Source organism: Pristis pectinata, chromosome 3 (assembly GCF_009764475.1).
Source record: "Pristis pectinata isolate sPriPec2 chromosome 3, sPriPec2.1.pri, whole genome shotgun sequence".
NCBI classification, from domain to species: Eukaryota; Metazoa; Chordata; class Chondrichthyes; order Rhinopristiformes; family Pristidae; genus Pristis; species Pristis pectinata.
The window spans coordinates 23,381,322-23,453,410 of record NC_067407.1 but is presented as its reverse complement, the minus strand read 5'-3'; the positions used below and the strand labels follow the sequence as shown (position 1 = coordinate 23,453,410).

At 39.4% G+C, this 72,089-nt stretch overlaps 1 long non-coding RNA gene across 1 annotated transcript; it reads right to left on the bottom strand.

Moving 5' to 3' along the window:
• Positions 1 to 15,871: 15,871 nt before the first annotated feature.
• LOC127568249 (uncharacterized) lies at positions 15,872 to 66,964 on the bottom strand. Its single transcript, XR_007955982.1, has 5 exons — positions 66,809 to 66,964; positions 39,070 to 39,200; positions 35,343 to 35,454; positions 16,167 to 16,281; positions 15,872 to 16,062 (listed from the first exon to the last, which is right to left on the bottom strand). It is a non-coding gene; the product is annotated as an uncharacterized LOC127568249 (long non-coding RNA).
• Between the last annotated feature and the right edge of the window lie 5,125 nt (positions 66,965 to 72,089).

Genomic DNA, 72,089 nt, shown 5'->3' with positions numbered 1-72,089 from the left:
AGAGGTCTGACAGCTAAACGCATGTCCCCCTGCTGTATGTTAATCAGCAAAGAAAAAGGTAGGCATTGAACCTGCTCCACACGTGGTGTCTTCAGCTGGCTAAGTTTATCCTTTTTTAAAAAGGAATATTGCTTTAGTTTCAGGAAGATCACCAAGGCATGATATTGATGTTTTTCCTTCACTGACAGCTCACCCTGAATGTTCTGATGAGGCTTGAGCACCAGTTTCCATTGCCCTTGAGTCTCTCAGCTTGGTGTACATTGTTAATGTGCAAGCTTGTGCACAGGGGCATGCTCCGCTCTGCCATCCGCAATAATTGTTAAGGACGTGTGCCTCTATGCTATGTGCATAATATGTGTTTCTTTAACATGACCCTCTAGGAATAATCAAATTTAAATTCCTGCTCACCCTAGGGGTCTTGTACTGTCACATCTGGACCCCGATGTTGTTCCCTGCTTCTGTGCACTTCCTGGAGGCCCAGGTCAATCTTTGCCAAAGGACTGCTTGTTTGGTCACACTCTCAGTCGCAGGCTGCTCTGCATGAAATTCGCTAAAGAGAGGCGGCAAACATTTAAAAAAATATATAAACTGGCTTCCTGATGGTTTAGTAGGTGAATGGACTGCCTTCATCTCTGTTGCATTAATGGGCCTCAGCTGGAACAATAATGAAACTACAGCTGAGCTCAGTCCTACAAGCTAGGAAGAAGAGAATCCATTGAGAGTTCCTGCTTCTGATTGCTAATGCAAGACGCTAGGGGTCAAGCTCAAGAGTTCACTCAACCTTCCACAGCTGAATAACACAGTGGGACTCTTGAATTTACACTTACCGAATATCAACAAAGTACGGATGATCATGTTGCAGCACCAGGGCACTAATTTAATTGTCCCTTTTCCATATATACTCTGAGTTCCCAGAGACTCAGAAATTAAAAACAAAGAAAATGTAAAATGTGTATTATGCAGTCCTAGCCTGCTCTGCTGATCAAGGGAGGAGAAGTGGAGGAGGATGATATCAGAAGAATATCTGAGAAGCCTGTACTGTAATCAATTTTAGAAGTAATGTAGATGCATAAAAATCAGCCCCATAGAAATGAACCATCTGTATTCATTATAAGATATTTAAGTGTTCTGCCAGTACTGTGAGTCACTCGATAATTTAATAGGAAATAAAAAGTGAAATGACTGCTTTATTCCCAGAATCACACAAGCAAACCCTTGAACTCAGTGACAGTGTTTCTCTCTACATCTCAGTATATCCTGTGGTTTCATTTGTTGATGAAAAGCCTTTCGACAAAAAATTAAGGGCTAATTACCCAAATGTGCTCTACTATGGGATACTAGCTAGATTGTAAACATGGTGTTCAGCATTTCCTGAGCATTTAATTGGTAGAAATTTACAGTAAGTGTAATCACCTGCCCCGAATGGTTGATGGGCAATACTCCCTGAAAATTGTGTTAGTCTGAAAACTGCTCATTCAATATTTATAATGTTCAGTCCAGTACTTAGTGGAGAGTTGTTAACTTAAATTCATTGCTTGTGAGATATGATTCCAGCTTTCTCATTTATACAACTGGTTTTAGAACAGCAAGGATTGCTGATTTATTTGCATGGCCTTCTCAGAAGCTTCACAGCCTGCAGCGGAGTGTGGATGAGCCCACAGCCAGAATGTGTGTGGTTATCAAACCTGATATTGATATTCCTTGATCAACTATATACACTGTGCAAACAGCTCAAATGACAATGCATCTGGGATCTGCTCATATAGAGAAGGGATGTGTCACTGAGGCAAAAATGGCTCTGGGTACCAATATCAGGTCTCCTTTTGATAACTGGGTAACAGAATATATTAGGACTTCCATTCCATCCTGTCAGCTACCCTGCGATTAGAGAGCAAACTGAGCTGCAGAGCAATGGAAGGTCTACTCTAGGGCTGAGAAAAGATACCAGAACAGACTATCCCAACTGTTGCTGTTTATTGTTAGACCCTCCCTGGTCCCCACCGAGAGAACTTTTTATTCTTTCAGGGCTTATTGTCCATCCTAATTGGCCCTTGAACTAGGACTTGCACTTATGCAAGCAGTTCAGACAGGCCTACAATCACCTCCTTAGGGTGACCTGTGGATGGGCAATAAGGGCCACCCATGCCAGTGACCACCACGTTCCTAGAATGGAGAAGGAAATAGAAACAAAGGAGTTTGCCACGATGCAAAAACATAATGGCAACTGCATGATTTGCCAATGTGAGTCTGCCTAAAGTTTACAACCGGGTGAATTATTTGTACTTTGTAATTTCTAATTTGTCAGCATTTAGCAGAGGGTAGAGGGTCAAGGATATGCCCTGAGCAGATCAGAATGGTTAGTTTATGGCCTCAAAATAAATGACAAGTCACATCCTTGTGTCAGCTGAGGTGACTTCAAACATTTCTTTCAATGTTTTTGTTAGTATCCTAGTCCGTAATTGAGGCAGCCTGCATTTTCCAATACAATGGCAGGAATAGAATTCTGAATTGAAATTTAGTGAGTAGTTCAATGCTAACCTCCAGAGATGAGGTTTAAGAAATTATTCATCCCTTTATTTGATTTTCTGTAGTAATGGTATTTCATACTCAAGGGAATACACATTAGAAACTGTCCAGTTCACTAACATCACATAGAAAGGGAAATATGCCATATGCCAGTCTGTGACTTCACATTTGACTTCAGTCCTTCAATCACCATCTATCCATTTTGCTGACATACATCTGGAAACATGCAAACCAGCCTTTGGGAAGCAATAGTGGCAGTTGTGTTAATCAATTGTAATATATTGTTCAGTAAATTACAACTTCTTAATTTCCCGTCATACCTTGCATGGCTTCAGAAGAGATAGAGTCAGGCCACTGAGATGTCCAACTGATTACTGGGATGCTTTTGGCCTGCGGTCCTCTCAATTTGGTCTCTGCTCAAACTCTTCCTGTGCAGCTGGCAGTAATTCTAGTGATACAAATGATAAAATCAGAGGGGTGCTTTGCTCTGTATCCACCTGAACACCTCCACTGTAGTTCCTATTGCCTCACATGAGCATCACAACCTTGCGTACACAGAGCTGTGAAATTTGAAATCGAATTAATTGGTTTAATTGAGTTGCAATTGCTGAGTCAAATGCATTCCAGCTGGCTTCCAGATTTCCACAACACAATCCACTCCCCAACCTTGGCACAGAAGTTATCTTCAGATTAGTATTGAGGCCAAAATGTCTCAAAACAAGCTTGCCCAGAGTCTTATACCAATATTGTCCCAGTAACTCTTCGATCTTAGTAAGGACATCAAAGGTTATGGGGAGAAGGCAGGAGAATGGGGTTGAGAGGGAAAAGTAAATCAGCCCATGATCGAATGCAGAGCAGACTCGATGGCCCAAATGGTCTAATTCTGATCCTAGGTCTTGTGGTCTTAGTGCACACACACATTCTTCATCTGCGTGCGTGCGCACACACACGCACAGACACACACACACACACACGCACACGCACACATACATACAGACATCACACACAAGCCACCGACACACACCATACATACTGTATACACACACACACACACACACACACAGGCATAGACATAGACACACATACGTATAGACACACACATACAGAGTCGCAGATGCAGTCACATTCACAAAACACACACACTTGCACGCACACATACATCACATAAACACACAAAACACCTGCATTAACATGGAACACACTAACACACGTAAATACACATAGATATATTGGCACAATATAGGCAGACATTCACAGTCACAATCACACACACATACATAGACACACAGATAGAAACCACCACATGTATACACATAATCACACAACACACACTCACAAAACTTATACACTCTGAATACTGTGTATGGAGCACTATTGCTCTATCAAGGGTATTTGCCGCAGTAAAAGAGGCATAGTGTTTGTACAACTATATAATCTGTTGTGTGTAATGAATCTAGAAAGGCACATATATGGCTGGCATGAGTGAGGCAGTGGCCTTCATTACAATGACCTGGTGATTAGAACAGGAGCTTTAAACGTCCAGATGTGATATTGCAATGCCAAGACGCAGGCTGTGAAATTAGAAGATGTGAATATTGCAATGCCAAGACGCAGGCTGTGAAATTAGATAAATGAGAACACTAGTATTGACTTTAAGGGTTTACTAGCCCACAGAGAGTGTGATGCAATATATAGAGAATACCAGCTAACAAAACAAACATATTCCATTAACTGCTTGAACAGAAAGATATGATCAAAAAAGTTTGCTTTATAATCAGACAGTTTAAAGAACATACAGGTCCACAGATACCCTGATTGCAGCATATTGACTGTTAACCTGAAAGATATTGGAATTAGATTTATTTTTCCTCTCACAAGTAAGCAAAGACATTACTCCAATTGCTAAGTGGCAACAGGGATATGCAATAACGCTAGAAATTCAGAGGTAGTGTGAGGAGAATGCCATTCTATGGTGACTGCTTTTCCCACCAGCAATCTGCCAATACATAATAAGTAGATAATTTCAAGCCCCTGTTCTACCAGGGCCAGTAGCTTCAGTGTCAGCTGGGTTAAACAGACTGCAGCTGCATGTTTCTAACCACTTCCAGCTTGACTTGATTTCCTCAGTAGCACCCACTGTTGTTTCTACCACTCCAGCTGAGCTTGAAGGGTGGTGAGCCAGCTGTTACAGAGGCTGATTATTAAAGAATGAGAATAATTTTCAACATAATGTGCTTGTGAAGAGTTGGAGATTCTGTTCGTGTCTGAAGCCTTACACATTGGCGGGAGTGGGAGAGCAGTTAACTTTCATCAGGCACTGCATGTAACAAAATGATTAAATTCTTATAAAAACAGCTTTATGATTTTACAATTCAAAATTCCTACAGTTGCAAAGAAAATCAGGTAGTTTCATTCTACTGTTCCTTTCAGCAAGTTACATGAGTGTATGGGCTGGGGTGTGTTTGCTTTCTTCAAAGATCATTCAAACGAGATTAAATTCTGGTCGTTCCACAGTCTTATTTTTATTTTTTGTGAAATTATGTTAGGACATGCCCAGAAAGGAGATGGTAATTTGTGCAATGCTCCAGTAGTGAACTTACTGAGAAAAGCAGCAAAGAATCAAGTCATCTCTTAAGTTTATTCCTTTTTGGAGAGCCATTTGGACTTAGAAACTTCACAATGAGAACCAATAACTGGCAGTTTGTAGGTTCTCAGGATTGTTGGCCTCTTGAAAAGGAATGGTTCTAGTGTAAGTTTTTCCCTTTGGAGTCACCCATTGAGAGGATCTTTGGAGACTGACATCAAGATCACAGAGATAACTACAGAAGAAGAAGACTCAGCCCAAGTAGCTGTTCATGTTCAGGAATCTAGGCCTCTAGGTATTAAGTACACATTTAAGGATAAATGTTTCCTGGTATTTGTCTGTTTACCAAATTGCTTTTTTGCTTCTCTGGATTAATCTTTTCAACTGATTTCATGCCCTTCTATCCCATTCAACTCCCTCCATAGTTATGAGGTTCTCACTTTGTCCAAACTTGCCTGCTGATGCTGTCCTCTGGAAATAAAGGAACAACATGATCCTTTCCTGCACCATTCCCAAGGTGTGGATACTTTCCTTGGGTTTAGCTACCCAGAACTGAACCAGGTGTTCTGACCACAGCATTTTATGTCTTCAAGGCCTTAGAAAATACAGCTCTAGCAATATTGATCAACGATGGTTAAATGGTCAGTATTTTTTTATAATTGTGCCTTGCTGTTGAACAGAAATGATGGATCTGCACAGTGACGTTAAAGAGGTAATTCTGCAATATGCTCTTACTAATGGGGAATGGTAGTCAAAGAAGCAATATGAAATGGAGAATGGTGTTCAGAGGGAGAATAGCTCAGGAAATGGGGAATGGTGGTCAGAGGGAGAATGGCTCAGGAAACGGTGGGCAAGCATGCATGGTGCTGGATTTTGGAATCATGCCATAAATTCAAAATTCTTTTTAGTAAGTCAATTCTTTTTAATATGGGTTATTTATTTCTTCATTTACTTACCCAGATGAATGTCATTTATCCAGATTTACATTGAACCTGCCTCTATTCTGTTTGCATGTTTTGCCTGGTGCCAGCTTAATACCAATATAGGACCATAATTCCAGCAGGCCGATGGAGTGGACATCACTAGAACTCCTGAGGGCAGGTCTGGAAATTTGGGACACTATTCCATCCCCTGTGGAATTGTATCAGTTGGAGGCTGCTGGGCAGGGTGTGAATCTTCACCTTCTCCCCACCCACCACTTCTCCCCTCCCCTGTCTGTGTGGAGTTCGCACATTCACTCTGTGACTTTGTGGATTCCCCTCGGATGTTCTGGTTTCTTCTCACATCCCAAAGGCATGCTCTTTAGTGGGTTAGTTGGCTACTGTATGTTGTCCCCAGTGTGGGTGTGTGATAGGAGAATTGGGGGCTGTCGATAAGCATCTGAGGGAGAATAGCTTGCAGGAAAATGTGTGGGAGAATTGAACTGATGGGATAGTTCTGTCAGCTGGCAGAGACTAGATGGGCTGAATGGCCTCATCTCCATGAAATAGTATGACAAATATAAATTCCCACTGCTTAGGATGACTGAAACTTCATCAGTTATGCTCTCATCACTGTTTGCAGCCATGTTGTAGAAATCTCCCAGCTGTATGCTGTGACTTCCTGCTCTCGATCCCCCAACATGTATACTATGATGTGCACTACACATGTATACTATGCGTGTATGCAGAGCACGTATGCAGATCACAGGTGTCTACTACACATGACTCATAGTAAAATATTCCACTTCTCAACAGACTTAAACTAATCTCAAAGAATAGAGAAGTCACTAAATCGAAAATAAACTAAGCCATTGTTACAGACTGTACAGTAACAAAATTATGTTTTCGGGCAAGCAGTATTTATTAAGTAGCAATATTGCGACAATTCAAATTTTGAGAAATACTTTGCTGAATCCTGTAAATTGACATTAATTTCAATTTTTCACACATTTATTGAACATTACACAACTGGATCCAATGGGACCATTACAGTTGGAGCCATGGTTAAATTAAACCAAATTTGTAGTCTTTAGGCAGAACTACCACCTACTGTGAACTGCATCCAAAGTCCTAAGGCTGTATTTTTCTACAGATTTACTAGCAGCTGAACTATGTTAAGAATCGGCATTATTTTCATTGTCTCTTTCAGTACGCCTAGAAAATTGCTAATGTCTTCAGTATCTTCCAAAGGCTGATTGTCTCCAGGTGGGAAGAACATCCAGTGCTTCTCTTTCCTTCCATAGCAGTTGAAAGGGCTATACAAATTTATGCCTGTAACAAAATTATACTCTAACATTACGCTGCAATGCCTGAGCCACTCACTTTAAGATTCATCTGTTGGGATATTCCAGTTTGTGATCTGGAGAAGGTGTAATTCGTCATGGTTGGAGGGGAAAGTAGGGAAGTGTATGATGTGATTTGGTAGAGCCTGTTCCTTGTAATGCAACAAAGCAGAAAATCTGTACAAAGTGGTAACAATGAAATTTAACATGTTTTTTCTTTCCTTTAGGCTTCTCATTCCTATATTGAAAAGTTCAAATGAAGCAGTCACTTCGTTAATCAGATTTATTGGTTCACACCAAAGGTTGTGGGACATATTTGTTCTTGCCCTTTGATGAGCTCAGCATGGTTTCTCTTGGTCTTTCTAAACCCAAACCAACTGCCCAAAAACGAAGTCACCACATATGAAAGGGAATAAAAAGCAGGATAAAAATGACCCAGCGGTGTCTCTTTTCCAGAAGTTACTTTTAAAGAAGTCATCAGTTACATCATCACCCTGCTTGCAGAAAACAGAATGGAAAATACACTGCTGCCTTTGTGTAGTAAACCTTTGGATAACACAAGAGACAGGGACAATGATCCTCCATAAATTCAGGAAAAAATGGTTTCTCCACTAGACAGTTCTTATCTTGCAGTGGCATGAGAAAATTTTAGGCTAATCTTTGGTCTAAATTGACAACTAAAAACCTTTATCATTTTAGAGTATATAAGAACATGTTTGTGGTTCCAGTGTGTGCAAGAGGCAGAGATCTCCATGGATAGTGGGATTTGGAAAACTATTCATCCCACGTCAACTCTACATTGTTTAAAGTCCTCAATATACAATTTGATTTCTATATTTTCCCTCTTCTCAGTGACATCATGTTAAGCTTTATGCCAGATCTTCAAATAATCCAACGATATCTTTAGAAGAACAACGCAAATGAGAAAAAGAAGAAAGCCGTGTAATTTTATTTATAAAAATAGATCTGGATGGGGAATTTTCCCCTTTTGGATTATTTAACAAAGTTTTAGTTCAAATGTTTGCATTTTGTTGTTGTCATTTAATCAACACAGCAGGTTCTAAATGTGCAAATTTTTAGTAAGAGTACTAGATTCTTTGAAAATTATTTCCGATATTTGCTACTTGAGAGCAAACAAGAGTAATGTAATTGCATATAGAAAATTGTGATTTGCTTTATGGTTTTCTTTGTTAAGGTTTTCCCTTTGAATGAACCTTCAGTGGCTAAAATGATGAGTATGTTAGCTCTAAAAAGTTGCAAGGGTTGCTACGGCATTGACTCCCTCCCTATATGGGGTGCTTGACTTCCAATTCTTTGCTGAGATTGCTAACTTACCATTTGTGGAACTGTGTGTGGTAACCCTGGATCCAGATATAGATTTGTGGTGTACAAAGTCAGACTTCCAGTGCACTGCACCATAATGCTAGATAAGCTGTTAGGACTATGTCTATCATTACCATCACACTCATGGGTATGGCTGAAATATAAAACAATTAAATCTTATGAGGAAGCTTACAGCTTTGAATCAGCAATAGCATAAAAGTATTGTGAATACTTTGATCTGCACCTCTGAAAAGCAATTTATTCTGGATTTGATGAGTATTTTGTGGATTTGTTATAGGGAGACACTGGTAGAAGTAAGGGCAACCATATTAAGGTATAATAAAGGCTGTCTCCATTAAAGGTGAGGGACCGAGAACTCCCTCCATTTGTTTGAGTCTGTGTTGTTCTTCTTGTATTTCCAAGGAAGGAAGTTCAGTGTATTCTCCATCTGAGGTAGTCAAAGGGGAACAACTCCTGTTCCTGCTGAACTGAGCCAGTGCAGACGATATCAACTGTTATCAGCTCAGTAGGCACAGGAGATTGAGCCCAGATTCTCCAGTTGTCAACATTGTTTTAGTTGGTAACCTAGATGTATTCAAGCAACATCTACAAAACAAATAATTTTCTCTGCTATAGATTAGCATTACAACCAGAGGAGCTGTGTCTTCTAGGGTCTTGGACTTTACCAGGGCCAGAATAATTGATTGATAGATAGTAGGCTTGATGGATGGAATAACTTGGATTAAAAGAAGTATTTTGAGATTCAGGCACAGGTTAAAACTCAACTCAACACTGTTAGGTGCTATACAGTTATCTGTAATGCAACGCTACATATTATGTGATCGGCTATTCAACACTGTGATACAGTTTCAGGAATGCATCACCCACTCTGATCTTCCCTTCAATTGTTGCTCATTATATTACAGTGCCTCTGAACAAGAAAAAAGAATTAGTCTGAATGATCATTATCCCATTATGGGTAATTTATTAATCAGGATAGCATCAATTTACTACCAGCAATGCCCAGTGAGTAAAATAAACATTATGGGTGATATTAGTAGCTGTAGGGTTTGGGGTAGACTGTAAGGGCTGGCCAGAAATGGGAAAATGTCCAAGAAAGTCTGGCAAAGTCAGGACTCTTTAAGGACTTCTCTTAGTAGATATACTCCTCAATGGAAACAGCTTAAACAAAGGTTAATATTAAATAGATTTAAGCTCAATACCCCAATCCATATGGCCATACATTTGACTATTGTATTCAAAATGATTTAATCAATACAATTCATGTTCAGCATTAGTCTTTACCAAATCCTGTTCTCTTATGAAAGGAGAGCCGGTCCTTATTTCTAACCAAGAAAGGTTTTAATAATGCGTAAGGCTCCACAATTGCTTCATTCAGAGAGACTAGAAACTGCGGATGTTATGGTTGGGGGCATTTTTACCACCCTGAACAATAATGTGGAGGAAGAATAGAACTATTACAATTCACCTTCCTGTCCCTGTAAAGCATTTAGTACTATATGGCAACTCAGATGAATCAATATAAAGCTATTGAGTCAGATACCTGCATTATAATCTGATGCAATTTCACAGTCCTCTCTCTTATGCAAAGTACCATTCCTTAAAATAATCACCCTTTAGTTTTACCTGAAACAGTACTGGCAGTCCAACAGTGCCAGTCCACCTTTACTCCAGCCTCAGTGACACATCAGCCTAAGGTGTAATAATATTTTACATTTCTATCTGCTATTTAAATAGAAAGGTTAATAAATTAAAAAGTGATAATTTGCACAGGGCAATTTCTAAGCAAAATTTGTTGTTCTCAAGTGGACCAGTTGCTGAGGTACAATTGAGCATAAAGTAACTATTAACAATTTTACCAACTGGGATGTACCAATCTTTAGGCAGCAAATTCTCATACATCTCTTTTTTATAACTGACATAAAAGTCACATTTAGTAAGTATTGCTAAGAAAATTCTGATGTCATAAAAATGGTCCAGAGAAATGCATTTAAGTTATTAGGTAAAAAAATATTTTAGTTTAAAAAATCCCCATGTTACATTTCTGTTTTATTTATAGCAGGAATAAGCAATGCAACATAATCTCCTGGTGACAGACACTTCGCTACTTTTAATGCCCAATTTCAGTGGGTATAAACCCTCCCTGAAATGTGTCGTTCCTGTGAAAATGAATTGGAGGAGAACGCATCAGTGTGTGGACACATGTATACAGGAAGTTTGGAGTTTAAGGAGGAAATCATATTCAGGTGAATTGCCACGTGGCATTATATGTTGTAAAACACTATAAATATTAGATCTGTAAATTTGCTGGGTTTCTCAGTCATCCTTTGTTGCCACATTTTCAATAGTTAAAATTTTATTAGGTTTCATATTTGCACAATCCAAACAAAACATAGCACGCACAGAGATAAAAACAAGTTGGTCTTAAAACATATTTCAAAGGGCACACTCTGCTTTTAGAAATAAACTATGACTTATGCAACCTTTAAGGGCCCAGAGTGAGTCTACGTAATCATTCCAACATCCTATCAATCAAAGGAATATCAACAGCACCCCAGGGATTACTTTTTGTGCCAAATGCAAAGGAGCTTCAGGATGATTCTTCCTCTGGGTGAAACATGTTAAGCATGCTCTGATGCCCTTTGGCTGGAGTTTCTCGGGAAGCCTGTCTCTAATAGCATTTTCATTTCTCCAGTACCACAAATGCCCTGCAATCCCAACCTCTTCACAGAAAAGGAAATGCAAAACAAAACGTTTTACCTCTAACCAGTATTTTGAAAACATAGAAGTAGAAAGATCAAAGGGGACGTTGATACTTCCATCAGTACGATTTCTTTAATATTTTGCATCATTGGTACATTTTTTTTGTATTCATCAAAGAGATGTAAACATTGAAAATTGTATCCTTTTTCCACTACAACATTAATTTTGTTTTACAATTAATTCACAGGCAACAAACAACTTAGTTTAATAACAGACCTCTATGGTAGAAACACGTGGTTTTTCATGGTCTCCTGACATTGAGAGGTTGTTTGCATTTAATGTACTCAAGTGGGAATTGAGTCAATCCATTTATTGGGAAGTTCATAACTATTAGATGTGATAATTTAATTTTGTATTCCCAATTCACATTTTCACATTTTTGTATCACATTCACACTTTGCAAAGAGCTATAAGAAAATTGTGGAATAACGGTGGTATAGACCTATTGCAACCAGCCTGTTTCTGTGTTGTATATACTTTATAATTATAAAAGTTAAATGTATTGATAATTCTAATAAACAAAAACAACTCTGCGTTGAAATCTCCTTTCTCGGAATTCACAACATTAAGGTCTTTTTTAGCAGATCCCTTTAATATCAACATTACGTCAGCATTGAGTTATAAAGCATTGTTAGATTTGTTATAAGTTCATGATGTGTTGTACCTCAACTGAGGTATAGTAACTGTTTGCATGGTTGTGTAGGATTAGCACCTAAGTATTAATTTCTGTGTGAAAGGCTATTTTGAGTAAGCCCTGTTCTTAAACTAAAAACAAACCTTCAAAATGTTTTATGGCACAGAATGTTGTGTGAGCTTGGATCATTCCCTCTTCACATTATTATTTTTCCATAGATTTAGTCCTGACTACTTCTGCTTTACTTAATATGTCTGCTAATACTTGAGGAGAATACTTGAGGAATCCTGACCTCCTGATTTACTCATCAATCTTTGAAATGAAATGTTAACTCTGGTTCTCTTTCCACCGATGCCTAGTGTTTCTGCCATTTCTGTTTTTTAATTCAGATTTTCAGCATTTACAGTTTTTTTGATTTTCATTCATAAACATCTCTTCTGTCCTCCGGAACTGATTGCAAGGTAATGTTGATTGTATGACAACTGATCCCTCATCATCCTCCCACCTCTCTCCTCACAGTAGTCTTCTTCCACTTTGTTGTCCCTTCTTTATTACTAATCCTGTGAACTTTCTTTTCTTGTTGCTCTTCAAAAGCTTCCACCATTCCTTCCAGTTTCAATCATCATAAGTGAAATTCAGATGAACTGATTCATCTGAAGTATTTCTTCCACAAGCCCTTGGCAATGTGGAGTTACTAAGATATTCATGCACTCTTCTCTTCCATCTATAGGCTCTAGAATACTCGCTTGGCTTTATCTGATCACTACCTGCTGATTTACTCATCAACCTTTATTTGACCGATATTATGTGCCTTGGCCCTTTGAGTAAAATTCTCAAACCAAAAGTGCATTTAAGTTTATTTCTAATCTTATACAAAAAACACTGTTTCTGTAGTTTTCCTCTTTGTTTCAAAGTACTATAAGACATTCCTGCAGTAACCTGTCACTTTTGCTTCTGCATTCATGGTATGTATCACTGTGGCTTCAAAAATTATTTAAGTACTGCTGATACAAGTAAGTCATTGAGGCATTGGACTGATGCAACAAGTAACTGAAGAAATTAAAAATATTTATGGTGCAGTGGTAGTGAAAGAGGCAGGTGTGCAGAAAGGGAGGACTTCGTGTTGATATCCTACCTCTATAACCTGAATTTAAGTGCAGGCAAACTGATTATTTTTCTTCTCACCATAAGTTTGGAATAGTCTGAAATCGTACCTAGGCTAGAAATAAATAATGAAGAAGAATTCATGATATTCTCCAGGGATGTTCAATATAATCACAATCTGTGAGTAAATGAGTGACACTTGTCTGGTTAAGGTTATGTGTGCAGCTGATACTACTGTGACTTTTGGGATGGGTGGAGAGTATTCTGAGAAAAAATGGGATATCTGCATTCGGACCCAAGATTCTCGCTTAACTCCACCTTGCTTTAATCAGCCTGTTGAATTCAAACATTCTGGAAAACAGTGCATTGAATCACACAGAACAAGAAGAATAATTAGCACCAGCAAGACCTGGGGACCGACTGACATAAGCCTGCACTGACATATGAACTGCAAATGGAAGTCCGGAAATCCTCTTGAGTTCAACCCCTGAGGTGCGGAACTTAGCCACTGTGAACATGAAGGCGTTCAAAGATCTGTTCACAGAATTAGCTAAGTCCTTCACCGCATAGGGCTCAGACACAAAATCCCTCCTGCAGGCTCCCTTAGTATCTCCACGTAGCCATGCATTTCATAATCTGAAACAGCTGAAGGTGAGCAGCAAACAAAACACTGGCACGTCAAGGACACAGGCTCACTCCTCCTGTTGGTGTAGACAAGGCAGAATTTGCTTTTGTTTTTCAATAGAAGTCAACAGTCTCAGTCTTTTTTTGATATAAACCAGAAGGAGGAGCTTAAAACAAGCAACTAAACACAGGAGTATATTTTGTCATGATATTATTTCTTGGATAGGGAAGACTCGATTTTATACCTGCACAATTAATTTTGTCCACTCTGGTTCTCTCTCTGAAGGTGATCTTGCACAATTTTTACCCTGATGCAGTTTTAAACACAAAAGTTAATAAACGATTTATCTTCACAGTTTTTTGATCCATTTTAAGGCAGGAACCCACTTTCCAATCTTTCTGATTGGAAAAATTATAGGAAATAGATGGCCAATTGGCAATGTGAATGGGTGAGCTTATGGCCTTAGAATGAATTGGCAATCCTTTCACGTTTTCCTTACAACATCAATAATTCTTCCTTTCAAGGGTGTTTGACCCCAAACAATAACTCTGTTTCTCTTTCCACAGATGCTGCCCGACCTGTTAACATTTACAACATTTTCTAGTTTTGTTTCAGATTTCCAGCGATTGTAGTTTTCTCGGTTTCAATACTTCTTTTCAAGCTGATATTGTTGCACTGAGGAATTCTCAGTCCCATTAAGGCCTGAACAAGCTGAGGATCACCTGGTTCTCCAAGTAATCCTTTCACATAGAATGTGCTGGCCACTCTAATAAATGCATTAGATTAAAAGTGAATTTTAGAATAAAACCATTCTTGGTTTTAAGGTAATGGGTGAGAAGTTCAAGGGAGATGTCAGAGGGAGGTTTTTCACCCAGAGAGTGGTTGGTGCATGGAATGCGCTGCCTGGGGTGGTGGTGGAGGCTGCTACGTTGGATAAATTCAAGAGATTGTTTAGATAAAGCATATGGAAGAATTTAAGATAGAGGATATGTGGGAGGAAGGGGTTAGATAGTCTTAGGTGTAGGTTTGAAGGGCGGGACAACATGGTGGGCCGAAGGGCCCGTATTGTGCTGTATTGTTCTATTATTCTATGGTTCTATGGTTGAGGAAAAACTATTGGAGGTAATCTTAACCCAGGTCTTGTTCCTTACCACCCACCCAATTACTACAGCTTGAAAGTAAGCAGCACACCAAGGACACAAGCATGAGCTCCCTTCTGACTATTGATTGTGTTCAAGCCAAAGCTAATATTGGAAAAATATTATGCCTTCATTTGCCAAAGCCTTAAAGCTTTGTACTTCTCTTGCTAAAACTTTTCTAACTCCATTTAAGATGCTCTGTAAATCTGATTCTTTGAAGAAGTTTTGTAAATCTGCCCCTTTATCTCCTTATCTGCCCTGGTTGCAAATTTTATTTAACAGTTTTCCTGTGGAACGCCTACGTTGAAAATGTTATATAGAAACTAGCTGATTTTGGTTTGTGGGTGTTGTTAGGCAATAGGGTAAATTCCTATATTGGCCCTGCTAGCTGTTTCCTGATTTTCATTTTCATTAATTTCAAAGGAAACAGTACTCAGGGTTATGTTTAATGGATCACCAAATGACGCTGTGCATTTTACACTATTGCCTAATATTGAATGACCCTTGTTTGATTACAATCTTTCCATCTTCAAGGATATCATAAAAGTTAGAGAGGTTCCTCACCCTTAATGTCTGAGAGCACAATAGATCTGCCACGTTACCACCAGGAAGGCAGATGACAAACTAGATATGTCCTCAGCCTTTTTTGTGGTCTATTCATTCCTTAAATGTTACGAATGTGAAAAAATCCACAATTCTTTGCTCCCCAATAGCAAAATGCATTTTTCTGCAAGGAGTTGTCGGCATTAGCTGGTGACAGGTTGGTAATCCCTGGCAATGTGATTTTACATTATTAAATCAAATCACTCTGCCAGGAACCCAGCCAGCCACAGCAGGCAGTATCTTGCAGTCCATGGGAAACTCTGGGCTTACATCTAGAGCCAAAATAGGGCCTGCCAATAATTTAAAAAATGAAGCTGATTCAGGCTACTTGCAAATAATCATATTCTTTCTTGCAAGACCCAAGCACTTTTTTTTCCAATCCAAGGTAAGACAAAGCTATTGTAAACAATCAGACCAGTGTAGATTATGGCATCTTCTTCTCCATTGCAAACTTGTGCTCCTGCAAACCGAACATGCCTGAAATGCAGATATATAAATATGAAACATTGAAGAAAAATGTAGACACGTGTAGGTCATTGAAGTAAAACATGGAGGTTTCAGAAGCATTAAAAAGAAATTACTTTTCAGAGACACAAGAAGGAAGATCTCTTCAAAACCTGACTGCTCCAGTACAACTCCAGCAGTGTAACAAGGCTGATTCCTGTCTCCTGGACCTATTATCATGCAGGAATCTATCTGTAAAACAAACCAAATAGAAGAATAACACTATAATTCATCTCAGAATGGAAACAGGATCAGAGAATTCTTGGAATCACATGTTTCATGCATCCATGATGGTGACTCCTACATTTTGGTAGTTTGGAAACTTTCTTGCACAGTTAGGTGCTTGAAACTTTAGAGAAATGAATTTTGGAATCTTAATTGAATTGGCAGCCATCTCCATCGAAAGGAGATGTAGATCTGGCAATATCCCACTCAGAGAAACCCCCACAGATGATTAGCATGGTGCAGTATAATGTCTTATTGGTGCAATGGAATTATAGCACAGGGACAGGCTCATTTAGCCCATTGTGCATATGCCCAGATTGCCCTTTGGTTGCCCCACTCTTCTGGTCTTTCTTTTAAGCATGTAAATCTTATTCAAAGTTAAATATTTTAAATATAGATATTTTATGATAATAATGTTTGCAGGGTCTCTCTGGGTTAAAAAACACCTGACTTATGGACACCTGTACATATGAACGAGCTCCCATAAATATTAAATTCAAATGAGAACCAGTCTTGAGAAAAGAAATCCTGTTTAGATGTAACATCCCCGCAGTAATCAGACACCATTGTCTCATAAGAACACAGGCCGCCAGTTTCACCACAGGAGGCCACTTAAGAGAGTTGCCTTGGAAATTGACAAGCAATTGCTTCTATTGATACTTACGCAATGATACTCATGAAACAATGTTACATCTACTGATACTTCAAGCCCATCGAAACCAACCATTGAGCTTGGGACATCCTAATTCTGTAGTATTTGAACTAGGCAGAGGAAGACAATAAATAAATGTTCATATTAATTGGCTCTCATCAACACCATTTACTTAATACTGCAGGGGTACGGTTATCATACTGAGCGATTTAGTGTATTTTCCAGCTGATGGACAAAATAGATTTATGGACGTCTACAAACAGGGGACAGCCCGTATTAAATTCTATTTTGGAAGTATTACCATTCAGTCTGTTTTCACTCTTTCCTCATGTGTCTTTGGTTTTTTGCCAATCAACATGTGGATGTTGTCCTTTAGTTACCAATTCTTTTGCACTGAAAACAGTTTCCCCTCATTGATTGCATCAAAACCATACATAGTTCTGGATAAATTTTTGAAATCTCTCCTTTACCTTCTCTGCTCTAAAAGAACAATATCTGCCTCTCCAGTCTGTCCACATAACTCAAGTCTCTCATTCTGGAACTATTCTAATAAATCTTTATTTCACCCTCCCCTAGACTTGGGTGACCTGCAATGACATGGTATCCAGAATTCAGTGTAATACACCAGTGGCCTAACTTGTGATTTACATGTTTAGTATAACTTCCTGCTTTTGTACTTTATTGCTCTATAGCCAAAGCTGTTTTATAACATGATCTGACACTTTCAAAGAGTTGTGCAGATGTACATACCAGGTCTCACTGTTCCTGCATTCCTTTAAAATTTGATGACTTAATATCACTCCTCCTTATTCCATCTACCACTTGTACTCTGGCTAAATCTTATCTGTCTCATGACCTTTGCCAGTCTTTGTCCTTTTTATCCCCATTTTACTATCCTCCCCATTCGTCATAATATTTCTCAGGTTTATTTCAGCTACAATCATTGAAATTATACCCTGAACATGAAGTACAAGTCATCAAACAGAGCAGTACTCTCAACTCTGACACCTAGGGTTATCCATGCACACTTCCTTCCCTCTGACGGCAAATATTCTCTGCATTCTCTCTTAGCGAGTTTTATTTCCATTGTCCCTTTAGTTTCACGTGTTAAGTTACTGATGCCTATCAAGCTGCACTTTATTTTAAGCTCTCTGTCATAAATAGATCATACACGGTCTTCCTGTTCCTTCTGATTAAAACTCAATAAGTTAATCAGACATGATTTACTATTAACAAACATATGTATTTAATAGCTCATAATTTTCCACATGTGAGGTAATTTTACCCAGCGTTATGTTGTCTAAAATCTTCCCCATCACTGACATTAGACTGACCAGCCTGTAGATGCCAAGTTGAAACCTCTTCTTTCGTTTTTCCCAATGGTGTAATATTTGAGGTCCTATGGCACCATCCCCACATCTAAGAACCAAAATATTGGCCAAGATCTTTGCAATTTCTGCTCTGATTAAGTTGAACCCCATGCTAAGCAGGTAAAGGGAAGTAGTGTGTTTGCCTTTATTGCAATGAGGATTTAAATACAAGAAAAAAACACTTTGCTCCAATTATATTGGGTCCTGATGAGATCACAATGGAATATGCCCTGTATCTCCAACAAAGGGAGGATATACTTGCGATAGAGAGAATAAAAAGGTTGATTCCTGGATTGGGCAATGTTGTCCTTTGAGGAAAAATTTAACTGACTATGCCTTTATTCTCTAGAGTTAAGTAGGATGAAGAACTGATCTCATTGAACCATACAGAATTCTTACAGAGATAGGCAGGTTAGATGCAGGGATGATGTTGTTTGCCATCTGCCTGAATTGCTCAGCTGTTATATTCAATTACTGTTGTTATTTTTTCTTTTGGGAAGCAGGATTACCTTGCTTTATAATGCAAAGAGTGGAAGACTATTTGCAAAGGTGTTAACATGCTGGGCCAGATGTGGTTATGGATGCTAAGAGATGCAGATCTCTTAGCATCCGGCAGCCAGCTCATTCCAGACTTCTACATCTGCCCCTGGACTCACCATTGCTTGGAATCCAGACTGTCAACTTTACTCCAGCCATCATATTTAAATAGGGTCAAAGATCTTCACAAAAATAAAATGAAGATGAAGTTTTCTTTTGCTTCATTTTAATTAATTTTAATGTTTTAGTCAATTTACATAAGTTGATTGTGGTTTTAAGTGAAATTATTATTATTTTAATTTTTCTGTTAATTTTTTTAATCATCTAAGTGTTTTTCCATTGTCTCTAAATGTCTATGATGACCAGAAACATATCTAAACAATGGAAAAAGCCTTTGAGAGTTTGAGCTGTCGAAGTCCCTTAAGGTGGTCCATAGGTGGGGCTTTAGTTTCTACTGCTGTGGCCTGTTTACTGGTTGTACACTGTCCTACTACATGGAAGGGCAGTGGCACTGATGCTGGCGGAATGCTAAGAGTCACACACATACAATAGGTAAATGCAACCCAGAATTTAGTGCTGGGCGCAGTACAAAGTGTGGGCCGGGTCCAATGCTGTTGCTAACTAAGCTCTCCATTTGGTTTCTTTGTTTCATGGCAGGCTAATTAAGGAATATGTGCCCAGATTGTTTAAAGGGAAGCAAGGAATAATTGCAGGGTCTCAATAGTCTATTCAATCAATGCAAGAGGGGCTTATAACTATTGTCTGCACTCTGTGATGAAATGACAGCTGTGAAATTGGCCCAATAAGTCAGTTACCACTTTAGTAACATGCGTGCGTGGTTTCGTTATTTTTCAGGTACCTTGATTCCCCAGTGGTCATGAACATGATGATGTCATGAACTGGCAAAGGGCTATGGTAGGGTAACCACACCAAAGGACCTTGATCTAACCAGTGATCAATTCTTGAGAGTGGCAGATGTTTATTGAGAGGTTTTACAATGAGTAAGCCCTGGATATGAAAACAAGCAATGAATATTGGACAAGGTAAATCCAGAACATTCAGACCCACAGCAAGAAGCAGCAGTTAAAAAAGAAAGTATGTTGGAGGTTTGCTGCTTCCTGATCTACCTCTGACTTGCGCTCTTTTCTGTGTGCCTCTTAGTTGCAGTCACAGGACAATTGAATTTTCCATCTCATAGCCCATCATTACATCTCACATAACAAAGCAGCACAATCACTATTTAATCATCCAAAGAATAGTGCTGATTTCATGGAAGGTTGGGTAAACCAACAACTGAATTACCAAAGACCAATGCTTCTTTTTAAACAAAAGAAACAACCTAATATTTTGCAAAAATAGATGTTGATCGGTCAGAACTAAGAGTCTACCACCATCATACATGGAATGTGCACACAATTGTAAACACTCACATTTTTCTCCTCTTTCCTCCATGCATTCCTCCTTTGAGGTTGTTAAAGAGGAACATTATAGCTTAGGTTTTGACAGATTTAATCATTTTAGTCCTCAGGCAGTCTTACATAAAGGGACATGTGAGATTTTTAATTAACCTGCCTTAGGACTTCAGCAAAGACAAATTCTCCGTCGGAGAGAAGACTGTACCATGACTATACCAGTTCTATTCATCTCCATAGCAGCACCCCAGGTCATAGGATTTTAATATTTTTCCCATAGTCCTCCCTTGGAATCACATATTACTGACATGTCATTCCTGAGGTATTATTAATTCATTAGGTCACAGATTGAACAATAAATGAAATGCATTTAGGCGGATGAGAGAACAAGTAGAATAGAGATTCAAGGATCCTTTTTTGGCTTGCTCTTATTAGCTGTGGTCATTAGGGCAGAACACCTGACCTTTGAATTCTTTTTGTAGCCACAGAAACATTCAAACTTAGAATATAGGAGCAGGAGTAAGTTATTTGGTCCTTCGGTCTGTTCCAGCATTCTGTAACAAAATTATTGGGCAATTTCACAGCTGTCATTTCCTCCCAGAGTGGAGTCAATAGTCACATGGTCATGGCTGATCATTTATCTCAATACCATATTCTGATAAAAGGTCATCGACCTGAAATGTTAACTCTGTTTCTGCCTCCACAGATGCTGCCTGATCTGTTGAGTATTTCCAGCATTTTCTGGTTTTATTTCTTTAAAATATACTGACCCTGAAAGTACACCATGAGTAAACAGCACATTTGGGGGGTGGGGGTGGGGGTGGGGGTGGGGTAAACACATGAAAATCTGTGATTTGATATGTAGATTAACATAACCATCAAAGAGAGGAACTTTTTTGTCAAACTTTCTGTCAACCAAGCAGCAAAATTTCATAGGCTCCCACTGTACTACCGCACTGATTCCTTTCCTTGTTCAGTGTCCTTTCCCTCGTTGTGTCGGTGTATGACAATTTTTTTTGGGTGAGGTAGGGTGGTCAAAGCATGCGCATATTTTGCACCCAAGATACTGCTGAAGAAATGGAACCACCTTTTAAAGGAACTCTAGAAATGTGTCCCTCTGCTTAGAAATGATCAATGTGATGCAGTCAGTGATGGATTTAATGTTCACTTTAAATGTATTAAAATAGAAACACAGCTACCTAGAAATTGAATGACGCTAGTGGTCACTTCTGAGTGAAGCCACCCTGTCAGTAAGTTGGGTGGGCCTCACTGTGTGTCATTCACCTTAGTACATCTGATACTTTGCTGGTAACAGTGGTATCCCTAATTATGTCAGCAGTTGTTCACTGCACCTTTCCTCCCTTGCCAACATAAATCGGAGCTTTAAGCTGCAACCCATGGCTTTCATTAATCATTTACAATACAACAAGCAGCAGGTCAGGCTGCTTTGTTGCATTTGTCTTGATTCAAACTGGCACTCTGCTGACGTCGGGAGAGCTGACTAGGCAGTTTGACAACTTGAACAACTTCCAAGGCACACAGGGCGTGCTACTTCTTACAGAGATGCTTACCACAGCATTTAGCTGCTGCCATACGCATTCACTGAGTGCCTACATGGCAACACCAATGGCAGCACTCCAACACTGCAGGCATCAGTATGGCAATGAATGACGATGAAAAGTAGAGCAGGGACCCCAGGCCAGGAAGGCGAATACACTCCCATCTGCAAACAGCCTACTCCCATGAAGTCTTCAGAGAATCTGTGCCCTATCTGGTCCTTTCCCATTTCCAAGGCTGTCCTTGGGATATGTGAAATGCTGCAGGAAGGCCTATGGCCATTCTCTCATGCTGGACTGCTCTCAAGGTTACTTTAACTCTCAGTTTCTTTGCCACGGGATCTTTCCCAGCGGCAGCAGCAAACCCCTGCCAAGTCTCACAGCCCGCTGCTTGCTGCGGCTTCGTATAGTTCCCCCAGGGCACAGAACTCACACAGAGATGATTTCAGTGCCAGCCAGGTCACCTCTTGGACACTGGGATTTGCCAGCATTTGTTGGCTTTGCTTTGGTGCAGGCATTAATAAACAGCACCTTTTCCTCAATAGAGAAGGTTCTGCTTCATCAATGTTCAGGTGCAATCTGCAACATATGCCACAGTGGTTAGTGCCGCTGCCACACAGCACCAGTGACCCAGGTTTGATTAGGTGCTGTCTTTGTGAAGTTTACAGATTCTTCCAGTAACAGCATGGGTTTTCCCTCGTCCTCTTGTTTCCTCCCACATCCCAAAGACGTGCTGGTAGGTTAATTGGCCACTGTAAATTGCCTCTAGTGTAGGTGGATAGCAGGAGAATCAGGAGGGAATTGATGGGCATGTGACAGAGAATAATTTATAACAACGGGACTGATGGGAATGCTATGAGAACTGGCACTGACTCAATGGATTGAATGGCCTTATTCGATGTCACAGGAAAATATGAGAAATATGAGGTGGTTTGGATTATCAGAAGGCTTTTCTCGAGGTCAATGCCATGCTTCCAGGAAACACACGAGGCATTTCTCCCCTTAGGGAGACAATGGCCAGCAGGGAAGGCCTACTGTACCTTCCTGGGAGTAAAATGCATCTTTCTGCTTCCCTGGGTCTTAACACCAATTCTTTGTTCACTCTAGTGCTGGTAAAACATGAATCATGCAAGTACCAGAGCAGCTGTGGAAATGTCCTTGGTCCTCTGAAAATGAGATTTTGTGCCCTGCGTCAGCCTGGGTGCTCCCAGCAGTATATGTCAATCAGGTACAGAGACTCCATGGTGATGTGATCCGCTGTATGTCGCACAATCTAGCAATCTGGTGCCAGGGGAAGAGTAGCATTGAGACCTGGAGGCTGAGGGACATAAGGCACAGGCTAAAGACCAGCAAGAGAAAGAGGAGCAGGAAGGCAAGGAAATTCCAACTCATTGCCCAGCTGACCAGTGGTGATTAATCAGTTTACTTTTGTCACATGTACTGAGGTACAGTGAAAAACTTTGTTTTGCATGCCATCCATACAGATCATTTCATCACATCAGTGCATTGAGGTAGTACAGGGGAAAAGCAATAACAGGATGCAGAATAAAGTGTTACAATTGCAGAGAAAGTGCAGTGCAGGCAGAGAATAAGGTGCAAGACCATGATAAGGTAGATTATGAGGTCAGAGTCTATCTTATCGTACCAGAGGTCCGTTCAATAGTCCTATAACAGTGGGATAGAAGCGGTCCTTGAGCCTGATGAAATGTCCTTTCAGGCTTTTGTCTCTTCTGCCTGATTTGAGGGGGGGGGGGGGGGGTGGAGAACAGAGAATGTTGGAAGGCATTAACAGCAAAGGCAATAAGAGGTTTACTGATAAACATATTTCGTGACGAACCTGTTAAGTCATAGTCCCCAGTCCAGGCAAACATAGAACCTAAAACAGTACAGCACAGAACAGGCCCATCAGCCCACAATGTTGTGCTGACATAGCTAATCCCTCTTACCTACAGAATGCCCATATCCCTCCATTTTCCTCTCATTCATGTGCCCATCCAAGCCCCCAATGAATTTGCCTCCACCACCCTATCAGGCAACGCATTCCAGGCATCCACCATTCTCTCAGTAAAAAATGTACCCCTCACGTCTGTTCTGAACGTATCCCCTCTCACCTTAAATTGGTATTGGTATTGGTATTGGTTTATTACTGTCACTTGTACCGAGGTACAGTGAAAAGCTTGTCTTACAAACCAATCGTACTGGTCAATCCATTACACAGTGCAGTTACATTGAGTTAGTACAGAGTCCATTGATGTAGTACTGGTAAAAACAATAACAGTACAGAGTAAGTGTCACAGCTACAGAGAAAGTGCAGTGCAATAAGGAGCGAAGTCTCAACAAAGTGGATCGTGAGGTCATAGTCCTTCTCATTGTGTAAGGGAACTGTTCAATAGTCTTATCACAGTGGGGTAGAAGCTGTCCTTAAGTCTGGTGGTACGTGCCTTCAGGCTCCTGTACCTTCTACCTGATGGAAGAGGAGAGAAGAGAGAATGTCCCGGGTGGGTGGGGTCTTTGATTATGCTGGCTGCTTCACCAAGACAACAAGAGGTAAAGACAGAGTCCAAGGAGGGGAGGCTGGTGCCCTCTTGTATTGGATCGCTCAATAATGAGAAAGAGTGACTCTCCACATTCTTATTCTTAACAACAATGTAGTCACCACTAATTAGATGAGGAAGCCCAGATGATCCCTCATTTCCTCTTTAGCAAGATCACCTACACTGAACATAACACATAAATTAATATACCCTGTTCCAATGGCTTGCTACAACCATTCTCAGTGGCGGGGCAACTCCCTAGGACAAATTGTGTGAAGTCATCAAATTTATTTCTGCTTTGTTTGAAAGGGTGGAGATTTTCTGAACTGGAGGATACAGCTGGAGTCTCCTTCTACCAGGCTTTTCCTATGATGGCTCCGATGGATCTCCTTGTCCCCCCAGCACACAATGTCTCCCTTCTGGAACTTTTCTCACTGATGACAATGCTCGGGTATCTTTCACTAAAGTCAACAGGCCTTTCCCTCTTCCTTCGTCTTTGTTTCAGAGCAGGTGAGGCTGTAGTCTGGCCACAATAGGGAATGTGCTTTTAAGAAGCTGATGCACTTCTGAGATTAGTGTACAGCAAAATCTCAACAGGTGAGAGTTGCTCAGGTCCTGTTTTAGTACATGCTGTTGTGTGTTAATAACACTGTTTCTACCATGAAAATAATGAAAAGCTACAGAGCTACAGATGCTGGAAATCTGGTTAATATTTCAAGTCAGAACCTTCATCACAAAGGATCTTTAAATCCAGTTTTTCTTTCCACAGATGCTGCCTGAACTGCGGAGTGCTTCCAGCATTTTCTGTTTCTGCTTCTTATGTGCTTCCGGTCAGCTGCCTGGCCTCTTTTACTGGGAACCCATATGTCCACTAGCACTGTAAGCAGCACACATTTAACACACCAAAACAGCATGGAATCCAATTTTGAGGCAATCCTGCCATCATCCCATTCAGGGCATCAACTATTTTTTCTAGATGTCTCGGAAGAACTTCTCACGCTATGTGAAACAAAGGTACTCGCCCCACAATGTCATGAATAACAGATGCTGCCTGTGAGTTAACCAAGTTCCTCTCTTTCTATGATGACAAAGAGGAATCTTATAATATCACAATGTATTCCAAAGGGCTAATTTTAGCTGAAAGTGAAATAAGAGGCAGCTGATCAGATGATGTCAGTTTCCCCCTGGAAATATTGTGGAATTTATTCCCAAAATGTCTGTTTTAACACAGTCAGGAGCACCACTCAAATACTGATCAATCTACAAGGACCTGTCTTTGCATCATTTATGACAATATTATTCCCATAAGATTAAATGAACTATAATCTAAAAAGACAATACTCTTTAGCAGTAGCTGCTACATTTTTGATTATTGTGTTCATTTCCCTATTGCTACTCCTTTGCCTTTTCTTATTGTGTCTCACAAGCAAGAATTAGATATCGGTGATAAATTCAATATCTCCCATCCTCTCCCTTCTAACTTCATTGTCATTGTCACCACTGTTTAATTTATAACAGTCCTGGTTGAGATGATGATCATTTATTTTATGTTTATGAGCGTTGGCTAAATTCATTGATGAGCCAACTGCTCCACTCTCATGCTGTTTATTTCTCACCTACTAGAACTTCAAGCATTTGCCATTACATTTGGAAAAAGGAAAGGGTGCATAAAAGGGATAGTCTGTAGCAGGGCTACTGCTAAAGTAAAGGTTTGCTCCACTGCCATTCTGCTGATCTCCCTTAGAGTGAATATCCTCTTTTGTAATACAAAGGGAGATGGGGTTTGCTTTAAATCAATAGTGTTGACACCAGAATAATTAATGTTGAAATTTCAAGCAATGAATCTGCCAGACGTGTATTTGTTAAATTATTGATTTGGTGCAATCCACTGCTTCTACCACCTTTATAAAGACTACACATCTGTAATTTGAACAAGTTTCAACTGTAAAGATGTACTTCATTAAACTTTATTTAAGAGTGAAAAAGAGATAGGAACAGGGTGATTATCTGAGAGCAGAGTTACAGTAGACTGCCCCTTGAAGGCCTCACTGTATTACATTCATCATCATTTCAAGATCATTGCAATGCCTCAAAGAAACAAAACAGACCAGTTCACCATCAACGACACAGGACGGGTTAGGAAGGGACTGTAAAAAGCTTACGTGAAAAACTGAAAAGAATTGTACTTTTAACTTGTGATTTTCTTTAAATTGTGCTTCAAGGTTTTACAAAAAAAAACACTAAAAGACACAGACATCTTTATTTCCCTCTATTGCGCCTCAGCACCTATGATCTTCTGTTATTCATCTGTAAACAGCTTAAGAATAAATAGTATTCTCAGATGTCATGCAGACACATCAGGTAACATGGAAACCAACTGGCAAATACCTTCAGTAATCTGTCTTTGACAAGCTTTCCACAGAATGTCTGGATTTTCTGGCTCAGGTTTTTCTTTTCTGCCTTTGAACTTAGGAAGAAGAAGATTGGCAGATACTAGCAAAACAGTGACATGCCATTGGCTGGGAAAGTGACAAGAAAAGATTGCCTGATAACTTATCAAAACAGGTACATAGAATATTATGTGCTGGACGTGACAATTTACATCTTGGCTGCTGAATATTTGTACTCTGATCGACGCCAGAAGTCCTGTTTTCTGAATACCCTTTTCCTCAATTGACCAGAAGTTGGTGAAGGCAGTGATGAATTTTATCATCAGTGTCTGCCTTTGCTGAGAGGTGGCTCTAGATTTATGGGAAGTGATCACATTTTCCACCGTGGATTTCTATTGTTGGAAGGTGATGTGGTGCAGTGGGGGCAGGTTGGTAGCGGACCCTTTTGATGGACAGATCATATCTAGACATCACACTTCAGGTGGAACTTATGGGTTGTGGTGCATCACGTCTTTTCACCAATGAAAACTTGTGAAAACTCTGAGTTTCGTTTACCTTAAGTGGCCTTGTATTCTTTTGAGTGTAGGAATGAATAGATTTGCAGAACAATCTTATCAAAGAGGTTAAAATGGTAAATAGATTTGGTAGGGTGCCGATGGAAAATTCAACAGCATGGCTTGTTGGGTTAATCAGAATTCCTGCATTTTCTGTGACAGCATTGATTGCAGGGATGCTCAGTTTGCTAAACTATGCTCTTGCCCAGCAGGTTAGGTGCTAGAAATACAAAGCCAAAGCTGTTAGCTCTTCATCTCCAGAATTTGATATGGAATCTAATCTAGACAAATGGTGTGCAAATCTACCTCCGTGGTAAACTTCAGGGTGGAATGTGAAACAGGTTTGGCCAGTCTCCTTTCATTTATTAATAAGAAATAACCTGCTTCATTGAATGATCTCTTCTTCAGCTGTCATTGCTCTGCAGTGTACAGACAGGGTAAATTATCCAGGAATAATTGCGCACCGAGTGTAACATTAGTAGATTCCCAGGTAACAACAGATGACTCAGTATGTGGATCACTAATGAAGCAAGCAAAGGCTTAGACTTAAAATCACTTGAAGTGCAAATAAAATATAGCATTGAGTTGAATGCTATACTGTGGTTGAAAATGTGCAGATAGAGGCGATGTTTATCATTACAGAGCATGAAAAGGAGCAAAGATGTTTATTCCCCAACACAGCCAAAATTCCTCAAAGCAGGAAAAAAGGAACTATAAAAACCCTTCAAAAATACCTTATTACCTGTGACATCTGGGAAAGGGGCTAATAAATGCAAGATTTTAGTGTCAATGATAAGTATGAAGTATAGTCACTGTAGGAAATGCTGCAGTCGTTTACAGATAGTAAGCACCCACACTTGGATAAAAACCAGACAATCTTTTTTTCAGAGAAACAAAGGGCTGCAGATGCTGAACCTGAAATGTTGACCACCTGCTTTTTTCCCTGGTTGCTGCCTCACCTTCAGAGTTCATCAAGCATCTTCTTGTAATTTTTTTTTGAGCTTTGTTTGTTGAAGGATAAACATTGCCCACAAGAACTGCCTACTCTCCTGGACTACTCTGAAATACTGCAATGGGACCCTTTGCATCCACTGGGCAATATCTCCAGTGAAAGGTGGCACCTGTGAGAGTGCTGTACTCCCTGTACCTGGAGAGCTTTCAGGTTGGAAATCAATTGTCATAGAACGCCTACTCCAGGATAATGAGCAGTGCTTTACAATCAGGGATCTCGGTAAGCAACAGAAATGGAGAGTGGCAGGGACAGCGAGGAAATAAGAAAGGTAAGGAGAGCAGCAAGGTTGAATAAGGGACAGAGTAAAAAATTAGACAGACAAATGGAGCAGGAGAGTCAGAAAAAGCACAAAGACACAGGAGTGTCTGTGTTGGTAACTGGCAGATGGCCAAGGCATGTCTCGATGATGTATAATGATTCAAAGTATGCTAGTGCTGTAAACTTACTTCCCCCAGTTATACACGCCATAAAATCCTGCAACTGCAATCTTTACCGTTGCTGTCAACAGTGAGCTATTATTTACAGAATATGCTAGGATTGAGGCTAAAAGCAGTAAAATGATGAATGACATCCCAGAGCTGACATTTCATCAGGACACAGCCTTTTATGAACACTGTGTCTCGCTGACGCATTAAGCTGAAGAAAAAAGCAATTGCATTACAATTTAAGGTGGACAGGAAAAGCATGACAGACATTATCGCCCATTTGAATCAAAGAGGAAATATGATTCAATGAGCACAGAATCAGAACTTTTTAGTAATGGGTGGGTGATGAGGGGAAGTTTCCTGAAGCAGTAATGTCATCAGTTAAAAATAAAATATCACAATATTATCAGACATGCAGTGAATAGATTTGAAATGATCGAGGAGGAACCGGCATGTAAGCTTTCTACCTCAGTCAATGCAGCCAAAAATGGGCATTACTCATTACACAATACTGAACATGAATGCACTTCAGCCCCTGCATAGACTTTCAAAAGAAGGGATATTTTTAAGAGCTGTTGTTTATTTTTAAAAACAAATTTCAAAGCAGTTAGTGCTGGACTTCTGAGTAGGTTCTACTTTCCCAAACCTGTGAATTTTCCTGGAAAAGGAATGCTCCAGACATCCCAAAATTAAGGACCCTCCCTTCAGTCGTTTTGTTGGAGGCTTGTGACCTCCCAAGGCCAACAGAGTTAATGTTAATTCTATCTTCTCATGAAATTAAGATCAGCTGTACAATAACATTCAGGAAGGAAAAAGACAATTCCCAGTATTTTAAGGCTCAAAATTATTTAAATATGTATCATTAACATTAGTGGTGTATTAACTAAGGTTGACAGCTGATCAGATGTGCTAGTTCTAATCAGGAATATCAGTGTGTGGTTCTGTAATTGCCCACACAGAGAGGAAGTGTTTTCAATATTTTTATACAAAAATAATTGGAGTTGAGCAAATTAAATGGGAAGTGGTTTAACCCATAGCACTGATCTTCCAATCAATGAGCTATGTAAAATAAACTACACCAGTTCCATTTGTTTTCCCTGGAAATAAAAGTACGGGGACAGATGGGGAAAATTTTCCTGGTATTTGCTGGTCACAAGGTAGGTTACCAACTTCCAAAGGGTTTTTATAGAAAAAGTAGTTTTTCTATCTAGCAGGGGACAGTACAGATTTGTAAAATTCAGGCCGTGTTCCAAATATTAAGACTAATTACTTGGATTAGTTGACGACATTGTGGAAAAGATTGCGGCTGTCTGAAAGGCACATAGCAAAGAGTAGTGGAAAAGATAACTATTTAAAGTGTCAGAATGTGGGAAGGGGTGTCAGTGGTAGGATCACTGATTCACAACTAAATTCACAACTAAACAATTTACACTTATTCACAACTAAAATTAATGATTAAGACTTTGGAATCAGAGGACAATTTCCAAATTTGTGGATGATAAAAAATTGGAAAGAAGCACTCTCACTAAGGAAGACTGCAATAAATAAATAAACTTGCAGAATAGGCATATGACTAGCAAATGAATTTCAGTGTTGACAAGTGTGAGGTATTATATTTGAAATTAAAAAATAAGGAAGGAGCATATTATTTGAAAAAACAGAATATAGGTGGGATAGAAGATCAAATAGTTCTTGGATTTCACATCCACAAATCACTCAAAACTTTAACACAGCTCAATAAGGCTGTATTAAAGGCAAAGCATGCATCAGGGATTGAAAATTGAGAAGCAAAGAGCTATGCCAAATTTGTATCGAACTTTGCTTTGACCATGATTGAAGTATATTGCGCATTTCCTGTACCATACAGAGACATTGGAGAAGGTGGAAAAGATGACTTACAAAGATGATGCCAAAACTACAAGGTTATATTCATTTTTTTGATGACCTTTGACATGAAGCAAGGCTTTCCTAGAGTAGACATGGGGACTAAACAGGCCAGCCGCTATAAACAGATGCAGGAAGCAGGAGACCAAGTTCATAGTGCTTTCTTATTTATACATTTACTGTCTGCAGCCACTTCTAATAACACTATTTTTGCCTTGGTAATGGGCACAATGCATTGAGTAGTTGGGACTAGTTACAGCTAACCTGTGGTACCTGCATCTCTTGAAGGGAAGACGGATTGTTGCTGCAACAGGTGCTGGCAAATATTCCAAAATTCAGTCTGGGAGGCAGTCATAAAATAGATCACATGGTTTTCTGATTACTGGAGGGCCTGGCGGAGGAGGTGCAAAGCAGGAGAGGTGTCCTGTTTCTGCAGGGTTGAAGGGACCTGCCAGACAAGTCCAATGGAGGCAGGCAAAGGAAGAGAACTCTGGCGCTCAATGCCACAATTCAAGTTTTGAGGACTTCAAATAGATCCATAAAAAGTTTAATTACCTTGCAAGCATGATCAAGGTTGATGAAACCATCTTCAAAATCTGTAGCCTACAAGTGCACTTAGGGTTCAGATACCACTTAATACACCATATTGCCATTGTTCACTCACCATGAATCTTTTTCAATGAGGACTCCATCACACCCTCACACACTTAATGCTGCTACAAGCCTCACATTCTCATCTCAAAAGCTGCACACACTAAGAGGAACATCACTGAAACATAAATGTGACACCTTAGTCCTTTTCCTCTTTTGCAGGATAAGACAGTATTTATCTGCAGGCAGGCATGGCTAACTGTAGAGGGACAACTCTGTCTGTGCCTCCTTAGTGCCAAGGAGGAGATAATGCTTGTCAAACTTGCAGGAGCCATTACGGAGTCTGTAGCCTATAGCGAGGTAGAAACCATAAATATGATGGCATTCTCAAACCTAATTTCCTCACATCCCGTTCCCCTCTCATTGTAAAAGCTCTTCTGATGTTTAAGCTGCCGGTGGTGTAGGAATACTACCCCTTTTACTTTCCCCTAGCCCCCATCTCTCAGCATCACAACTCGAACCTTGTGCCTTTCTGCTTTCACACAGCCAAGAATTGCAACCTTACAAGGGCAGCTGGTTGAAAAACAAGAGGAAAGTGAGGATAAAGACACACTACAACTCATTTTAACATCTCAGCCACAAACTCACATGCTGACTCTGTGTGTAATTTAAAGGCTAGTTTAGAGATAGGATCTGTAGGCATTGAGCCTCTGGGCAAAAGTGACTTGCAGCCAGAGCAGAGTGAAAGAATGGTGTTGATGCAAGGTCAGCTGCAGAGGGAACAGATGAGCACTTTAGTGGGGAAACCTAGAGAAAAGGGCTGATTATGCAGTGAAGTGCTGAGAACATTGGCCAGCCCGTGCCAACACAAGTGAACGATGTAAAGAAAGAAGGAAGATTACAGACTTAATCTTGCAAGACTCTTTTGTTCAAAGCTGGGAGTCCATCATTTTCAACATGGGCGTCTCCTTCAGCAAACTGTGGACCCAACTATAACAATAATATAACACCTGATATTCTCATTTTCCATTGGAACAAAAGCAGGAGCCACTTTATGGCTGGTCGCTGAAGCAGAAGCCCAGACACCAGTCATGAGAGTTCTGCAACTGTCCTCCCAGCTTAGTGTTGCTAACTGAAGTCTTTCACACACTGTTCCTCACTAAGATTACATAGAACATAGAACAGTACAGCACAGGAACAGGCCCCTCGGCCTACCATGTCTGTGCCTAACACAACACCAAATTAAACTAAATCTCTTCTACGTGCACATGATCCATATCCCTCCATGCCCTGCATATTGATGAGTCTATCTAAAAGCCTCTTAAACGCCACTATCATATCTGCTTCCAGCATGTTCCAGGCACTATCACTCTCTTTGTAAAAAATTTGCCTTGTAAATCTCCTTTAATCTTTCACTCTCTCACCTTAAAGCGATGCTCTCTAGTATTTGATATTTCCATCCAAGGAAAAAGATTCTGAATATCTATCCTATCTATGTTTCTCATAATTTTATATACTTCTATCAGGTCACCCCTCAGCCTCTAATTCTCCAGAGAAAACAATCCAAGTTTGTCTAACGTCTCCTTAGAGCTAATACTCTCCAATCCAGGTAACATACTGGTGAATTCTTCTGCCCCCTTTCCATAGCTTCCACATCCTTCCTGTAATGCAGTGACCAAAACTGCACACGCTACTCCAAATGTGGCCTAACTAAAGTTTCATACAGCTGCAACATGAATTCCTGACTTTTATACTCAGCACCCTGATAGATGAAGGCAAGCATGCCGTATCTTCTTTACAACCCCATCTACTCTTGTTGCCACTTCCAGGGAGCAATGGACTTGCACCCCAAGATTCCTCTATATGTCAATTCTCCTAAGGGTCCTGCCATTCACTGTATATGATTCTGATAGGAGAGCTGCTCCCTCAACTCTGTGAGTGGATATGACCTTCTGCTGGGAGTCCTGCGAATCCTTTCTCCCCTCTTCTTCCTTACTTTTCCAGTTGCTTGTCCTATTTTCTGTGACATCTGCTCATTCTCCTGATCAAGTGGTACATAGGGAATGCTGCCTTTGTTCAAGGACACTAGGTGTTAAGAGAAAGCTTAAGGTTAAGAAAAAGTCCTTCAGCACTTAACACAGCACTCCTTATAATTTAGCAATCTAAATAAATACAGAAAGCATAACATAGCTATAACATTCTTAACAACAGCCAACGTGAAAATGTATCAGCAAATAACTTGTTCGTAGTTAAGAAACTCTATAAATAAAACTTATCGAGCAGAGGGGGTGTACTTGGGAAAGGTTCCTGCTGTTGTTCAAGGTTATAAGGGGGCCTTAACTGAAGAGCTGAGGTCCAGTTTATAGGAGTGTAACATTGCATGCTGATTGATATGATGTGTCTCTTCCAGCAGGTGTTTATTGTGCAGTAAAGAATCTAACAATAAACAGGAAAACATCACTCACACTGTAAATATACATACTTGGATTGCCCAACATATTGGAACTAATTTGGCTCCCAAACAATGGATGTTTTCAAGCTAAATTCTGCAGCTAGAGAGGATCTGTTTCTGTACCTCCAATAGCATTTGTGGGAACAAGCTAAACTAGAGAACATCAATGTAAGCTAAATGATAGAAAACTGAATAGACAATTAGGAAGAAGTTCTTTTTGCCCAGAGATCAGTGAAAGTGTAGGACCTCCAAACCATGAGGAGGGCTGTGATGAGTATTAAAAGTGGATTTAAGAAGAAGCCTATGAAACACATAAGGGAGAAGAGAATAGAGGGTTACACTGGTGGAGCTGGATGGGATAGAAAGGGAGGGGACTCAAGTGGTGCGTAAAGACCAAGTAGATCGATGGGGCTAACTGACCTATTTCAGTGCTCTATGTTCTAAGTGAGAACTCCCTTATCATTGTATCATGTGACTAACAAGAATGAAAAAGGCACTGTATGATGACATTTATCTTTGTGTGTCTGGCAATTTCTAGAATTATAATAATGAAAGAGAAGGGCTAAGAAAGAAGCTTTTGTGTAGAACCGCAGCAAGAGGAAGGGATTATGGAAGATCAATTTGTTCATCTAAGAGTGGGACAGAGGAACATCACTTTTGAAATGACCAGCATGCTTTGGAAAGATAATGGTGGCATGTTCACAGTGTCACCAAACTTGAGCTTCTTCATTTCAGTGGCATTTCCCAACAAGAAGTGGAAACAAGGAAAATGTTTCTTTAAGAAAAAAAGAAACAAAACTTCATTTCAGGAAAACAGATAATTTTTGGAAGAAATTGGAATCAGTAATGAAGTCAGCTTCATTGGCAAACTCAGCTACTGCCCATATGTGTTTAGCATGGAAGGCGGTTTATGGGAATGACTAAAATAAACTTGCCCCACGCATCTTGTTTAAACCTTCCCCCCTCACCTTAAATGCATGTCTTATAGCATTTGACATTTCTACCCTGGGAAAAAGATTTGACTGTCTACCCTATCTATGCCTCTCATAACTTTATAAACTTCCATCAATTCTCCTCCGACGGTCCAGAGAAAACAACCCAAGTTTCTCCAACCTCTCCTTATAGCTGATACCCTCCAATTCAGGCAGCATCCTAGTAAACCTCTTCTGTATCCTTTCCAAAGCCTCCACATTCTTCCTGTAATGGAGCAACCAGAATTACACACAGTACTTCAAGTGCGGCCTAACCAAAGTTTTATCCAACTGCAATGTGACTTCCTTATTCTTATACTCAATGCCCTGACCAATGAAGGCAAGCATGGCATATGCCTTCTTTACCACCCTATCTACTTGCGCGGCCACTTTCAGGGAGCTATGGACTTGGACCCCAAGATAGCCTCTTTACATCAATGCCGTTAAGGATCCTGCCATTAACTGTATACTTTCCACTTACATTAGACCTCTCAAAGTGCAACACCTCACACTTGCCCTGATTAAACTCCACCTGCTGTAAAGTAGAAGACTGGAAAAACTCACCCAAACTGCCTCTTTGTCTTACTGATGACAAGTACCACCTGGATGTTATTCAGGGACTGGCCAGGAAAATTTACTCTGAAATGTCATCTGAGAGTTATAGGTACAGCACTCATTTACAACTTACCAAGGTCCATCATTGTGCAAGTGTAGTTCCAAGTTTCACGTCAGACTGAAGATCTAGTTCTCAGATTGTATTGACATTGTGTGATTGAATCCTTCCCTGAACTGTAACGTTTCTGTAACAGAGAAAACTGAGTGAAATCCATTTGCTTACACAATACTGTGCTATCCTCTGTGGTATAACCAGGTGACTACACCTCAAAGACCAAAGTATTATATACAAAAGCAACAGTGTTTAAATCCTGCTGTTATTTTATTAAGACTGATAAGTATAGTGAACTGGTGCTGAATGAGTTAATGCACTGTCATTGTACAAGGGTGTGAATCCAGTGCATACTCAAGAGATGAAGTTTCCTTGCAGTTGGTAAGGGCTGTACATGAAATGAACTTGGGCAGCTTTCATCAGGTGTGAAACTGATACAAATTTAGTACAATCTAACATAAAATTGCAATCTTTCCTAGTGGTTATCAAAAGTGGAGATTGATGAGGGAAATGGAACTATCACACCTTTGAGAATGCATAAGGCCATTCTGGGAGTGTTTTGCATACAGTTTCATCTCTATAATAGATCTATTTGTAATAAAGTATGAATAATATACAAACAAGGGTACATACTTCAACATTTCAATGCCAGTCATTGTTTCCAAGCACTAGCTAGTAAAACAGTAGGCCATGGAATGAAAGGGTGGTGTACTAAGGATGCAAGTATAACTAAGGAACAGAAAATGGAGTAAATATAAATAACTGTTTTACAGACTGGAAGTTTACAGAAGTGTATTCCGGGAAGCAGTACTAAGATCACTGTTCTTTTGGACTGGTACCAATGATCTATAATTGGGGATACCAGGCATAATTTCAAAGTCTGTAAAAGGAATAAAACTCAGAAACATATCAAACAATGAAGAGGACAGTAATACATATAAGCATAATAGTGAAAAGGACAGATCCGTGACAACTGAAATGTGACAATGAGAACTATGAAGTGAGACTTCTGTAGGTAGAATAAGGAAATATATTGTTAACTGAATAGCATAATTTATAGATGGTCCAGAAAATAAAAGAGTAACACACTTTTGAAGGTATCACGACTAATTGAGATGGTGGTTGAATAAAAAGCTTTATTAAGCGAGGCATGAAGGTATGATGAATTTTTACAAAACATTAATTAGGATATTATGTTCAATTTTGGACAGCAAAGTTTAAGACAGATGTCAAGCCTCAGGGAATGTGCAGAGAAATTGACTAGAACGGTACAATGTGTAGAGGACCTCAGTTATGTGGAGAAACTGGCTTGTTCCTCTTGCAGCATAGTAAGCGAAGGAAGAGACTTGCTAAAGGAATTCAAAGTCATGAATGGTTTGTTAGAAAAAATAAGGACAACCTGTTTCCAGTGGCAGAAGGGTTGGTAACCAGAGGATGCAAATTTAAAGTGGTTGACAAAGGAACAGGAGGTAACATTAGGTATTTTTTTTAACATAACTTGTTGATGTGCTTTGAAATATTCTTTCTGATTGGGATGGTAAAAACAGACTCAATATTTGGATATTGATCAATGACTTGGATTAAAACAAATAATAATAATAATTTGTAGGGCTAAGGAAAAACAGAGCACTGGGACAAGTTGGAAAACTCTGCTAAAGAGCCAGTGAGTTAGCCAGTCTCCTCCAATACTGTACCCCCCCTCCCCATGATTCAATAATATGAATACACAGCAGACAAAGAATTTGTAGCTCACCAGCTTAAGAACACAAAAAACTCAATGACAGTAAGGTTACATTGCCCATTGTAGTTTATCCTTCTAACAATCTGCCATTCAATCACATTGGAACAACCTGAGCAACTCTGGAATACTAAAAGTGAAATACATGGATTGTGTCCTTAACCCATCCTACATACGTGTTTCTCTAAGACCCTGGGGACGGGAAGGGTGAGGGCAAGAACTTTGACAGAATGAACATGGAGAAGATGTTTCCTGTTGTGCCAAAATCTAGAATGAGGGATCACTGTTTAAAGATAGAGGTGAGGCAAAATGTGTTTCACTACCGGTTTTATGTGAGTGTTCAGAGCTCTATTCCTCAAAGGCAGTGGGAACAGAGACTTAGAATATTTTTTAGATCTTTGATAAGCAAGGGGGTGAAATATTACTTGGGGTATGCAGGAATGTGGCACTGAGGTTACAATCAGATTAGCCATGATTTTATTGTACCGTGGAGCAGAATCAAGGAGCTGATTGGCCTGCACTTACTCCTAGATGTATGTTTGTATGTTTTAGGATGGTCAATATTGGTCTGTCTGATTGTCTTACTGTGCCCCAGGAAAGTTAGTCTGAAACTTAATGTACAGGTTATGTATGAGTTGTAAAACAAAGCAGTGAAACGAAGACAGGAGCTGCTGTCTTCCTAAGGGAAGTGGCTGCATGTAAGACTGGAGAAATAGAAGGCCCCTAAACAAAGCCTCTCTTCACCTTTGATCACAGACCTCACACCCCACCCAATCACGGGTTGCTTCCTCACATAATCACAGGGCAGCCCCCAGCTTACATCAGTCCTATCCCTGTTGCTAAATGCCAGGCCTAATCCCAGTCTCCATCACAGTCCCTCTGCAGCCCCAGTCAACAGCTTCCCTCTTTCCCCAGCCCTGAACTCAGACCATTCCCCCTCCTGGTTACAGAGGATCTTCCACAAGTAACCCAGTCTGGAGCTGTCTGCCATTAAGGTTAGCCCTGGCCTACCAGCCGGAGCAGACTGTCCTTTTGGCTGCTTCCGTGTAGAAGACATAACCACGTGATGTTAATGAGGCTGTCTGGCATTAAAATTGGAACTATGCTAAGTTCTTTGGCCATTTTCCACTCACTCCCTACCCCTACTCTCTCTTAGCACCTTCTCACAAACATCAGGACTATAATGTTGGAACTTTGTGTACAGGCCAATCTGTGTATCTATGTACTACATGCTGGAATCCAGGCTTTCGCGATGACTTATACTGACACAGTCTGAACTATTCATATGCAAATGAAGGAGAGCAGTATATTTAGGTTGTTCCTTTGACATCCAGCCAGTTATATAAAAGCTGCTTCTGTTCCTATATTTAGCCTATCCTGGGTTCCCATCATTTTGATTTTATTAGAAGTCTTTAATCTGGGAAGGAATCAAAGTCCAACTGAGAAAAAAAGGAATTTACGCAGATATATCCCTCCTCGTCATATCCTTATGGCCTTTATTTGTGATGAATTACTTTTGAAATATAGGCACTGTTGTTTAGTAGTCCAATAAAACAGTTAATTTGCATACAGCAAGTCCTACTGCCAGTGAATGAATTGAATGACCAGTTAACCAGCTGTCTGAGGGAAGAATATTGGCCAGGAACATTCAAGAATTCCCTCCTCTAATTAGCACCATATGATCTGTCGTAACCATGTGACAAAACTGATGGAGCAATGGAACTTAAACTGAAGCAAAAGGCATCTCAAACAATGTACCACTCCCTGGGTTTTACACTGAAGAGTCAGCCCATAACAGGTGTGAATGTCCTAGAGGGGGTTTGAACTGACAAAGATGGTCAACGTTATTGATAGCTTTACCAACTACTTTGTACAAATCCTCAAAGAAGTAAACCCTCACATCTCATTGAGAAATGAGCTTTCCAATAATACTGAAGTCATGGTTGAGAACTCTAACAATATCTTCCAGTTACGGATTTTAACAAACATAATTGTAAAAGAGGTACTTACCAGTAAAGTCCATGTGCTCTCCAATTAGCCAGACTGTTGTATGATGTTTTCTGCCCTGACATGGGAAATTCTCTTAATTTAATCGGGTGTAATCATATTCTGAGAGATCTTCTATTCATCCCATTAACCAACTGCAAGGTAAAAGGCGTAGTGTTGGTAAAATTCCAAGCTGTTGTGTTTCTTCCTAACTCCTCCTCTCAATGCCAAGTCTGAACTAGACTTTAATTGGATCAATGTCCATCCCCACCTCCCACCATCACAACCAATGAGCTCAACCAGTACTTTTCTGACAGCTTCACCATCCATGTTCAAGCTTTGAAACAAGTATTAGAAAAATATAACCATAAATCCATAGATCTGATGTTTTTTTCTCAGCCTAGTTAAATGACAATGTATGACATAAAATGCAACAATAACAAAACTAACTTAACTGCTTATAGTTGATTCAAGGCTTTAAACTGAGGCAAATGAACACATAAATAATTTATAAAATATTGATCTGGAAGGATTTAAGTGACATCAAACCCAGACGGAAAAGCTTGATGATTTATGCTAGTCAACTGACCCCAGCGAGCGGCTGCTTGGCCAATGAAGTATCGAGTATCAATTGCAATATGCTCAGAGAGTAAATCTTGATTTTTCAGTTATTCATGATGATGCAGTGCTTTCATAGGGACAGGTTTTCTGATGTGGCTTAAATTTGAATGTTGCTTTGCATTATAGAGCTGGAAGGGATGTCATACTGATTTAGGATGTAGGACCTGATTATGCATTAAAACTGGCCAGATTTTAATTATTTTTCACTAGGAGGCAGTTCATATATTACTCTATTTTTTGCTTCCTTTCATTGACTCAGCCAGCCAGTTGATAACTCAGTCAGTTAATTCAAATTCAAGGTTTTCTTTTGATGCAAGTTCTGCCAAAGAACTGGACAGCTCTGTAGTTCTCCAGTTCTCCAAAACAGAAGTCTATTTATAAACACAGTCATATAAGAATTTGTATGTCTCTCTAAAATGTGTTTGGCAACTTCAAGACCAAGTTAGGGGACTACTTTCTATGTGGATGTTATCAACATTGAAGGTCAGCCTGTTTTGCAGTCTTTGATGCCTCACTGATGGACCATTATCATCATTTGACATTCCTTATATAGGGATTTGCAACTTGTGCCACAATAGATTGAAGAGCCAGGAGTACAGGTAGCAAGACCACAGAAGGAAAACATCTGTCATCCTACAATGTGGATCATTGCCTGTTATGTTTATTTAGAGGTGGAAACAGAAAGAAGGTAATGACCAGTAAGAGACTGCCACTTGTTGATGTGAGGGTGAAACCAAGCTGAGATGACTGCAGGGGTGTTCGTCAAAGTTTTTATCCACCTGTGTCGCCAGTGAATTCAGTGATAAAATTATGACTGAGGGGAAGTAAGAGCCATTTCTGGAGTTCTGAACAGAAGCAGATTTATTGGAAGTGCTTTGGACCAGCCCTAACATGACACCAAATTGGGAGGCAATCAAGGCCTAATTGTCTGAGCTTGGCAGTGGATTGAACCTTTGTTCTCCCACACTTGAGAACAGGAGTTCAATCCACACAAAGTGAGCAAGTGGTTTTTTTGAGGATCAGGCATTCATTGAGTTTGAAGCATCATTGGTTACATCCCTACAACATTAAAATACTACCACTGCATATATTACTAACACTAATTCTGTAATTTACCCCTGAGATAGAACTTGGTAAGGTGAAAAGACTGAAAGAAGCAAAGATTAAATTTGCTATCACTTTAAATTGTCGGATGGACTCATTTCATCATCTATTCATATGATGTAAATAAGCCCACTTATTCCATCTGCTTCCCTCCACCAAATGCTTTCCAAATTGACAGTGAGCCACAGGAATATGCTGTTCTATTTCCAATCAAAGTCACATTTTAACAGATGTTCCGTCATCTTATTGGGTTAAAATTATTATAGAAGGCCCCATATTTTGTGTGTATCTGCATGCTGTACACAGTACAGGGGGTAGAGGATGGAGCGATAACGCCAACCAAAATGCAAATTGTTGCTAATAATTTAAGTGCTAAAATTATACTCCAAGTATAAACCTAAGAATACTGAAATGAAAAGCTGTCTCAAATCACACTGGGCTGTCTTAGTGGTGTGATAACCTACTTAAAATAAATATTTAAGGGTTCTAGTTTATTCTTTTAATTACTTTTGAAGTTAATGGAATCCTGTCCTTCTCCATTCAGGACCTTGCATCTTCCAATGTGGGAAGTCACTGAGGTCAAAAAGTGGGAGAGACGGTTTAATCCTCGGGAGTTAAGTCCTTGTGGAGAGATTTTCTCACCTCTCTTGCACTCTCCATGGGTATATAATCATGGCAGAATTAATCCTTCACTGCTTGCCTGTAGCAATGTGGTTTCAGTGACTATGGGTCTCAAAGAGGGTAACTCTTCTGTTGTCACGCAAAGTAAATGATATGTTCATTCTTGCCAGTTTATCACCAAATGCCAAAGGATAATTGCAGTCCCCACCTCTTCAGAGAGAGAAGCGGGGCAGCCCAAGGGAGGGTTAGCTTTCTCACCTTCAAGTTGCCCTAAGCTTCTTTGGTAATAAAGCACCCTTTAAATTCTGTCCCTGTCAGCTACTGAATAAAGGGATCGTTTAAATCATTTGTCATTGAGGCTGAGCTTTTCAAAGATCCTCACTAATTAAAAGTTTTATTCGTGCTATTAGCAAGCAAGTGCAGGAAGGGAGAAAAAGTTTCGAGTTCCCTTTGAGAAAAAAAAGAGAGCTATTTCCTGTCTCTTGACAATTTATGAGTGTGCTGACTTCTACAAAGCTCCAGATGAATACAATGCACATCTTTTTCTGCCTGTTAGCATCTGGTAGCTAACACACTTTACAGATCTTTGACAGTGAAAACAAAGTACCTCAAGATATATCCTCAGACAGAATGTATATAGATTTAATATTTACCAGACATATAAGAAAAACTGCTATTTAAAAGTTATTAGGCAAGAAGTAACCTGTCATTTTTCCACGAGGTTTAGCTTTGACTGTACTTTAAAGTATTGTTCAATTACTTCATTATTTGTGTCAGATGCCATGTCACCAAGGTAGATATGTAAATGATACCCAATATTCAAATACTTCACACTCCTGATTCGTTTTATTCCTTTGCTCACACTAAGCACAGCATTTTTTATCTGTTCCCCTCTGCCGGCTGACAATTCTGAAATAAATAAACATCTGAAGTCTCTGTTAGGACTCCTTTTCCAGCTCAGACTCTCTTGTAAAGTGTTCTAAGACATTTCTTTATGTGTCGAGTGCTATATAAATGCAAATTGTTACCTCTGCTGCTCTGTTTGTATGTGTGCAGCTGTGTGAATTTTTATGACCTGTGCATTATGGTTTTGTCTGCACTTAAAGCTGTAGTTAAAAAGGGAAAACCGTGTTGCATGGACCATTCGACAAGTTACACCACAGTGTGGCAGACCTGGAATTTTTACAACAACAATTATATAGAGCCAATGATGCAGCAAACGGTCATTCATGGGTGGATCACAAAGATGTAAAGGTACAACTGGATGCCAAACTGAACAGGGCAACTGAAAGCTTGATCAAAAGGACACATTTTTAAGGAGAACCTTAAAGAAGGAGGGGGAAATGGAGAGTCATAAGGACCTGGGATGAAAATCTAGAGTGCACTGCTTCAACAGTTGAAGGTTTGGGTTCTGGTAATATGCGAAAAGGGAAGCAGAGTGGGAGGCCAGAGCTGGGATGGGAAGGATTGTGCTATTGAAAGAGAAGGTGCGGAGGATGGGGGACAGTGCTAGATTTCAAGAAAAGAATAAGAAATTTTCCACTTGAGTATGTAGTCAATGTAGATCATAAAGGATATGGCTGAAATGCAAATAGGACATGTTTTGGAAATAATACAGACAACAGGGTTTAGATTAGCTGAGGTCTGTGGAAGTTGGAAGATGGGAGGCTGGCCAGAAGAGCATTGAAGTAAACAGCTCTGGCTATGACGGAGACATGGATGAGGATTCAGTGGAAGGTAGGCTAAAGCATTGGCAATGATGTAACAGAGCTGGACAAGGCAATCTTTGCTACATGTTCATCTATATAGACCTATCAAATACAAATACAAACTGGGAATGCAGCCAGATCTTTCTGGGATGTACCATGTAAAATACCATTGCTCATTTATTGCTGGAAAGCTGGAATATGCATTTATTTGCAGGTAGGGTAGCAGCTCAGATGCAAAAATATAAATGGCATTAGCCTTGCTGATGATTTGCAATTCAGAGAACTTTGTGCCCTCCTTTGCTGATGCTTTCTTTTCATGACAAAAGTTTATATTTATGCATTTTTACTCTGTGGGCATTTCTGACAAGGCCAGAATTTATTGTCCATCCCCAGTTGCCCTTGAGAAAGTAGTGGTGAGCTATCATCTTGAACCTTTGCATCTCTTATGTGAAGGAACTCCCATTGTGTTGTGAGGTGGGGAATTTCATGATTATTTAGAGCCCAGAAACAATGAAGGAACTGTGATATATTTCCAAGTCAGGATGGCATGTGACTTGGAAGGGAACCTGTTGGGGAACAGTGATGAAGGTAGTCCCCTTGCATTGTCCTTTGACACTTTCTGGATACAAACTGCAGAGTGCCTGAGGCAGCAGATCTTCCCTGAGGTATCTTGGAACAAACCAGGAGCATGAAAGATTCAAGCTGTGGTAATGGAAAGAAATGTTTCTGTTCCAGATGTTAAATGCACGCAGCAGATGATACAATTCTATAGGAGCCAGCCTTTTGAGGAAGTGGTGAACACTAGTCTCTTCTGACATGGGCCTCAACGAGAGCTTGGATGAGGGTAATATGCTAGAAGACAGGCCAGATGCCATTGCTGTCCTGTCTATCTAACTCATGGAATTTCCACCTACTAGATAAAAAGATAAAAGAGGAAAGTATTGGGAATACAAAGAAATGCTTAAGATACCAGAATATCCAGCAAAAGCAAACAAGTAAGATGCAACAAAATGTAGTTTTAAACATAACTAAAACATCTTTTGTCTCAAACCATAAAGCCGCTTTTCAGAAAGCTGTTTAATCAGTCCCTAGAGTGTGAAGATGCCCATTTTATCTGAATGAGGTAAGAGATGTTGATGAAAATTAATTTTATCAAGGATGCTACTTAGTGGAGCTTTGCCTGAGGTTGAGACAGCCTCACTAAGACCTTCTGAAACTGAGCATGGGAAAAGTTGGGTTCTCCTTTACCAATCTTCCAGAGGTATCCCAACCCCTACACCCCTGCCAACACTATCATAATGTCTTTGATCTTACGGACAGGTGAACAGAGCGCCATCTCACAAGTGTTATGCTGCAGTTTTCTCAGAGTCAGCTTTTGGTGAATGTACCAGTTGCTGTAAGTTTACTCAATTTGCTTTTGAGGATGAATAAGGCCTAAACGTAAGCTTCATTTATGAACTTTGGCTCATATGTAAGTGGGCACAGATGCTATCTTTTCAAAGTCAGGTGTGTTTATGGATGCCTTGTGTTAAATGCATGAATTATGAATTTGAGCTCCAGCGGAGCAGAATCAGAAGAGAAGAATCAGAAAAATAAGTAAAGGTTAGATTGGTGCAGTTGAAAAGCACTGAAGGCTGATTATAATGGTTCACACATGTAGCTGAAAATTACAGCTTTCTGTAGGCAAGTCATTTCAAGCCATATTGAGGACCAGGCCTCTTCTGCATGCAGCTGGCAAACTCCATCTGCCAAATCAAAATCATTGACCTTGGGGTATTGAGATGTCAGTGGGTTAGGGGAGGGGGGTTGGGTGGAATTGTCTAGCTCCTAAGTGGAGCCATCTGGAGAGGTTGATACCTGGGTGGGCCTTGCATAAGTTAGTCGTGGGTTGAGGACAATAGTACCTGGCAATGCACCACTGTTTTCCTTGACTTACAAAGACAGCAGTTAAAATTCTTCTCAGTCTTTTTTCTTGAGTGGGCTTCATGCAAGATTGCAATTATGATCCTCTAGGCTTCCTAACTTGTATTTTACAAGTGCACTCTGAGCTTGAACCAGACAGGCACTCAAGCCACCTTTCTCAGGACGCAGATCGAGGTGGCATTCACTGGAATGCCAGTGTAAACAGGATAGTAAGTGACCTTAAATCATATTCCAGCAGGAACAACCTTGTTTATTCAGGGCAAAGTTTATAAATCCAGCAGCAGGGCAAAAAGATTGCCAACTTTGTATGTTAACTTTGGTTTTCTGCTTTAGATGGAAAGCTGGCATGAAGTCAATACATTAAGTTTTGTGTGCACTGTTGACTATTGCAAGCGCTCCAGCTTCACAATTGCTTTAACACTAGTGATGTGACATGCATTTTGAAAACACTTACATTTGTCATATATGTATTTAATGATTAGTGTCACCTTCCAGCACAAAGTCACAGAATGAGCATGACACCAGAGGGTTGCCTCTGCAGTACGATTCCTAGCCAGACATTGATGGCTAAAAATGCTGAACCAGCTTCTCAACTTATTGCCATTCCCTTGCCAGTGGCTCTCAGCAACTAACTGGAAAAGCCACTGCATGTATGTAGGTTCCCTTGGGTAGGATGGGACAGGCTGTTCCTGGCAGATAAACAAGACCATCTGAATTTGCTGCACGCAGAAGTAATGACAAGCTGATTCACAAACCCACATGCAATAAAGCTCTCAGGAAGCCTTTGCACATCCAATAGGGTGGCATGTAAGAGAAATGGAGTCAAAGTATGTTCCGCAGAGGGACATGAATTGAGTCTCCTCAGTGTGAGTCATGGTAGCAATCTCGCCCATGAGTCAGAAAGAGAAGGATTCAAGTCACACTCCAGGGTATCGAGCACAGAAATCTAAGATAAGGCTTCAGTGCAGGGCTAATGGGGTCCCACACTCTTAGAGGTACCACTTCTTGAATGAGATGTTAAACAAAGCCACATCTACCCTCTCAGGTAGTTACAAAAGGCAGTGGAGAAATTATGTTGAAGAAGAGCAGGCAAGTTATCTCTGGTATTCTGGCCAACATTGATTTCTCAATCAACATCACACAAACAGATTACCTGGTCATTATCACACTGCTGCAAGTGAGAACTTGATGTGCACAAATCAGCTGCCACTTTTTCCATATTACAAAAGTGACTGCATTTCAAAGTGCAGTAAAACAAACTTAGATTGTAAAGGTTTAAAGAAATACAAACCTTTCTTTCATAACATTTAATGCATAAAATAATTGCACTATGATTTTCAATAACAGCTTGACATATCATATTGCCTTATCGTCAAAAAATAATTTGAAAATTAATGGTCTTGGTATAAATAGTACTGTTGAGGAATGAAAAGAAACAACCAACAAATGCTGGAAGTACCAGCAAATGTATTAGAATCTTTAAAGAGGAGCAAAATGTTAGCACCTGGGTGTAGCCACTTATTAGAATTGAAAGATGGAGAGCATAGGAAATAATTACTAATGTGCCTTTTTAATGGCTATATTGTGCAGCATCTAGCACACCACCACCATTCTGCTAGCTCTCTCAGGGGCATACTTTAGAACACTCCTACAGAGATCTAAACAGCTCAAGCATTGTTTCAGCATATCAGATGTTTGCTCAATGATATTCTTGTTTCTATAATGTTTTCCATTGTATGTTTTTTAGCTGTGCAACATGGAGATTTCTTAGCAGTGCCATGAACCATGCTTTGAGAGATTAACCCTCATTTTTGAACAGCCAACCATTCAATTTGTCTTTTCTACTGGACCACTTGAGGTATTGATGATTCTTGTATGTTTCTGGTAGCAAAGATGCTGTCTAAATTGTTCATTTGAATAATTATTTGGTGGTGGTTGTCAACTATTCAGATTTTCATTAACCGGTGAGGAACTTAAGTGGTTTCACAGTTGTGGATTTAGTTATTGGTATCTTTACCCACAGAGGATAGAATTAGCTTGTCCTGCTGACACTACATGCAAGAACCAATTTTAACACCATGTTCCTTTACATTACAGGCACTCATTTCTTGGTTATAGACTTCAAAATGATTTTTGCCAAGCGTGTGCCTAGCTTGAAAATTAAATGCTAAGAAAATTCAGTTTACTGATACTTGTCATGGGGCAGGATGTTGTGCTTTGGTTGTACATTTGCAAGCCCAAAACCAGAAGATCGCACAATCCGCATATAGCTTCCTCAAAAATGTACTTAATGAGGAGAAGGTGGCTTTGTTTCTGGTGGCAAGCAGATTCACTCTGAAAATTCTGGTTTGTGTGGTTCCTTCTTGTCGACTGGGACATAGCTGTTTTTTCTCTGCAGCTTGTAGGACTCCTCCTCATCCATATGTTCAACAATATGAGACTTACTGAAGTGAATTGTTCAAGTCTGATCTGGTCTGTTTCGTCTCACATAATTCTCTAAACAGCATTAATTTTACAATTATGGATCCTTAATATGAAAGGAGCTGGCAACTAATTATGAAAGGAGCTGGCAACTAATTATAAAATAATCCATATATTCTCTTGTTGATGCTTTCAAGTTGCTAATTAGTAAAACTTTAGTGTCATTTAACCCCAAAATAATATTAATGGTCAGGAACCTGAAATATCATGTATCTCTCTCTCTCTCTCTCGTTGATCTCTGACTAGCTTATTTCAAGCATCTTCTGTTTTATTTCTGGTCTCCAGAATTTGCGGTATTTTGTTATTGAATTAATGCCTGTTCTGTGTGTTAAAGCAATGAAGCTAGTTTATTATGGTCTAAATTGCCACAAATAATTTTAGAAGTTCTTTTCTTTTCTCTTTAACATTCAGCAGAGACTTGCCCAATGTTATAGACCAACTTGCACCCAAACAAACCTAGGAAATCCAACTTTCCCCAGTAATACATCAAAGGTATTCCTCCTAGAGGTGCCACTTTGTGCATAGCGGTGCAAAATGGATACTTATTTCACATCCCTGAGTGGTCTTAAATGAAGGTTGTTTGAAAACTAAGTGTGTGGAAATCTTCACAGTGTCAGTGGTGTTTTGCCATAAATGTAGGACAGCCTTACAACAACACTGTGGGTATCAGTCTGTTAACTCTGTGGTTATCAGGCTGCCCATGATAAACAGTGTCATAGGACTGTTGCTTTTCTAAGTTCTGAAGGGCAACCAGTTCTTTGCACTGGGAGTGCCAGAAGAATTTAATTAAAGTTGCAACCAAGGAACTTGGCGCCGTCTCTCTCACCCATACAAGGCATGGTAGAAATTGTAGAGCTTTGATGGGAGCTGAAAAATGTAATAAAATTAAGCTGCAACAAACACAGCCTATCTGAGTCAGTTGAAAATCTCCTTTGTTAATACAGAAAGCAAAACGTTTTGGCTACTGGAAGATGGTTCTTTCACCCACCACATCTAAGGGTTTTCAGAGAGGTGAGATAGTGAAGTTGTGGAGTTTTGTTCTTCTGACCAATACACACTGCGCTCTCTGTAGTTCTTCTTGAGAGTCCACTAAAAATAATAGAGAAATCTAAGGCCACAGCTCAGTTTGCAGAGCACTTATTCTGTTTATGCCAAGTGAATGACTCAACAATGTGGGATATATTCTTTATTTTGTACATCATGTGAATATAAGTTGTACCGTTTAAAATAAACAACATTAATTATACCAGTTGTTCTGATTCTCTAACACTACTAGATAAGAAAAAGTTTAATGTCTCAACTCAAATGTCACCACATCTGATTTTAATTCACCAAAGATTCCTTGACAGCATCTTCCAAACAGCAACTTCTACGCCCTGGGCAAACAAGGGCAACAGGTGCTTTGGAACATTGCTGTCTCCAAGTTCCCTTGCAAGTCATACAAAATCCAGACTTGGAAGTATATTGCTGTGCCCTCACTTGGTTACACCTTGGAGCTCCTCACGTAAAACTTAAAAAACTGTCAACTTAGAGAGATGTGGTCCAGGATCACCACCTCAGCAAGAGTAAATGGGATGGACAATAAATGGGGGCCATCCCAAAACAACCTAGCCAAAAGTAAATGATCCACATTGGGGAAATTGAAGAAGGCTATGTGCAAAAGGCAACAGAACCTGACCATGATTGGAAAACGTTTGATCAAAGTATAAGCAGTGTAAGCCAGTGTAATTCAGCTCCATAAAAGTAAAGTATTTAGATTGAAGCCATTGAATCTGGACAGGTAGCTAAACAGACTCCCTATTGTAACAATTACACATAAGAAAGTAGCTATCATTTTAAGGTAATAAGCTATTATTTTCATTGAAATGTAACAGAAATGCTCGGAATACCCAGCAAGCAACATTTGTAGAGAAGGAGATACAAATAAGGTTTCTATCAATGACATTTCACTAGAACACATGCTTCCTGACCTGCTGAATATTTTCAGCATTTTTTGTGTTTATTTCAGATTTCCCACATCAACAATATTTTACCACTAATTTTCAAGCCTTTTTACAAACTGAGTTCACTGTTTAACTCACAGTGTGCCTACAATGAGCTCCATTCTGTGCAAGACCAAAATTGTACTGGGGACTTGTGCAAGGACCCTGAATCATATGTTTTATTTACAGACGCTGGTCTTAGGGAAGAGCATTGACCATTTAAACTGAGGCTTTAATCACTTTAGGTAGGCCTCAGGGATGGAATTGACACAAAGTTGGTTTCTAAATTTCTAATCCAGTGCTGCCCAATTCACATTGTAAATTGGGGTTGTAGACAGCTGAAGATTAAGTATTATAATTAGACAGTCTTCATACACTTCCATCGTATTGGATTTTCCAAATAATATCATTACTGTTTTGATAAACAGCCAGATGAACATTTTCTCCTCGTCCATTCATTTAGATTTTCCCTACAACAAAGTTGAAATAGAAACACATGATAACTGAAAGCCAATTTTCTTCTTCCTCTAAGCACAAAGTGCCCGTGTCTCTTACTCCTAATCTAATTGGCAATAAGATGAATTTATCATTCACAATGTTTTTTTTAAATGATCTCCAGCTACCTTAACAGATATATTTATGATGTTGCTGAATTTAATTTGGACTGTTCGTGCCTTGCTACATTTATTTTGAAATTATACAAGCTTCCTGGTTTCCTAATAATGGATGAAAGTGCTATTTAAAGATTTATCAATATTACCAATGTAAAGTCTCCATTTATCCTAAAAGGCATGAGGCAAAGCATTGGTTACAGTACAATGTTCCTCTTTATTGAGCAAGGAATGGTTTAGGGAGTGATATCTTTTTGCTTACGTAACTCCAGGTCTAAACCATACATTATGATCAGCATCTATACAGCATTCACAGTGGATAACTAACTAATTTTTCTGATTATTCAAAAAGTCAGATTTAAAGCACCACTTAGTTCTGTGTTTTAGTTGTACTGACTTTTTACTTATCCAGCAGAATACAGATTACAAAATATGAGCAAGAATTTAAAACCCATGTACAGAAGATCCTATTAATTCACTGAGATGGTAATATAACCCTCTGCTATCAGTAAATTCAGTGCACAAAATGTAATTCAAATTAATTCCATCTATTTATTTGTACCGTTTGTATTTTTATATTGCCTGCCTGGAAATTTTCTTGGTATTAGACAGGGGTACAGAAAATAACGCCGAAACTGAATTTGGAAAGGGTAAGGTGATCAAAGATCTGATGAATGAAGGTTGTGGAAGAGACATTTGAACCAGGAGAGAGATGCAGAATAGTAGGGGAGTTGCAGAGGAGAATTCTACAAAGCAGGTCCACAATGACTGAATGCACTGCCAGCATTGGTGTGTCACAGGGTTAGAGAAGGGAGCACTGGGGTCCTCTATGAAGAAGTCCGAGTTGGGATTTAGAATGGAAGTCGCACATGAGGGAATTTGTAAATGACACCAAAATGTTGAAGACAACAGGCTGAATTTTAATTCAGAAAATTGAGTAGGTTGGAGTGATGTCAGAGGTTATATTTCAAGAAATCTGTAAAAGGAACCAAACCCACCACAAACCTGTGATGGGAAGAGGGATAAGAGTCAAAGTGAACAATCTGCTTACAACAATTGGTTTGGACTTTTAAATATTATAACATGGTTGCTTGCCTTCATCTTAACCTTGAGTGTATATTTAATGTCCTAAACCAGAGTTTTCCAGGCTTGGCAGCTGCTTGAGAGGCTAAATCCATAGCAGCCTTTATGAAGAAAGAGCAACCCAAAAAGCTACTCAGAGCTTAGTAAATCCATGTGATCGGCCCTCTCTCCCACGGATCATTAACAGACCCTTTGTGCCACACATGACCAAAAGCAGGAACCTGCACTGTGGTCACTCCCCAACAACTGGGATTTCCCTGCCCATTACCAGACTCCACACCTGATTGTCACCAGGCACCCCTGACTATAACAGATCTCACCCCTGCATTCAGAAATGCTTCCTTGCAATAAGCTTCTTTATGGATTGCCTCCCCGATCAATCAGAACCCATTTCCTGCAGTTAGAGTCCTCGACTACCACTGGTCATGGCATTGTGATGATCAAGTAGAACAACTAAATTCCCTCTTACAGATTTCCTGAATTCACAACAGCATTCACAACCAAAATTTCCCTCCAGATTAAACTCCAGCCATATGTATATGTGGGCTTAAGATTAATGACATCAAGGATACTAAATAAGGTTGACTTAACATTGGATAGAATATAGACAGTGAAACTTTGAGTAAGCTGTAATTTGCTTTTGGGAAATTAGCAAGAAAATTTGAGTGTAGGTGACAGTTTTAATAAGGAGGAAGTAGCATAGTAATGAATAAGATATATTGGGTTTGAAAAAAAAATCAAAATACATTTTCAATCTTATAAGATAAGATATAAGATATCTTTATTAGTCACACGTACATCGAAACACACAGTGAAATACATCTCTTGCATAGAGTGTTCTGGCGGCAGCCTGCAAGCGTCGCCACATTTCCAGTCCCAACATAGCATGCCCACAGTTTCCTAACCCGTACGTCTTTGGAATGTGGGAGGAAACCGGAGCACCCAGAGGAAACCCACACAGACACAGGGAGAACGTACAAACTCCTTACAGACAGTGGCCGGAATTGAACCCTGGTCGCTGACGCTGTAATAGCATTACGCTAACTGCTACACCAAGTTTTGAGATTTTTATTTTAAAAGTTATTATATTTCAAAAGGACAAGGAATGACGCTAAGCTGTCAGTTTACTTCCACTATCAAGGAGACTGGCACAGAGTAGCTGTAGCAGTGATGTGACTTCCATAGCAAGCAACGTAACACTAGAAATGATGCCAGGAACGTCCCAAATGCTTTAAGTTGGGAAGAGGCTTCATCCCTCAATAGCTTTTGTACTTGATATCACATCCTGCTTATTGATTCTATTTATGCATCGTATTGATTTATTTTGATCTTTTAAACTCTTTTGTGTGATTTACATGGTAACTGTGTTACAATGGAAACTATTAGATCTTTACTTGACAAAATAGTAATCACTGTCGCAATCATTGCTTTCTTAACATGGATGTGATTGCATACCAACAAAACAAAGAATATTGGTGTAGTGTATGTACAAGCTGCTAAATGTAACTGCTACTTTAAGGTTGGTGAGTTGCTATTACCGTAAGAAAGCGTGTCATGTGGTTACCTGTCGTTACCATGTTTTGGCTTTCATTTAAGATCTGATTGCCAAGTTAACAGTTCTGTTTCCTTAATGCTGTGTCTAAGTGAGTTAAAGTGATAGTCAGCTACACTGGTATAGACGAACTCACAATACACTAAAATTAGTTATCAGTATCCAAGATAACCATCAAGGGAGCAAAGTGAGGAACCAAAGAGAACCTAGAACATTTTTCCAAACTCAGCAGCCATAAAGTTACAAAATACCCTCAGATGTAGATTATACATTATTACCTGGACCTCTGAGGGGGTTAGTGCTGTTGGCTACACCTAAACAGGCTGCAGAATAATGAGGTAAAGTGATCTTATCAGTTTGCTTATAAATAGGACTGACATGTTTCCTTTATCACTAGTCATGGTATAGTTAACTGTTGGATGGTGGTACAGTAGTAATGTTGCTGCATTAGTAATCCAGAACAATGGATTCAAATGTTATAAAGCCACGTTGAGGGTTTTATTTCTGTTTTCAAAATATCCAGAAAAAAGCACATTATTAGATAATAATCCAAATTTTATGCAAGATTCCTCCTGTTTTTACTCGATCTGGACTACTCATACTGTAGCCATACCAATATGGTTGATATTTAAGTGCTTTTTGAACTGGTCTAACTGACTCAAATGGGGCAAATAAAGTCACCTAGAAAGGACAATTAAGGCCATCCTTGCCAGCAAGAGCATGGAAGTGAAATGGAGAGTCAGGCATCAGATGCTTCTGAAGAAACGGGTCAACATTGGAAAATGCCGAGTAATAAAAGTTAGCTTGTAAATTGGATCAACAAGTTTAGGAAAGGGGATACAAGAGATAACTGGTTCTCACTCAAATAATGGTGGATGAGAGCTCCTTTCTTTGCTGTATTAATGCAGACAGGCTTGCATTAGTATTCATGGTAGCCCGTTCTAGAGATTCCAGAGATCTTTATACCCATTGAATAATTTTGACATGTGGTCACTTTTGTAATGTAGGGAAAACAGTCACCAAGTTGTGCACAGTAACTAATTTGTGCACAGAAAGTTCCCATAAAAAGTACTACAATAATGAACAAATAATTTTATAGAATCATAGAGTAATACAGCATGGAAACAGGCCCTTCAGCCCAACACGTCAATGCCAACCTTGGTGCCCACCAAGCTAGTCCCATTTGCCTGCATTTGGGCCATATCCCTTTAAACCCTTCCTACCCATAGGCTTATCCAAATCCAAATCCTTATGATGTTGGTTGGGGGAATAAGTATTACTTTGGACAAAAACGGTACCACCTCACACTGTTCTTCAAAAAGTCTCAGGGGGTACTTCATCTGGGAGGCAGACATGGTGTTAGTTTGACATTTCAGCTAAAATACAGCATCCCTAAAAGTGTGACATTCCTCAGCACTGCACTAGAGGGTCAATCTAGATTTTTGTATTTTAGTCTCTGGAGCACGACTTGATCATGGAACCTCCCCGACTCTGAGGCAAGATTGCTATCAATTGAACCTTCTCATTCTTTCACTATGAATGCTCTAAAGGAGAGCCATTGATCAGATTGGCACTTCAAAAAGTACTCAGGAGTCAAATAAGTATTTTGAATATGTTGAATATATATATATATAGGCCAATAAAGGATTAAAGGACTATTAATAGTGCATGTCCAGAAAAAGTTCATGTCTAAATAAATTCCTGTAAGTACTTTTTAAAGGTGCATGATGTGCAAATGAATCAATTGAATTGATTTTTCCCATCAAGAGTTTAAGATTAAGAGTTGAAATCAATAGAAAGACACACAAAGACTCTGTTTAGAATTAACACACACTCTGATCAAACAGTTGCCACATTAATGCAATCCAGCTTTTCCACAATGATCCTGCTACTTTTAAATGTTTACTACCCCTTTTTGGGCCCTCTTCATTTGAGATTTTATTAATGCAATCATTAATGTGCTGTGAAGCTGTATTTATAAGGGGTTTGTTTCAGCCCAAAAGTCTATTAATCTCTCAATGGAAATATTAAGTACAAAGTATTGTCTGAAGAAAACTTTCAATAAGAAAACTACTCTAAATTGAATTCCTCAACAAGAAGGAGTTCATCAGGAATTTTCTTTTATAGGAAGCCTGCTGGTGACATTCATTCTTTATCAGCCATCTAATCACATGGTAACCTCCTTAACACAAACCTCCTTCTTTAAAAGAGCCTTTGAGTCCAATATAAACCAGCCACTCATCAAAAATCAATGAAAAATTAAAACTTAAAACTGGCAAGAGAAAGAATGAATAAGAAATGGCATATGTCACTGGGGGCAGTAAAAGAAAGCAATAATAGTGGAATGAAAGTGAGACTTACCAAATATTGTCAGTTGAACTCTTTCTAAAAACTAGGGAGTCATACTTTTGGATACTAATATATGAATTTTTAATGTGTTTGGCTGAAATTCCACTTTCCGCTCATCTAACAGAGACACAAATCTATTTATTTTACAAGTGTTGGTCGTACTACTGCTTTAGTGCAGAGAACATTTTCAAGCAAATAAGTTACAATTTCAAATGACAGAACTGGATTTCATAATTTCAAGGTCAAAGAACCTTATTATAAATCAATGAAACTTTCCCTGACTGAAAAATAATATTAACTCTTTTCACAGATTTGCTGACATAACTCATAAATTACCAGTTGTTTTAATGTAAACTGCTGCCTGTGCCTTTTGTATTTAAATTTCTCAGTTTGGATCCAGAGAATTAATAAACAAAATTAAAAAGAAGGTGGAAAATATGTTTCTTTGAAAGTGTAAAGATTCACCTCTTAAAGCAAGCTTTCATCTAATGAATATCAAGATATTTGTTAATGATTGTTTCAATGTGGCTCCTTTTCCATTTACCCAATCAATGATTGCCTTTCTCTGCATACATTAGCAGTAAAATCTGACATCCGTAAAGGCATGAAACAAAGGAGAGTGGGTTGGCCATCCTTTGTGAACCAAGTCAAAATCAATGTTATCAACTCGGGTATACAGCGTGCAGTTGATCCACCTTTCCTCATTTGCAGCCCTCCCAGAGTACCGCTATAATTCTTTGAAGGAGGAGCTGCAGAAGGATGTATATACTGTGGACACTGCTGTTAGTCTATAAACTCACAATATTTACTTGCACAATATGACTTCCAAGTAAAGTAACTGAAAGCACATTGTGATAATTAATCCTTTTGCACAAATTCTATATGCTCCAGGAAGATGGAGGTGTGCTGAGGTCAGATCCATACAGATGGGTTCTGTATGATTTCCCAGTAAAACAGATGCTGGAAATCAGAAATGTGAAAGAGAACAGCTCTAGAACCAATGTTGAAGAACAAGTAGTAAATCACATGCACAATATCAATGGCCAGAATGCAGTTTCAAAGGTAAAGATGCACTTTGAGTTCAGATGAAAGCTATGAATCATGAGACTGTCATCTAGCCACGTCTTTAGATTACAGAATGCAAGTTTTCTGGAATAAAGTCTGGAGAAAGGATCAAGAAATCTAGGGGTTTTGTTTTATTGCGTCCATCAGACAGGACATCATTGGTTACATTCTAAAAAACCTCAGCACTAACCTTTCCACCTGTTCATACTCATGCCTCTGATCAGCTCCTCCTTCACTTCCAAGATGTAGCCACATGGACACCTCTTTCTGGCAGCTTTCTTATTAACATATGCAAGTGACTATATTTATATTTCCTAATGATAAAGAAGGAGGTCATTCTGCCCACTGAGTCTAAGCTGGCTCTCAGAGCAATCCTATTTCACCATCTATTTCCCTGTAACCTATTCTCTCACATCTTATGCCATACATGAGATCCTAGTACCACTTTCAGGCACCAGTGTTTTGGCCATTGTTTGCTCATTGGTGATATGTGCAGACTGGGCTAACCTGCAGACCCTAAAGGAACCACCATCGTATGTAGTGTGCATAAGCTGTACATTTATAGTCTTTTAATTATTACTGTAGTATACGGAGGAACATGAATGCCTCTTCTGGTTGCACAAACATCCTACTCTATAGTTGCCCCTTGCCTCCCTGCCTTGAGCCTCCAACATTTAGCTTAGCAGAATGGAGAAGCCACCAGATTTCTTGTGCTCTGTCCCATCAATAGAAAGTCAATTTGAGGACACTGGGAAGTTCTGTGCAATTGGGAAGCTCACTGCTTGCTCCGTCTCAGCCTTTGATGAAAATTATCTCTTTTGACTCTTCAACAATCCAAGGAGATGATATTTGTGGGCCTTATTGTTCATGATTTATGATTTAACATAGCATTCAGAAAGTAACCCCAGAGGAACAACTTTAGCTTTGGCAATTTTAGTCTGGAGAACACAGGCTTAAAATGGTAAAAGGCAGATTAGTGCCAAATATGTTCTTCAAGTTTGGAACTGGCTTGCAGTCTAAAGCACTGGAGATAAGAACAGATTGAACTACGGAAGGCTGCAATAAGGGGAGCAGTATGATTTCCCAGTAAAACAGATGCTGGAAATCAGAAATAGAAACAGAAAATACTAGAAATACACTCCAGATCAGGCAGCAGCTGTGGAGAAAGAAATAGCTGAGGTTTCAGGTAGGTGACCTTTCATTAGAACCTTTATGAAAAGTCATTGACTCCGTTTCTCTCTCCTCAAATGCTGCCTAACTTACTGAGTTTTTATTTAAGTATGATATTCTTGATGTATGAGATGAGATGAATCAACTGACCCAGCTTAGCTACATTTATTTTTGGTCCTTGGCAAGTAGGTGATATCTTGGTTCAAATTCATCTTCGGATTAAAGTAAAAGACAATTGGGCAGGGAGTTAAATAAACTGCTATTTTGCTAATACCTATTTTGAAAAATCCTACAACCGTTTTCTTCTGATGGTCTTGGATAGCTCTAGTGACCTTGAATTGTGATGCTATTACTTTATTGTTTACTGTTTAGTGGAGTATTAATTGTTGTGAATAGGTATTTGATAAAGTAGAATTGATAAAGTAGAAACAGTGTAAATAAAGGGGAAATCAAAACAAGTGGTTATAAGCATAAGGCAATCACCAGTTACCAATAAATGCAATGGGGAATTCAATGGAAACATTTTTTATATTCTTAAGCATTTGATTCCGCTCCTTCTAAAATTGTTTTGCTGTGATGTGAGTTATGAAATTTCTGAATATTTTCTTCCAAAAAGTGCATAATCACTTTTAACAGATTTCACCACATTTTGTGACCTGAATCCAGGAAAACAGCTAAAACCTTAGAATCAGAAGGCCCACTAATCTTGCATGTCCCTACCCATTTCTTCCACTTCTCATTGATGCCACTGCTTAGCACTTGATTCAACAAAAGCCTGTGCATCATTCTGATGATGTGCTACTTAACTGTTCACTTTTGCTTTTTTTGGATTTGACCTCCATGCATTAGTACAAGACTGTGTCTTATTTACTCTTAAAATAGATAAAGCAATAGGAAGTTATCCATTATATTCCATGCGTAATTCAATTACTTTTCTTGCTAAAACCATGATTTTATTTATCCTTATGAGAACCTATGTATGCAAAAAAATTTTGACATCTATGATATAGCTTTATTTTAATGAATTTGTATTTTCAAGAGCTAACAGTGGTGCAATAATACCTGTTGGTAAGAACAAGATCCTAGTGTAGGAGGGCAGTCCCTCAGACCATAAATTACATTCCATATTTACATAATCAAATAGATTACATGTAAGGATGACTCTTCAGTCCAGTGCTCCCAAATGTTTGACACATGCAATGCACTTTACAGATTCTTTACCCATTTGAAATGATATACAAGTGACGATTATGCAGGAAGAATGTCTCATGGATATATGAACTAGGATAAGGCATCTATAAGCTGGAATCTACCAGGCAGGGGTAAATTTTCAGCTGTTCAGTAAATGTTGTTATCACCTACAAGTACATAGCATCTGTCATGAGCCACTTTGGAGTGGTTGATGTATTTAAAAAAGGGCATTTCTTCTTGCATTCTATAGGAACACAGTAACTATTTTAATTGTACTTGTTGCCAACGGTCATATCTCTCTCATTGGTTCTTTTTTTGAATATAGTGGGTTTGAATATTTTTCAATTACAAAAAGTAAAGCAAATTTTAGTGATTTTCCAGTCAAAAGCTTCGTTGATCTGAAGCCAGAACAGTTAGTGAGACACAAATAGAGGAGACTCCATGTATCCTTGAGATATTTCAAGTTACAGCATTTCTAATTGCTATTTTCAAACATTTTGCACAAATTTTCCCTCCATGTATTATAACCATCATTTATCTGGTCTATACTCTTTGTGCAAAAGGTCGGCACTAAAATTAAAGTGAGACATGTGGGACTGTCAGTGTCAGACAAGATAAAATAACCTTTTGGTTTCAATTTTCTTTCACAAATGTATGGATTCTGTTACCTAAAGGCCATTAAAGCATTGATTTATTTTTCTCAACAAGTATAGAGATATAGAAATGTAGAGAATAGAAGCAGGAGTAGGCCATTCGGCCCTTCAGATCTGTCCCAATATGATCATGGCTGATCATCCACTTCAGTATCATAGGCCTTCTCCCCATGTTCCTTGATCCCTTTAGCATTTATCTCTTTCTTGTGCATGTTTAATGTTCTGGTCTCCCCTGCCTTCTGTGGGTAGAGAATTCCACAGGTTTACTATGCTCTAGGTGAAGAAATTTCTCCTGACCTTGGCTCTAAGTGGCTCTAATCTCTGGTTCTGGACTCCCCAGGAATTGGGAGCATCCACCCTGCATCTAGCCATCCATTCCACCAGCCACAATGGGATCCCACCACTAGCTACATCCTCCCCACCTCTTTCCACCTTCCGCAGGGACCACTCTCTCCGTGACTCCCTGGTTTGCTCATCCCACCCCACCCACCCTCTCCTTGACCCCTAGCACTTTTTCCTGCAACTGTAGGAATTGCAACACTTGTTCCTACGCCTCCTCCCTCACCACCATCCAGGGACCTAAACAACCCTTCCAGGGTGAGGCAAAGATTCATGTGCACCTCTTCCAACCTCGTCTATTGCATTCGGTGCTCACGATGTGGCCTCCCCTACATCGGAGAGACATAGTGCAGACTAGGCTACTGTTTTGCAGACCACCTTTTCTCTCTCCCCAAAATGGCCATCCCGAGCCCCTGGTTGGATGCCATTTCAACTCTCCTTCCCAGTCCCATGCCAACCTGTCTGTCCATGGCCTTTTCCACCGCCAGGATGAGTACCAACACAAACTAGAAGAAGAACAACTCGTACTCCAATGGGGTAGTCTACAACCCAATGGAAAGAACATTGAATTTTCCAATTTCAGGTAACCATTATCTCCCCTCTCTCTCTCCTTCCAATCTACCTGTGGTCCTCCCATTTTTTATTCCTTTCCCATACATACCCTCCAGCCCCACTCATCACTTAATTTTGTCCCCCTCCCCCTCCTGGTTCCATCCATCTACTATCTACACACTTCACCCACCGGATCTCCTCGCTCATCTGGTTCCATCTGCCTTTCATCTCTCCCTTAATTGTTTCAGATTATTACCTTCCTTATTTATCAGACTCCAGCACCTGTAGCCTTTGTGTTCCCACTTATCACCCTCCAGGCTCTGTTTCCAACTTCGTCCTCCTTTTTCCAAGCCACTTGACTCCATCTGCCCCTTTTTTCCCTTGTTTGCTTCCATCAATCATCTACCTGACTGTGTCTCTCTCCCTCTCTTACCTGACTGTGTCTCTCTCCCTCTCTTACCTGACTCCTTCTGCCCATTATCCCTCACCCCTACTTGCTCCACTTATAACCTACCGGCCCCTGTCCCATCCCTCTCCCCTTTATACCATTATCTTCCCTCTCCACTCTCAGTTCTGATGCAGGGTCTTGACCTGAAATGTCAACCATTCCGATCCGCTCAATAATGCTGCTCAACCCTCTGAGTTCCTCCTGCGGTTTATCTTTTGTTCCCAATTCCAGCATCTGCAGTCTCTTGTGTCTCCTAGTTATCTAGTCTGTCTGGTCCTGTATCTGACAAGTTCCCTAACAATACCATCATGATACATTTTTCCTGCTTGTGGAGACTTTGGATACATTCCATGTTCATAAATTCTCCAAGACCACTGACATGCAGAGCAGTTACAAAAGCAGGTTTGAAGGTAGAAATTTAGCAGCTCAAAATGTATATATGAAGAAAAATGATAGGAAATGGTAATGTAAATACAGAATGTTACTGCATTGGAATTAAAAGTGACAGAACAATTAGGATAACAAGGAAACAACTTGCTAGTATGATAATTACTCAAACTGCAATATTGAGAATCAATGAAAAGACAGCTCTGAATGATTCTTTGAAGACATTGCAGCTTTTATAGTCGGTATAACACTAGTCGTGCTGTTTAAAGGTGGGTGGCACTCGTATCTGGGAGTCTGCGTGGCTGGCTTAAGGCCTGGATGCTTTGTATCAAATTGCATCAAATTCAGCCTGGTATCCATTACAATATTCAAGTTATACAGAAAAAATATTTGTTGAACATAATACAAGGATTACCATTCAAATATAAAAAAAGGATTTTACAACTGTCAGATTCACAAGTACTGACAAATGGAACTCGTAAACAATATAAACTTCTGCAATTTTAATTTTAAAACATGTTTTATTGACATTTTTATTGATGATTGTCTGCAGTTTAGTTTAAATCACATGCAGTTCCTTCAAAAAGAGTGTCAACATTTAATAGTCCTTACAGCTTCCTTATATTTCTTTATGATTGTCAATTACAACGATTTTGTAAGATTATCATTTTAGAGTTCTGTTTCTTACAGCATTGTATTTGCTGTATAAGTGCTGAATTGTTGAGTTTCCTAAATATGGCTGTTCTTTTCACCTATACAAACACTAATGAAACAGCATCTTACCTTAACGTCAAAGTTTGTAAGTTGTATGTGTTAGCGATGTAGTTTAGGGAGGTGGGACGCAAGGGACTGCTGAAAAGGTTTTCTGGTCAGAATCCAGGGGACTGTAATGTGGGGTTTCTGGTCAGAGTGCTGGAAACAGCCAAACAAATGACCATTCAAATGAGGCACAGTTGCTAAATGCTGGTGGGCCTCCAACTCACATTCCTGCATGAGATTGCCACCCACTCCCACCAGCTTCCCGCCACCAGTTAAACATGCCAAAAAGGAGAGCTTAAGCTGAAAGTCATAAAGTTTGCTACATGCTTACTTACGGGATTAATGCAACATAATATTCTGAAATGAACTATATATCAAATGAAAGATGTATTTCTTCACAACTTAAACCGAAGATTTATCCTTATATTGCTGCGAGTATTAATCATAACTCATCAAAGGAATGGCGATTTATTGTTGTTCTTGAAAGGAATGTTGAAACGAAGTCTCTTCTGCTGTCAGCTCTCTGAGAACAAGCCCTGGTGTGAATCCCCCTTTGGCTTTCAGTTGTAGCATCACCTTGACTTTGAAACCAGGTAAAGGCTCTTGCCTTTCCCCTAATAAAACTAGGTGATGTCTCAACTTTTCATCCATTCAACAATGAGTTGTCAGCTTTTATTATGTCTTTTTTTTTAACATAAATTGGATATTGGAATATTTTTAAAAAGTTGAAATGTTTAATAGGTCAAAGATTTCCAGTGATGTAAAATAAGTTGCCATTTCACCATCATTCACTTTAGACTATCACCCAAAGTTGGAATTAACTCCATTTGTGGGTAGAAGTGAGTACAGATCACATGTGGGTAATAGGACAGAATATTTGCGGAACATAGTAAGTGGGTGCAGATTGAGTGCGGGAATTAGTGAGTACAGATCACCACTGGATGTGCGACCTGCAGAGGACAGTGTACATTAACCTGGATATTTTAATAACTTCCAGATTTGAACTACACACAGTACATATGGCAAAGAGATACAAAAATGTTCCACAAAACTAAATGTGCATATGGGAGGCTTCAGCCAGGTGTAGGAACAAGTAGAGGCCAGATAATAATTTCTCGGATCAGATTTACAAGGGCTGACATTAATATCCATGGCAGCACTGACGTGGAGTAAAATTCCATTTCCTGTCACCATTTTGGGAACAATTAGATTCTACAATAAAACAAAGCATAATGTGAAGTGCGTAGATTCAGGACTGATTATTTTTGTGACTACAGTCTCCCTAATGATTGCATGGCCTCTGGAAGTTTGACCACACGGAAATTTAAATACCATAAGCTTGCTGTAGATGGAAGACGGACGCTGGAAGTGTCACAGTCCTGTAGTGTTTTATCTAAATTTTGCCTCCCTTGATTTCTCCTCCACAGGAGCCATTTTACAGCCCCATGGGATATGGGTGTCTGCTTCCTTTACTAGGACAATTACAGCTGCATTTTCCTTTTGCTGTGATGTTTTCTCTCAGTTAAGGCCAATTATGCACATTCAGAATCCACCAACCACTGATCCGTACAGGCTCATTCAAACTGAGCATATAGTTAATTGGTTCTATCAACTAGTAAATAAATGAGTACTAACACACGGTTGAATCATTGCTTTTCTTTCACAGCAGATTTATTTATGCAATGGGTTTCATCTACCTTACACCCCTTCTATTCTTGTTGCACTCCCTTGGCAGTTTGAAGGTCAGCAAGGAAGCCCGTTCCTGTGACTGTGTAAATGGGTCTACTGGATAGCTGCTGGGAGGAGCTTGAGGGCGCTAAAGTTTCACCATCTCGTGTGGACCAGGCTGAATTTGAAATGGACGTTACGGAGAATCATGGTGGGGAAACTGCTTATTCTAACACCCAGTGGCACAGTGCATTCACGCACAAGTGCCATATTTCACCAGACTGTAGGTTAGACTCTTCACCCAGATCAACAAAGGGTCCAGTAAGGATCCAGATAAAATCACTAAAACAAGATGGAGCACACGCTCACAGCACTCATGCTAATCAGGCAAGGGAAGGAAATGGAAAAAATTTCTGGGATTAGCTCTGTCACATGCTGCAGTAGCATTTCTTCACCAAAGGCAAACAATGTGCGAAGGTTTTGCAGTGAAACAAAATACTATCAGCCAAGATGTACTCTCTGGATTTCTCTGTTCTACTGCAGAACACTTCACTTGAGAGATTTGCAAAACAAAAGCTTTCAGGTTTTCATGCAGATATTTTTTAAAATACTCAATGGCCATCTCAGATGCTTAAGTGTGATTCATATGTTTACTTGAGAATGGCAAATGAGTGTATTGGGTTGATTGTCAAGAAAAAACAACATAAGAGAGCAATTCTTTGATGAGGTAGAGGTTTGGAACTTCAGGAGTTTGGAGTCCTTTTGAGTTATATTTTTACACCCATAAAATGGGAAAGAAAAAATTCTCCAGAAAATGAAAGTATGCTTGAATTTGCAAAGTCTATCAGAAAATTTTGCAGAAGCAGCAGGATAGGTTTCTTATAAATTCCCAATATTGAGGAATAAAATATTGCACAAAAGCAGAATAAAATACTTACAACAAATGAATTTGTTTCAATGAAGGATTGGGCCCTTCACCTGAGCAGGTATCAACAATGAGTTTCTGAAGAGAGAATACTATACACTAGCCCTTAGTCTAAAAGAAGTTCACATAAAGCTATCTTTTCAAATACACCATTTAATGGGTACTCCATACCGTCTTTTTGTGGCCGCGATATACGTCCTTTTGTTTTTTTATATAGGACAGGGAAACTCAGACTCCATTCTAAATCTCCCTTTATTTATAAAACCGTAAGTGAATGTGACAGCCAATACAGACATTACATTTTCAGTAAGTGCTTCCACCCAAATAGACCCTTCCATAGTACCTTTCCCTCTAATGATACCACTAAGCTTTGCTCACGACTAACTCTGTGTATTTGGAATACCACAAGGATGCCATTTCATTGCTTCTATAGAAGAATGAGTGAACAGCTTAATTAACATCTGGGTCTGTACCTCTCAGGAGGTCAGTGGAGCGAACATAGCTCTTCTCTCACATAAACCTGTCAGTCCAAATATATACAAGTCTGCAAAAAGCAAAGACTCGTGACAAGCATATTTAAAAAATCCAGATAACAGTTTCTTCCTGACTGCGCACAGGAGTGGAGTCCCTCTGCTCCTGATCCAAGCACAGCAGATTATACGGAATTTATTTTAGCAGAAGGCTTCAAATTTGCATCTATTTTCAGTGAAAAATATATGCAAGTTTGAGATTTAATTTAGGAACTGGTCACAAGTCAGCATCAATTATTTTCCATCAACATTTAACAGTAATATGCAAAATGGAGCTGGTGGAGTGGGAAGATCGGCAATGATGGAAGAGGGTGATGGAGTAAGGAAAAATAAATCGGAGCTGAAATATGTTATGGTAATTGACGTGTGAATTTATATCTTTGAATCTTTACATCCTGAGCATGAATCATGAAAAAATGTGCTGGGTATAATGAAACTTCATTTAGAATTATGGAAAGAGGGCTACAGGCTTTGGCAAACAGGAAGTTCTTTGAAGGGGAAAATACAGAGTCTACATTTAGCACCAAGTACACGTGAAATAGGAACTATTTTATTATTTTGTGTATTTTTTCCTTGAAGACTAATTCTAAGGCAGGATTCTTTTTTGCCTCATGCTTAATAATACAAACACTACTTCCCACATACTGTCTGTCCTCCTGTTTCTCTCTCTCTCTTTTTCTCTCTCTCCTCTTCTCTTTTTCTTCATAGGTTAGGACTGAATAAAACAGATGTAATTAAGTTACAGCGAAAACCTCGTTATAACATCCTGTTACCTTGGTCCATGTTGAAACTCCATTACAACTAGGAGGGCATCAAACCTACCCCTTCTCTGGGAACACACTGCTTTTTGCCATTCTCGTAAATTTATAACAATGAGATTAGACTGTAAATTACAGCAAAAGGGGCAAAATCATAACCCCATGCAAAGCAAATTTGAGTAATTCAGTCAGAAAGTTTATAAAAGTGAAAAGATGGATTGTGCCCAATTTCCAGCATTGATAATAACTTCTTCAGGAAAACAAAATTGGCGGGTGTAAGAAGTCATCCTTTTATCATTGCTCCGCAGTAGACTCATGTTAATTCAGTACCCTACATGCGAATGGCAATATCTCAAAACATTTCACAGAGGTCAAAAGAACTTGGTTGAATACCATCAATAGACACAGGTAAATACAATTTGCAAGGGGTTAAACCAAGCAGGGGAGTTTTGATCTATTTACCAAGTGCCAGAATGACGAACAGTGTCAGGCGTATACAGTAGTCCCAACCAAAACTTTGTCCAATTTCAACCAGTCTTACCGAAATTTAGCTTTAAATGCACAAAATTATCCAGACCAAAGACACTAATTTATGTCAGTGTACTTGTTTTTAATAAGGATAAAAACTTCTAATGAACATACTTTGATTTTTGTTCAATAGTCAAAAGCAACATTTAGCGGGTAAGAGATTCATAACTTGAGACACTGACTGTGTACTAAGTGCATCTGTATAACTAGGTCAAGGCATGGAAAGTGTTAACAAAAACATTAAGAAAGGCAAAACTTTGTTTCAGGTAAAATATATATTCAGACAAGTTTCCCTTCGAAAAGCTCTGACGTTCACTTCAGCCATATTTGAAGAGACAAAGGTAGTTTCTTTACATATATTAAAGCCACCATCAGACACGTACACGTCTCATTTGTCTCAAATGTACTGCTGCCTTCACAACCCTGATCTCTGACATGCAAGAATGGACCATTCAATAAATATACTGTGATAAGGAATCTTTGATCAATTGATCTGTCAGAAATAAATTACTGAAAACAAAATGCAGCAGCAAGCACAATTTTATTTGTACAGACACACACGTCCTTTTAACGTGAGTCAAAGGCAAAATTATAGCTAGCAGTAGTCTCCTTTTTAACAAACATTCCTCAGAGATAACATGCAGATAGTCATAGTAAACCTGACCTTGCACTTATGTGTCTCAAAACAGGGTAGATTAGACTACAAGGATTTACATGTAGGAAGAGTTTGTAAGAGTTTTGAATTGTTACTCACAATCAAGCTGGTCTTCCCCTCCAGACGACTCGTGCTCAACAGGAACATATTTCGACATCATTACTTCATAGCTACAACATCCCATCTGGTGGTCAACTGCTTTCAACTTCTGAAAGGAAAAAAAATGACTTTGTTTTAAAAAGGGCAGCCTCCCAAAACTCCTCCCTCCTCCCCTTTTAGGGCAGGGACATGGTTAGTGGCTGGAAAGAATAAACCTTCTCAGATCATTCATGGTTTTTTTTAGAAAGTAAGTCAGAACTCCACCCTGACGTGGATTAATCAGGGGATAAGAAATGAGAGGGAAGGTGGAAGCAGAGAATTGATTGCTAACAATAAATAGTTTCTCTGAGACAGAATCACAACAGAGTCTGCAAACTCCCACCTTGCTCTTGAACTGGGTTACTGATCTGTGAAGTACACCAGGCTTTGTAACTTTCACCTGCTGTGTGCATGTGTGGAGACTTCTTATCGATGATAATGGTTATGAGTCAGCGGGAGGGACCCCACCCAGCGTGGGCGGCCAGGGCTGTCATTCATGCTCAAAACTGCCAGCACTAAACAGACAAATGTCGATCTTTTAATGACCTGTGTAGACATGGATTTTGTTTTTATTCCTCAAATTTTTATTCTTTTAACTTGAAGATTCAAAACACTTTATTTCGAGAAGTTCAGTGTGCTGTAAAATTTAATTCAACGTTAGTTTCACTTTGGCACTTCAAATGGACGGGGAAACCTCATGGTTATTTACATCAATAAATGAATATAGAGCAGCGCATTACAATTTATAATAAAAATAGAAAATGCTCGAAACAGTCAGCAAGTCAGGCAGCGTTAGTGGAAAGAGAAATAGAGATTGCATTTCAGATTGAGAACACTCAGGTGCTGCCTGACCTGATGAGATTTTTCAGCACTTTCTGTTTTTATTTCAGATTTCCAACATCCGGAGTTTTTTTTGATTTACAACGTGGCTTTCGTCTTTGGTGATGTACTTCAGGCAATGATAGTCCTCGCTCCCTCATCTTTATCTGCCTCCCTCCAGCAAAAAATCCCTGCAACATGTCTTGCTTCCCGTCACTTCACTTTCATCGCCCATTTTCATGACTTTTTTTGTCTCAGTCTATTTATACACTATCAATTACTTATTTTAGAAAAATATTCTTGTTTCCCTTTTAAAATAAAGACTGTGATCATGACACAGTTAACCTAACATCTACAATGAGGATAATTTTAAAGACAATAAAATGGAACAAAATTAATTGGAAAAGTTACCACACAATAGACTTGAAAACGGATGTTATAGTCCATGAAATTAAGTGGACAGTAGAAGCCCGGATAAAAAAAAGACTAAGGGGCAGAAAGCAGAAGATGTGGGTGAACAGATTGAAAGGAAGCGATGGGAATGTTTTTTAAACTGCTAAGAGCAGATAAATGCTGTTATTTACTTGGGCCTTTGTGTGTTCAGAGAAAGTATGAACAAAGATAAAGCAAGCAATTAAAAGGTACTTGGACAGGTAAATGGATAGGAAAGTTTTAGGGGGATGTGGGCCAAATGCAGGCAGATGGGACGAGCTTAGATGTCAGCATGGATCAGTTGGGCTAAAGGGCCTGTTTCTGTGCTGTATGACTATGATTCTATAATGGGCGGGCAGGGGGGGAAGGATAAATGTTACGTTGATCTTTATTGGAAGGGGGTTGGGACGTACAAGATCTTCTGATGAAATTGTACAGAACTTTAGTGAGGCTACATATGTGATCCTGTACCAAAGAAAGGATACACTTACCTTAGAATTATTGCAATGGAGATTCACTAGATCAACACCAGGGGGTGGGGAATTATTCTATAAAGAGAGACCGAGGAAGTTTCGGCTACTCTCATCGGAGTTTCAAAGAAGGAGAGGTTACCTCGTTGAAACAACCCAGATGCTGGGAAGGAAGCGTAGAATTTGAATCTTTAGGCAGCAGAATCTGGAACCCGAGGGGTACATAATCCAGTGGCCTCCTTTTGTGCCATAACTTTCTTTGAACCTGTGGAAGTCCCAGGATAAGGAAGTTGGCAATTGGTGACTCAGATTGGAAGAAATCTCACTATGTTGTTGAGATAATTCAAAACTGGATTAAGGATGTTTACATAAAAGAGCATTGATTCTGTAAAGGTTCTGTGAGCCTTGACATGGTTGAATTATTTTCCTGGTCTATTATTCCAGGTAGACCAGTGCATCTTACTGACCCCATCCATGTAACATTGAATGTCTTAAGATGTGATTTAACATTTCACTTGATATTAAACTTCTTTTTCATGGGAACAGCGGGCCAATATTAGACCTTATAACTTTTTTTCTTATTACTTCACTTTTTCAAACCAATTTCAGTGTCACCTGTTATTCCCATAAACAGATTTTGCATCCTTTAAAATGAGGCATTCCTTAGGGATTGCAACAGAAAATATTCACCCTGTATACTGGCTGCTGGAAAGCCTCACATGCATCTAATGGGTTAAACTCCTGATAAGTTGTTCATTCCTTAAAGAAAACAATGGGATTATATGGTTTTCCTACACTCCCTGGTATAGGATAACAATATAGATGCAGTTTGCTCGCATTCTAAACATAGGTATTAAAGCAGTTGCAGTTGCATAGGTATTAAAGCAGTTGCTTACTCATACTAACATAAAATTTTATTTGGTTATACAAAGTTCACTGTGAGTAGATAACCTACAATAAATTAGAATCATAGTTTGAGGTTTTTGTTGAACTTCCTGTACTGGAGTATGATACTCTTGAGGAAAGTTCAGTCCAAAAACTTTTCTTCAGCACAATAGTGTAAATGAAAAACATGGCGGGTGACTTTAAATTTCAGGAGTGAGTTAAAGTCGGTAATAAGGGGTCATAAAGTTGGTTATTGCCTATTATGAATTCCATGTAATTTTTGATTCCTTTGATTTCACTATGATGGAGTGTCCAATTGACTGAGTCACATTCTCACCTCTGTGTCAGAGAACCTTCTAGGAGAGGAATGGTTAATCTTGGCTGAATAGCAGAGTGCTACATCCTCAGATAAAATATAACCCGAAGCCATGTCTGCCTCTTCAGAGGAACGTTAATGATCCAAAGACACTTTACTGAAGAGTGAGGGAGATGTCACAGTGAAAACATATGCAAGGTTGACAAGGTAATTGCAACATAGCTGTTTACTGGACTTTGACATGCTCTCTGCACATCATAGCTATGTTTCACTACTATAATCAATGATAACGCCATCAAATCACACTTTAGAAGAATGAGGAGTGACCTTATTGAGATATATATGATCCTGAGAGGGCATAACATGGTAGATGTTGAGAAATGAGGGGACTTTGAATGAGGGGACTCAGTTATAAGTAAAGGGTCCAGTCATTTAAAATGGAGGTGTGTAGAAATTTTTTATCGCAGAGGATGGTGAACCTCTGGAGTTTGTTACCTCAGAACGTGGTGGATGCTGGATCAATTAAAAAGGAAGGAGATTCACATTTGAAAGTTGGGGGAATTGGGGGAAAAGAGACACAGAGGAGAGCTGAGGCCAGTGTGGATCAGGCATGATCATATTGAACGGCGGGGCAGGCTTGAGGGACCACGGGGTAGGACCTATTTTCTGCTCCTGCTCCTATTTTCTTGTGTTCTTGTGCACTTGGTTATATTTTGAACCTCAGTGAAATATTTTAGGATGTTCTTAGGATATAAATTGTTTAAATATACACAATGAAATCACTTTGGCATAAAAGTTGCCACACTCTTCACATCATTTCAGGGTTTATAATGGATGCTGCCCAAGTTTAATTCAAGAAGATACCTGATGTTGTCAGTTTTAGTCTTGGACTGATCAGAGTCCTAAATGGGCAACCCAAGTGACTCTCTGGACCAAACACAGGCTTAATTCTAATAGTACAATTAGGGTACTACTTCTCAATCAGGCACCTTCCTATATTAGGCAACTGTGTGAAAGTCTCCTCTTAAATCCATTTCATGAAGGGAGCAGTGAAGGAACAATACTTAAAGGGGTGTCTTCACCTTTGAGGTAAATCTTTGGTTTGTTGTTTTAGACTCATGCTGTTGAGACAGATGTAGTTATTTTGGATACTGTTTTGTTGTTAGGTATTTTGGAAAGGGAAATTTGTGTAACGTTACAAGGTTTCACTGCATCTTCTTGTTTACATCTGCTGAGCACGGTCAAGTTACTGGTTACACTTCCAATGCCTGCAGATGAAAAGAGAAGCGAGCAAAGCTGCAAGAAAAGGGTGAACAGGGCAAAAGTATAAGAGGTCTTACCCCATGAAGATGTTCATAAACTGATTACCCACACACCTGAACCTCTGCAGACAGCAAGGCACTGCATTTCAACAGGAAGATCACCACATATCTATGCCAACTGTTGCAGTTAGAACTAGCACCAGAGGCAGGCACTGGAATACTTTCAACATTTGTGGGCATCTTTTCATCACCCATGCTTTTAAATAAAATCACATCAGCTATGGAAAGGTTACGACCTTCTAAATAACTTATGGAGCAAGTTAAAATCATACATTTAAACATTTCTTTAATTGATCAGTTTGGACTGAGTTACTGTCCCAGCAGGCTAGTGGGTTACCTGATCTACAAGACTTGCAGGGATTCTTCTGATCTATCCCTCCTCACCCCTAACATCAATTGTCCCACCTTCTAATTGACCCAATTCTCACAGCAAACATAATAGTGCCCTCAAATGGTGCAGTGTTTGTGTTCTAATAGGATCAGAGAATCATGGTATTGGAGGCCATTCAGCCCACTGAGTCAATGCAAGGTTCTAGTAGAGGAATCCTGTAAGACCCATTCCCGTCCTGTTTTCCCTGTACAATATTGCCTTTCAAGGGCTTATCTAGTTTCTTTGTGAAGGCACTGATTGATTCGGGTTCCACCACTGCTACAGGCACTGAATTCTACATTGTAAGTATTCCTATGGTAAAGTTTTTACTAATGTCTCCTTTTGTGTCTTTTACCTATAAGTTTAAATCTATGGCCTCTGGTCATTGGACTATGCACTAATGGGAGAAGCTTCCTTCAGTTGACTCAATCTAAACCATTCATGATCATGCACACTTCTATCCTATCTCTTTTCAGTCTTCTTTGCTCCAAAGAGAGCAATCAGAACTTCTCTTATCTAACCTAATCTAATACCTGAAGTTCCTCAGACCTGGAACCATTCTATTAAATCATTTCTCCACTCCTTCTAGATCTTTACATCCTTCTTGGTGGCTAGAATTGAAAGTAAG